At 43.7% G+C, this 72,089-nt stretch overlaps 3 long non-coding RNA genes across 3 annotated transcripts; 2 read left to right on the top strand and 1 right to left on the bottom strand.

The window, feature by feature from the left end:
* The first annotated feature begins 646 nt into the window (after window positions 1–646).
* LOC133023788 (uncharacterized) lies at window positions 647–1,104 on the top strand. The gene is made up of 3 exons (XR_009683076.1): window positions 647–716; window positions 836–929; window positions 1,021–1,104. It is a non-coding gene; the product is annotated as an uncharacterized LOC133023788 (long non-coding RNA).
* Window positions 1,105–29,987: 28,883 nt separating this feature from the next.
* Window positions 29,988–31,677, top strand: LOC133023830 (uncharacterized). The gene is made up of 3 exons (XR_009683079.1): window positions 29,988–30,037; window positions 30,268–30,373; window positions 31,225–31,677. It is a non-coding gene; the product is annotated as an uncharacterized LOC133023830 (long non-coding RNA).
* A 14,528-nt stretch (window positions 31,678–46,205) lies between these two features.
* LOC133023779 (uncharacterized) lies at window positions 46,206–46,798 on the bottom strand. Its single transcript, XR_009683075.1, has 3 exons — window positions 46,772–46,798; window positions 46,559–46,652; window positions 46,206–46,467 (listed from the first exon to the last, which is right to left on the bottom strand). It is a non-coding gene; the product is annotated as an uncharacterized LOC133023779 (long non-coding RNA).
* Between the last annotated feature and the right edge of the window lie 25,291 nt (window positions 46,799–72,089).

The following is a 72,089-nucleotide window of genomic DNA, read 5'->3' as shown; positions in this document are numbered from 1 at the left end:
TAAATTTACTAAACACCAGAAAAAATAAACTGGGCCTCAGTCACATACTCATCCCATATGAAGTAACCGCTGCTTTAAGATTACAAGGAGAGTTGTGGAGATTTACTGTGAAAACCTCACGTCACCCGCTCGCGTCATCAGCTGATGGGCTCGTCCAATCACAGCCTCGTAAACGCCGTGCAGCGTCGAGTCTCCCGCAGATATGAAACTCTGGCTTGTGTTAAGTTTGTTCCGTACGAGTGACTCTGTTTTCGGGGTAAATAACTTGCTGAAGTCGACACGACGCTTTTCCCTGGAGGAGAAGATGAGTGCGTGGGAAGCAGAGCCGCGGGCCCGGTGTGGACGAGTCGAGGCGGAGGAGGTGGAGAAGACGGACGCACAGTCCCTGAGTTAAGGTAAGGGCTAAGCTAGGAGCCGCCATGCTAACTACGAAGCTAACTGGTACATCTGAAAAGCATGCCAGCAACTTTGGGATAGCGAGAAAGTTGCTAAAATACGAATACAGCACCGAGTGCTTGAGCAGATATAGTGCATGTGTAAATATGTATGAATGACTTAGATGTAACAGTTTGTTCTCGTTAAGTTTTTTCATCAACGTGACTTTTTTCTCTTATGTTTTCACAGCCTCAACCCCCCCCCCCACACACAAACAAAGAGGCGTTAGGCTGAGACGCTGAAAGTCCGGATTTAAAGTGCAGAAAATTAAGCCATTGAATGTAAGTAACTGTTTATGAATTGTTTTGGTGTTTTCCTGCTGTGGATCTTCCAACGGTGATGCAGCGCGGCTATTTCCGTTTATTAATAATAAACTCATGTTACTCATGTTGTTTTCCAGCTGCCTGTCCATGACGTACAAAGACACACTATGAGCCAGTATGATCCGACCAGACCTTACATCAGCATTGAGGAGTTGGCGGAGAAGAAAGAGGGTAAGGTTATATTCATTAAATAATTTTCCAGTTACATGTAAAGGTGTATGTTGTCATTGAACTGTGCTAATTTTACTGAATGTGTTTACAGCTGATTGAAGCGGGACAGATGACATGGATCCATCCTTCCACAGCCAGGAGCGCACCGACCTGTGTGAAACACTTCATATAAGACTGGAAGTTACACTGGATCTCACAGCTACACACCACAGACGTCTACACACTGGAGAAGATTCAGACAAAGTCCCACAAAGAAGTCATGACCCAGAGGCTGCAGAGAAACATTTCAAGCCTCACCTGACTTTTTGTACAATATTTTTGCTGTATGTAAATAAAGCTTTGACTCCACATATACCTTGTTCACATTTGTTCCCTGTACAATATGTTCACCTATAACATCAAGCATCACATGAATGTTTAGTTTTAATTAACTGCAGTGCTTTTGGTAAAGGCTTACTAATAAATAATAATAAATATTAATATATACATTTTTATTATTAATATTGTGTGGGAGGGGCTTACCCCACGTACGGAATGCTGTGACCCCAAGTGTGCACTGCAATGACCCAGGGTGACCAATAGCAACACTTCTACCAGCCAATCACGAGTGACATTAGTTTCAAGGGTCTGTGGTTTCTTCCAATGGTGAGTAGAGAGAGGTTCTTGCCAGCGGCTGGACTCCGATTCATATGCTAATTAGATCACACGTCGCGATCGGTCCGCGAGGCTCTGCGAGCCCCCCGGCGGCTCTCTCCTTTGTTCTCCATATCCCCCATAAGGTTCGCAAACGCCGATTGACTCAGCTTATTGTCACTGGCTAACGCCGAGGTAACATCATGGAAACAATAGGTTACAGCAGGGGATTAGGCCTGTCCGAAGAGGTTTCCTGTAACAATAACACTGCTTTTCGTCTAGTGTGTTGTCATTGATTGAGGCAGAATGGAGCCTTGATTTGATGCAGCTAAAGTCCCTAATGAAAATGCAGCAGAGGTGTTGTTATTTAGCAATGATTTCGCATATGGCTGTGAATTAAGATCACAATTTTTAAACAATTAATAGAGCCACCGTAATAAAACTAAAAGCTTTAAAGTTATTCGTTATTCAGCTGTTTGAATCCATTGCCCCTGCATTTCAAGGTGCAATGACTATACAAAACTATAATAAGGTTGAAAAGTAAATGACATCTCATTGTTTAACAATCCAAATTCACAGTAAGATTAATTTGATGACAGGATAGTAAAGTATACATTGCTTGGAACTGAAACCAGTTTGCTTTTGCTTCACCTAATATCCAAAGTTAAGCATCTAAAAAAACAGCAACTCTCTGCAACACGGTGGAAAATCAATATGTGATTTCAGCATTTCATAAATGACAAAATCAATACTTTGTATTTTGCTATTCTAATGATTCTGCTTGACACTGCCGAGGGCAAGAAGGCACAAATATAAAGATGACACCAGCATCTGGGTAGCAATGCATTCAAGTGGATAAGCCAGTACATCAAACATTATACAGATATCAATAGTGAAAAATGAGACATCCTCCGATGGGGCTGGTCAGAGAAACTTTGCATTGTCACATACAGCATCTAATGTCCGGAGGTCCTCTGGAGTTCAGTGCATGTTTGAGAGCAACTCATTATTTATTCCAAATGATAATTAATTATTGATCTAAATAATAGGGTTCAAATAATTGTATTTCAAATGTTATTGGTTAAAGTTAAAACCCAACAAGGAGTTACTAACTGGTTATGAAACTGTCTTATTTTAATATTGCTGCCTCTTTATGAGAAAGCAAATGAAAAAAATCAGGAAGAAAAATGTATTTTCCCATAAACTCTTTGTCAATATCTTTGATCTGATCAGATTACCTGCGAGGTGAGGTGCAACAATTTAAGACAGTCAGGCTGGAAAAGCTTATGTTAACATCAGTTTTCACTTATTTTATTCCCCCGAAGATCCTACGTACCCCAGAGACCACCAACATTACAATCCCACCAGCGCAAGGAAGCAGGCAGCAGAGAAAGGAAACAAAAGCGGGGGAAGCGAGCTTGGCTAGGCACTAGGATAAAGGCTAACCTGTACAGACCTGGGGCCTGTACAACAAAGTGAGTTCAACATACCCAGGATATCTTTCCGACATCCGGATGAACTTTGAGTAGGCCAAAGAATTGGCAGTCTCTGAAGAACCTTGTTCTCCTCAGACACGCAAACCATCCACACCGAGCTCCACAGGATCCTCTTTTTAAAAATTATATTATTTTACTCTACGGGATCCTCGAAGAACAGTGATGTCATGTTTCACAGGGATGATTGGTCAATGGGCAGAGATTTTATACAGGTTGATCTCTTCTCTCCAACATAACCTGCTCTGAAGCAAGTCAGCCATTCAGCAGAAGTTACCATGGTGATTTATGCTTCACGACCATGGTGATTAATGCTTCACGATATGAAGTAGACAAGCTTCTTAGGACTTGAAACTAACCCCTGAACCTAACCTGACGTTACAATGATAACCGTAAATCCTGCTTCATATCACAGGGCCCAGGCAATCCAAAATATTTTCTTTGCCTACGCCAACTATGTTACAAACATGATGAATGCGATCAGAATGAGAATTATGGCTAATTTTGTGACTATCATCACAGAGACCGGGCTGAACAACACATCCCGGACGCAGTCATCGAAGTAGCTGGCTGCTCTGGTTAAAGAGCGGGCTAGCAAGGGACACCAGGAGGAGCAAGGAGGGGCGTATTATGCAAATACAAAAGACAAATTTGACTCAAAATGATATCTATATTTTATACTGTGTTTTACACCTAAGAGTCCACAGTAAGTGGCTAAGCTAGCAGTCATTAACATTTTCGACGGTCCCTGAATGCACCTCGTTAGAGGCCGACATTTAGGCTTAAAACACAGTGTAAATGACCATTGTTTTTGTTGAGAGTGGATAAGTGTATGAATGCATGAAACTGTATTTGTTCAGGAGGAGGCGCTGTTGCGCCTCATATGGCATGGAGTCACGTGTGACTGATGACACCACTACCTTATAAGGGGGATGTTACCACCCTATCTCTCTCTGAACATGACTCTCACGGAGAGCAGCATGTTGTGCACACCTCTGCAATAAACAACACCATTAGATCGATGGCTGAAGAAAAAAACATCTGGTCATCACTTAGAATTATAATTCCACTGTGCAGGTAGGCAGAAGGAATAAGCCTACCTGTTAACAGTTTTGTTTGGAAGATGAATAGTGATGTCTGCTCATCTCCTGTCTGCTGGTATTTTTCCACTCCTCTGTCTCTGCTCCACTCTACCTGTTAGCCACGCCCCCTCATCAGGCCAACTCTCCACACCTGTGACAGCCCTGGCTGCATATAAGCCTGCTCCTGTCTCTGCTTCAGTGCCAGATTGTCTTGCGTAAATGCCTGACCTCCAGCATTTCTCTCTCCGGCCTGCTACCTGCCTGCTACCTGCTCCGGCCTGCTACCTAGCTCACCACTGAACCTGTCTGCATCTAGGTAATCCTCCTGCTGTGGACCTTGCCTCCACTCAGCAACACCAGACTCACTCCTTGCCGGATCTCGCTGAAGATCACTGGGAACAAAGACTTTTCACCCTGCCACTGTTAAGAACTGTTTTAGACTGCAGTGAAAAATAAAGTTCATTACCAATTAAGATCTCGTCTGCCTGTGCTGCATTTGGGTCCTCACCATACCCGTGACAATAATGAGTGCATTTTAATTTCTAGGTGAACTATTCGATTAATCATGTATTCTCAGAGAGAGAGAGAGAGAGAGAGAGAGAGAGAGAGAGAGAGAGAGAGAGAGAGAGAGAGAGAGAGAGAGAGAGAGAGAGAGAGAGAGAGAGAGAGAGAGAGAGAGAGAGAGAGAGAGAGAGAGAGAGAGAGAGAGAGAGAGAGAGAGAGAGAGAGAGAGAGAGAGAGAGAGAGAGAGAGAGAGAGAGAGAGAGAGAGAGAGAGAGAGAGAGAGAGAGAGAGAGAGAGAGAGAGAGAGAGAGAGAGAGAGAGAGAGAGAGAGAGAGAGAGAGAGAGAGAGAAAAAAAGCTGTTCGCCTCCTTTCCTTGAAAAGCTGTTCGCCTCCTTTCCGCGGCCAATGCTTTTCGCACCGGCAGCGTAGTGCCGGGAAGCCAGGCGGCTGCTCGCACGAGAATTTGCGCTTCCGCCTCAGGTGTGTCCCTGACATACATGCTTCGATGTTAGACTGCAGTTAGACTCAAAGATGAGTCAAAAAAGGATTTAATCATCAGGTGCACAATTCAGAAAGCCGCAAAGTAGAGGAGGAGAAGAAAGAACAATATAGAGGTTAGAATCACCCCGATTGTGGACATCATTAATGTTTATTCTTATCGACATGACATGATATGCTGTCAGTACAGCAGATTTTAGACTCTTTTTATATTTTTTATTATATATTTTGTTATTATTTTTTAAAGCTTACAATTTTGTCTGCCTGTATGTGCATCTGTATACAGTCCAAAAGTTATTGGGGATGCATGACAATTTGCGTGTGTATGTTGGGGGGCGCCAATCTGAAATCTCGCCTAGGTCGCCAACATTGCCAGGGCCGGCCCTGACACCATGTGTATATTGCATACAGACACACACAAAGCCAGAGAGAAAGTGACAACACACTGAACATACTGGAATAACAAACAGACTTTGTTGATGAACTCAAAATATCAACACATACAATGTTAGCTTTCACACATTCTCTGGAGTTTGACTGCTCACAAATAACCAACACTAGTTGTTATGGGGACTTATGGAGCTTGCTATTTGAAAGTAAAGCATTTGACTTACGATCTCCCTGCTGATTTAATGAAATTCTTCAGAATTGGAATTAAAAAAAGACTGTGCTCCACTTCAGCACTTCAGTGCTGAGCGGAGCTAGGAATGTGTTGGAGGAAACAGCACTAAGGTAAGTTTGTTTAGGCTATTAAAGCCATAGAGTCCATTCAGGCAGAATCATCTAAAGTTCAGCAATATCCCTGGGCAGTGTTCATAATCAAGCAGTGCAAATGAAAGAGACCTTTTCTCCTACTGGCCCCCTCAGGCATATCTGCAATATGGGTCATTTGAACAAAAGGTTTTGCATCTGAAGATTTTATTTCTGTAATACAGTGCTAGATTAAACAAGTGTGTCTTCTCCACACGTCCCTTGTTTCAAATTATTGAAACAAGTGTTCGGTTCTGTGTTGGTTCGGTGTTGTTGCACTATTTTTCCTGCAACGTATTGTCCTGACAAAAGTTATTACTGTGACCAAAGATTCTTTAAATTGGACAAATTATAACCAATATAAAGAATCAATGCTTTATCTGTTAGAAACTCTGTCTAGTAAAAACTGAAATACTATTTTTACCTCAGTTCAATTGATAATAATGAATGTATTGACATTATATGTCATTAAAGACAGCATTTAGTCTGTGTGTGAACCATGCGAGGACTGTAGTATAGGATAATTATATCACAGAGGAGTTATTATGACCCACCTAATAAGGATTTAGTCCCTCCTCATTTCCTAGTTTTTACTCTATTATGTTTACCATGTGTGTTTTTGGTTCTGTCTCCTGTTTCTGTGCATGTGTTTGTCTGCACACCTAGGGCCGGGGATAAACTACCAGATGTGTTGTGAGCGTAATTGTTCACATACTCGCTTTGAACTTTGAAAGTCTACACATCTTCCGCCACAAACTAACATCGCCTGACATCAGCCGAGGGGCTGCTGCGGTAGAGGCCGGACTAGACACACCTCCTCAGGTTCTTCCTCTTCATCATCAACGATGGCCGCCTTGACGTGTCGTCGGGGAGGAGGGGCTCTCTGCTGGGTAGACTGTGTGGAAAGCATCCCTTCTGCTTGTCCAGCTTCATGAAGGGCCTCGCAAAGAGAACGGGGCATGGCAAGGCGGACATGCTAGCACAACCTCTCAGGTGTGAGTCCCTGCAGGAAGGCGTCAAGAACCAGCTTCTCTTAGGTAGTGGCATCAAATTGGGGGTTATCATGATGGGCATACAGCTGCACATCTGCGGTGAAAGCACCCAGGACCTATCCAACCTGATGGTGGCAGCTGGCCAGTTGCTCTCTGCTCTGATCGGTGAGGGGCTGCCACCTGAATTGCCTTTGCAGTGCTGTGGTCAGGGCATGGAGGTCCTGCTGTCCTGCTGGGGTGAGGTCAAGCAGCACTTTTAATGCCTTTCCTTCCAATGCCAGGGCCAAGTGTGTGGCAGCCTCTTCTTTGCCCAAGCCGCTGTGCGATCCTGCTATTCGAAATTGGGAGAGGTACGGTTCTAGTAGTGTCACCCCGTTGTACTTGGGCAGCTTTTCTGATGACTTAATGTGGCAGCAGGGTGTGACGGGCTGGGATGGATCATCAGCGATGGAGGTTCTTTAGCAGGACCAGCATTGTTCGGCGTCATAGATTCATAGTAAAAGTCATAACTTAATCTATTAATCTATTTCGACCTCACTCAGACTGTCACCACGGTCATTACCTTGGACGACTAGTATCCTCAGGGTCAGACGCCTCACATCCTCGCCCATTAGCTAAGAGCAGCAGCGCGGAAGCCAATGGTGTGGGGGAAGCGACGTTGATCCTGTAGAACCTAGAGATCGTACAGGGAGCGCTCCATGTTGCTGTTGTAAGAGGGACTCCTTCAAAGCGGCCCAGGAAGTGACCACACTCCTGGTTGAATGAGCTACCAAGGAATCTGGGACTGGTATGTTCTGCCCAGAAAAGGCCTCAGCGATAGCGGTAAAGATCCAATGGGACAAACACTGTTTAAACACCGGTTGCCGACTTTTTTACCACCAAAACACAAACAACGGTAAGCGTGCTGCGTCATTTCGTCACTTCCTGTTTACTTGCCGCTGGTGGTGGTCGCTCTCTGAACTAGCTCCTCTGCTAAACACAGCTGTCTCTCTGTATTACTGGCTAAAATCACCGGTCTATAGTTAAACACCCACACATACCAGCCCCTACTCTCTGGTGCTTAGTGATTCTGGGTTCTGTTTAAAACTCACCCTCGTAGTTATACAGCAGCGATGTCTTATCTCTCTTCTTTTGCTCCACTGCTCTCTCTTGCTCCGAGTGTCTTATGTTTACTTACTCCTCTGCCTCCCTTAACAGTAGTGGTACATGTAATAAATGCAGTGTGTTGGTAGCGATGGAGGCGAGACTTAGCAACTTAGAAGCTCAGCAGCTTAGAACCCCCGTTAGCTGTAGTTAATTGTATCCCAGGGGCCAGAGCCGGCGACATCGAATCCAAACTGAAGCTGCTGGCTAAAACTAAACATAAACACAGTGAAATCATAATTCATGTCAGCAGCAACGACTCCCGGCTTCGTATGTCGGAGGTCACTAAAGTTAATGTTGAGTCGGTGTGTGCTTTTGCAAAAACAACAGGTGATGACATGTTTAGTCGCATGTTGTCTTTTAAACGCTGGCTGTCGTGGTGGTGTCCTGTAAATGGTGTGGGCTTTGTACATAATTGGCAAACTTTTTGGAGGAAACCTGGTCTTGTTAGGAGAGACGCCGTTCATCCCACTTGGGATGGAGCATCTCTCTTATCTAGGAATATTACCCAGTCTATCACATGACAACCCAGAGTTGGGACCAGGAAGCAGAGCTGCAGTGCTAAACACTTCTCTGCTCTCCCTCTGGATCAGTCATACAACCCCATAGAGATTGTGTCTGTCCATCGTCCGACTAAATTATTTAAATTAAACAATAACAGAGTGAGAACTCCACACAATAATCTAATACAAATTAACACAGCCTCTGGAACAACACAGGAAACTAAGACTTTCAAATGTGGTTTTTTAAACATAAGATCACTGTCCTCAAAGGCTATTTTAGTTAATGAAAAAGTCTCTGATTACAACATAGATTTATTGTCCCTTACTGAGACGTGGCTGCATCCTGATGAATATGTCAGTCTAAATGAATCTACTCCCCCCAGTCATATAAATTCAGACGTTCCCAGAGAACTCGGACGAGGAGGTGGAGTTGCTGCTATTTTTAACTCCAGTCTATCAATTAATCCCAAACCTTAACTCAGCTACAACTCATTTGAATGTCTTGTTCTTAGTCTTACACGCCAGTCCAGGAAACACAAACAGCCAATCATATTTGCTGTAGTTTACCGTGCTCCTGGGGCTTATACTGAATTTCTAACAGAATTCCCTTGGTTTTATCAAACCTAGTCCTAAAGACCGATAAAATTATTATTGTTGGTGACTTTAATATTCATGTTGACAATAATAAAGATAGCCTTAGTGTAGCATTCATTTCAATACGAGACTCAATTGGTTTCAGTCAGTGTGTACACCAACCTACTCATTGTTGTAACCACACACTTGACCTTGTATTATCATCCGGTGTCGCAAGTGAACATTTAACAGTACTACCGCGCAATCCTATTCTATCAGACCATAATTTAATAACCTTTGATTTTTCATTATCTGAATATATGCCCCTGATAAAAAACTAATTTTCTAGATGTCTACCTGATAGTGCTGTAGCTAAATTTAAGGAAATAATTCTGATTACATTTAAACCCATATTATCCGTCGACATTAACAACAAATTCTTAAAAACCCGAGCTCCATTGAGATAGCTCTGCACACTCATTACGCTTAACATTAGACTCAATAGCGCCTCTAAAAAAGAAACATGTCAAACATAGTAAATTAGCTCCGTGGTATAATTCCAAGACAAATGATTTGAAACAAATATCAAGACAACTAGAAAGGAAGTGGCGCTCCAGCAACAGTGTTGAAAATCTCCTAGACTGGAAGAGTAGTGTTAAAGAATATAAAAAGGCCCTCCACAAAGCAAGAGCTGCCTACTATTCAAAACTAATAGAAGAGAATAAAAACAACCCCAGGTTTCTCTTCAGCACTGTAGCCAGGCTGACAGAGAGTCACACCTCCACCGAACCGAGTATTCCTCGATCCCTAAATAGCAATATCTTTATGACCTTTTTTAATGATAAAATTCTAACTATTAGAAATAAAATCAACCATCTCCTGCCCTCAATTTGCACTAATACCTCCCAACAACAGAGATCTCAGAAATGGCTGAGAATCCTACCCATTATTTAGACAGCTTCTCTCTGATCACCCGTGATCAGTTTACCAAAATAATCTCAGGTTCTAAACCAACAACAGCCTTGGCAAAAGTCACTAATGACTAGGGACTTGTGTCTGTCCTCGTTCTGTTAGATCTCAGTGCAGCATTCAACACAATTGACCATCACATTTTATAACAGAGACTAAAACAGTAAGTTAACATTAATGGGACCGCCCTAAACTGGTTTAAATCTTATTTTTCTGATTGCTACCAATTTGTACAAATTAATGATGAGTCATCTGTGCGCACCAAAGTTAACCATGGTGTTCAACAGGGCTCTGTGCTCGGCCCAATTTTATTCTCATTATATATGCTTCCACTAGGAAACATTATCAGAACACACTCTGTAAATTTTCACTGCTATGCGGATGACACCCAGTTATACTTATCTTTGATCCTGATTTGTCCTTTAATTTTCACTTAAAACAAATTTCCAAGACCGCCTTTTTCCACTTGCGTAATATCTCAAAAATCAGACATGTCCTTTTTCGCAAAAAGATGCATGTTACATCAACCTGGACTATTGTAATTCATTATTATCAGGCTCCAGCAGTAAGTCGTTAAAGACTCTGCAGCTTGTCCAAAATGCCGCAGCACCTGTCCTGACAAGAACCAAGAAAAGAGAGCACATTTTTCCAGTATTAGCATCTCTACACCGGCTTCCGGTTAAATCTAGAATAGAATTTAAAATCCTCCTCCTCACCTTCAAGGCCCTTAATAATATGGAGCCTTTTTACCTTAAAGAGCTGTTAGTACCTTATCAACCCACTAGAGCACTCCGCTCGCAGAATTCAGGCTTACTTGTCGTCCCTAAAGTCTCTAAAAGTAGAGTAGGAGCCAGAGCTTTCAGCCATCAAGCCCCACTCCTGTGGAATAATCTCTCACTTTCAGTTCGGGAGGCAGACACCGTCTGTTCGTTTAAGAGTAGGCTTAAAACCTTTTTTGATAAGGCTTATAGTTAGAGCTAATTAGTGCGGCAGAACGTAACTTGTCCTATGTTCTAAAATAGGAAGCGTTTAGTTTAAAAATGCATAGAGGTATTGATGTCTGATCTACTGAGTGGGCCACATGGTTTTCATCGTACTACCATACAAACCAGTAGCCAGTCAGGTTTACCTTGAGCATCAGTGTACCCTCAATCTCAGCCTGTATCATTGTATCATTGATTACAAGGCAAAAAACCCTAATAACGCTAAGGTGCAAAGGGAATTTATGACACATGACACACGGAGCTTCTTTTTCCAGCTTCTCCTTCCTCTTCTCCATCTTCATCACATCAAATTAATTCATATATCATCAGTACATGTTACTAACTTGACCCCTTCCCCGGAGTTTCCGTGCCTTATCGCCCGCAGATGCAGGGCCACAAATGTGGCCGCACCATGGATTACAATTTGTGGATCGCGCATCAGAGGTCGCAATGGTGGATCCAGTATGGTGGATTCTATATCGTGCGGGCTGATCGTAGTGGTAATGGCGGATCCTTTGTTCAAGATTCAAGATTTTTTATTGTCAAATGAACAGAGATAACATGAAGTAGTCACTGTCAATGAAATGCTTGGGTTACACACTCTCTTTAAGTAATGCTCATTAATTTCAACCCCAAAAAATAAAATAAAAATAGAAATAGTATAAAATAGTATAAAAAAAGAATAAAATAGAATAACAATTAAATAGAATATCAAAAATTTAAAATAGAAAATAAAATATATACATCTAAATATATATCTTTACAGATGAATGTTCAATTTGTGCAGTAGTGCAAATATTCAAATATGCTTGTTATGGTGCTGGTGCAAATATGCAAATATTCCAGGGTGCTGATTTGGTGGGGTTATTGCAGTTCAGAGGAGTTTAAAAGTCTTATGGCCTGGGGGATGAAACTGTCTCTGAGCCTGGTGGTGCGGGCCCGGATGCTGCGGTACCGTCGGCCAGACGGCAGCAGGCAGAAATGTTTATGGCTGGGATGGAGGGGGTCTTTTATAATCCGGCTGCTCTTCCTTCTGCACCGCTGGGTGTAGAGGTCCTCCATGGATGGCAGCTCCGTCCTGGTGATGTGTTGAGCAGGCTTCACCACCCTCTGTAGAGCCTTACGGTTTAGTGCGGTGCAGCTGCCGTACCAGGCGGTGATGCAGCCAGTCAGGATGCTCTCTATGGTGCACCTGTAGAAGTTGCACAGGATCCTGGAGTCCATGTGTAGCCTCCGCAGCCTGCGGAGGAAGAAGAGCCGCTGCCTGGCCGTCTTCCTGATGGAGTCTGTGTGATGGTTCCAGGTCAGGTCATCAGTGATGTGGACCCAGAGGAACCTGAAGGTGCTGACTCGCTCCACCGGGGTCCCTTTGATGAAGAGGGGGGCGTGTTCCACTCCTTGTCCCTTCCTGTAATCCACAATCAGCTCCTTAGTTTTGCCGACGTTGAGAAGGAGGTTGTTGTCCTGGCACCAAGTTGTCAGGGCTCTGACCTCCTCTCTGTAGGCTTTCTCATCGTCGCCGGTGATCAGGCCTATGACAGTGGTGTCGTCAGCAAACTTAATGATGGTGTTGGAGCTGTGGGTGGCCACGCAGTCATGCGTGAACAGGGAGTACAGGAGAGGACTGAGCACACAGCCCTGGGGGGCACCGGTGTTGAGAGTCAGGGTGGAGGATGTGGAGCTGCCGATCCGCACTGCCTGTGGCCTGCCCGTCAGGAAGTTCAGGATCCACTCACGGAGGGCGATGTTGAGCCCAAGGTCTCTGAGCTTGGTGACGAGCTTCAGGGGCACAATGGTATTGAATGCTGAACTGTAGTCGACGAACAGCATTCTCACATATGTGTCCCTCTGGTCCAGGTGGGAGAGGGCAGTGTGGAGGGTGAGGGAGATGGCATCTGCAGTCGACCTATTTGGCTTGTAGACAAACTGCAGAGGGTCCAGAGTGACAGGGAGGGAGGAGGTGATGAAGGGTTGGACCAGCCACGACTGAGGCGGCGGCTGATGATGGATCCTAATAAGCTGCAGAGGACAATGACTGTGAACTAAAGTGGATCCCATCTTGATGGTGGATCATGATCTTGCTGGCTGCTGACCATAGACTATGATTGCAGCAGGACTGCTTGACATATAGTACTGAAGTTATCCTTCAAAATGTTTACCCTCATCAATGCTGCTAAAAACTTTAAATCCTGATGATGTTTTCCTACAATTGGTCGAATCCAAAAGTAACTGAAGGAAGCGGAGAACCAGCTCAATAGGACAAGTGGCTGGATTTTCTTGTCTGTTGTGACACCATGTAGAAAACACCTTCCATTTTTGGCCATATTTAGCCCGAGTAGAGGGAGCCTGGGTATTGTCTATGGTCCTCAGGACAGCCTCATCCAACCCCTGAGAGAGGTACTGAGAAGGGGCCAATCACAAAGCTGCAGGATGTCTGATCTGAGGTAACATATCTGACCTTCTGCCTGTGAGAGGAGGTTTGCCCTGACTGCCAGTCCCCATGGTTGGCTGTGAACCAGGCGAAGGAGCGTCAGGAACCAATGCCTCCCTGGCCACGTGGGGGCTATTAATAGCACCTTGTATTTGTCTGAGGCGTTCGGTTGAGTGCCTGGGGTATCAGAGGGAATGGAGGAAAAGCGTACAACAACCCTTCCGGCCATTCTTGAGATAGTGAATCTAGGCCTAGAGGACCTCCCTGGCCTTTCAGAGAGAACCACATCCTGCAGTGGGTTGTCTCTGCTGATGCAAGTAGATCAGCCTGAGCCGTGCAACAGATTCCATAAGAGGGATACAACTTCTGGATGAAGCCTCCACTCTCCTGGGGGAGGACCAGTCCTGGTAAGGAGGTCTGCTGCTTGATTTTCAATCCCTGGGATAAAGATTGCTTTGAGTGAAGCCAGATGATGAAAGGCCCAAAACCGGAGTTTCTGTGCCACCTGGTGGCAACGCAGGGACTTTATGCTTCCCTGGGGATTTATATGATACACAGTTAAAGAACTGTCTGTTCTTATCAAGACATGCCTGCCCTGGATGGAGGAAAGGAGAGCCTTCAGAGCAAGATGAACCGCACTCAACTCCAGAACATTGATGTGTTCGCCGCCCTAAGGGGGTATCCACAAACTGTGCACCATTCTGCCTTTCCAGACTGCTCCCCAACCTGTGAGGGAAGCATCTATCGTCACCACTGTCCTCCTCGATGGAATGTTCCCAAGGGGGACACCTTGGAGCAGGAGCACCCGGTCTGCCCATGGGTGTAAGGCTTGGAGACATGCACGTTTCACACAAAGTTTCACAAGTCTGCCCAGCTTCAGGTCGAGCTTGAAGGCATTCAGCCACCTCTACATTGGCCGGGCCATGAGGAGGCCCAAAGGAACAACGACTGCTGCGGCTGAAATCATCCCCAGCATCCTCTGAAAATGTATCAATTCTAGCTGCCTGCCAAGAGGGAATGATTCCAGGGAGGCTAGAATCCTCCTCACCCTCTGAGAGGTTAGGGATGCAGACATCGTAAGGGAATCCAAACAAAGTCCCAGAAAAGTCACCTGCTGCCTTGACTCGAGGTTGCTTTTGTCGCATTTACCTTGAAACCCAAGGACATGCGAGATCACCCTCTGGGTATCCTCTACAACTTAGCCAAGAGATGGATTAACCAGTTGTCCAGGTAGGGAAGGATTTCTGTACCCTTTCGAAACTGTAACAAGCACCCATGGGTCTGATACAGTTTCTTCCCAGCTGCACAGGCATAGCTGGGAATTAAATTTTCGGCGGGCGTCCCCCTACCCTTAGGCGGTACCACCCTGAGGTCCTGAACCTCTGGGGGGGCGCTTCCTCTGGGGTGCATCTCTGCCTGAAAACAGGGATGGCCTCCTCGTCAATGTTGTGAAGGCTGTTTGTGGAGTCGCCAGAGGCTATGAATCCTGTAGCCTGTCACCTGCCATTCACCCATGGCTCCTTACGAGCCCAGGATGATGATTGGTGGTCAGGCTGGGAGCCCTTAGGTTTATACCTGGTAGTCACAGCCACTATAAACGTGCGCTGTACAGACTCTCTGGTACGCCGAGACCGTTCAGCCTTATCTAACACACTGGCATATTGGTCAGTTCTTTCCTGATATTCTCGGGGAGAGTTGTCTGTGCCAACCAGATCTGCCTCTAAATAGTCCCCAGCCACAGGTTGAGTAACTGATTGCTGGGACAGAGTGATGCTGGCTGAAATCCCATCCACTGGAGCAGGAGCCTCAGGCTGGTAGAGGCTGCATGGCCCCAGCACAAAGAGACTGCTCCCCCCATCTGGCTCTTTAAACACGCTCCTCCACAGGCAGTTCCACTGCTGCCACACATGGTTCTCAATATCATCCATCAGATGTGCCATAGGGCTTAAGGAAAATAAAATTAGCACCTAATAGGAGGTGATGACTAAGAACCAACTGTATTTAATATAGGGAACACAGAGGTTATAAGGTGAAACTACCTGGCCTCAAATACTGTTTATTTGTTTATTTTTGAAAGGCAAATAAACGCGAAAAGGTTGACTTAAAAGTCACATCCCCTACTCACTGTGCACAATGCACAAGGGGGATTGGAGAAACCCCACTCACTGCGGACAGCGAGTTACGAGAGGAAGGGCTTCGTGCGGGGGGCAGGGGATAATTTAGTGATCACACTTCCAAACTTTCTTTCTACACACTCCCTGAAGAGAAAACTCTGTATGGTAACAAACAGCATGAGATAAACAACACTTACCTGAAGCTGCAAACAAGAGTAGCTACTACCAGGTGCAGCAAATTAAGCTGCCGGAAACAAAGAGCAGAGTTTAAAATGAGCCGTGTAACCCTCTGCCTCGCTATTAGAAAAGGGGAAAACCACATACCATCCTCACGGACACAAGGCGCCTGCACAAAAGTGGCGGATTGATAAAAGTGGAGTCCCAAAATATATCCCTTACCTGCCGGTCTCGGATGAGGCAAGTGAAGCAAAGAGGAGGCGGCCGCGCTCATCGGGGAGCTTTATGGGCAGCGGGCCGGCCCCCTGAGGTTACTCACGTGACATTGTTGATATATGTTCTCAAGGATAGGGAGATGAGGGCATCATTCAAGGCAAAAGACCGTTGTGCCGGTCTGAGTGAGGTCGAAATAGACCCCCCCCCCCTGCTCCATTGTGCATGTGTGACAGGCAATCTGGAGAAAGACCAGACCCAATTCTCCGTAGATCCTGCACATGACATTTGTGAAAACGGCTTCTAGCTCTTGCATATGCTGACTCACTCACACACACAAGCATAAACACACACAACTTTGTCACACATGCACAAACAGTGTGTCATGGGACAGATCTGTATATTAAGTTAGATGTATAAAAAATCATAATTTGGTCTTTGCGAACACAAATGATGGGCATGATTATTTGCATATAGAGCTTAGAGGTGAGATCTGATGATCTGAACAAGTGGTCACATGCGACACAATCAGGATGCATTTTTAAGCCATGTGTGAACAGATGTACTTAACATTGTGATCAGATCTCTCAGGTCAAATGTTAATTACAGTTCTGAATAGGTACTTAAACTCTAGTTTAATATTTAATCTGTATTTGAAACCTTATAAATATTTTTAATTTAACAAATGTAGCATTTATTCCATATAATATAGTCAAAGATCACTGTCAGTATGGCATACAGAACATCCATCCATTAACTCAAGTTGATGCACTAGCTGAATAGTCACCGATGGAATGGTGGCTCCATCTAGTTAATATTTTTCTAGTACCCAGCTGTTTAGCACCCTGGTACTCTTGCTGTGTAAAAAGCCTTTAGGGCTGGAATAATGGAGGTTTTGTTTGAGAACGAAGAATGAAGTATTTCTCTTTATTTTTGCATTTGCTCTCTCTCACACACACACACAAAGATACATTTAGCTTGACCCAATCCAAATGGCACTGGTGTCAACAATCATCTGAAATCAGGTGGAATTCTGGATAGGGGTGTCATCCTACTGAGGTTAACAAAGGCTGCATGAAGAATAGGATAACCTTTTATTTTACTGGGTTTTACTTTAAATTAATTTAGTTTTTGTACCATTTACTAGCCATTGGTTCTGTCCAAGTAATTTGGTAAGAACAGGTCTGAGGAGTAATTTTAGTCAAATACTTGACACTTTATTCAGCGTTTAAATTGATAATTGCAGCTCATGTCAAAAAAAAATTTAACCTTATGCACACAACTACAATGTATTTTAGTATGTGAAAGTTAGGGCAATATGGGTCTGGATATGTTTGTCTTTATTTCCTCCACCAACTTAATTCTCCTGAGATTTTGTTCCCAATTTGATTTATTCTTTCATGATATTACTGCATTCTCTGATCTCAGCAAGGACGTAGAGGAGAAACCATCAAGATGATAGACCAAATAGCCAAAGCTGCAACAATCTAGCCCAAGCTACAATAAACAATTTCTACTTCTACTTCTTTTAAAATAAATGTTGCTAATCTGACACTAACCATGAATCTTTTTTTTTATAAACATATCAAGACAATTTTTACTTGGTGGAGTACACTGTCAATAAGTCACCATCATATCTGTGGACTGTGATTGTTTTATTTCAACGCTTTATTTAGTGTTTAAAATGTGAATGAAGTAATATAATTTAACCCTCTCAAGCCAGTGGATACATTTAATGTGGCATCAAAAAATAATGTCTTCAAAGCAGAAACATCAGTGAACCATTCTGCACTGAATTGATCAAAAAATGTATATTTTGATTGATACAGTATCTGTTATCCACATTGCTTTTGACTGTATGAAAAGCTTCTCATTCATGTTAAGGCCGCAAGACACACGTCCGCAGTGTTTACCTTTCCGTGATTAAATTATATACATATGACTAAAGTTAAAATGTGCAAATAACCACATGCAGATCTAAATACATCTGCCCAATTAACTGTTTGTGTGTGTATGTAAATGTTGAACGATTTTAGATGCATTGCATTTCTGTATGACTTTTCTAGTCCTAAAAAGCCCAAATTCAACCATTAACAATCAAACACAAACACACAAACAGATTCACTGATCTGGGGTCTGTAATATGAAGCGAGTTCAACATACCCTGGATAGCTTTCCGAGATCCAGCTGAACTTAACCTAACCATCGCAGTCAGGCTAAGCGGTCTACTCGTTAAGTCAACCCAGGTTTTCCTCATCAAGATCCGAGCACAGCAAACAGGAGTGTTTACTGCGTATCAGCAATCACAGACATGGACATTCACTTGTCCATGTCTGTGATTGGTCCATATCACAAAGTGAATCTGTAAACTATCCATCCAACAATAAAAATAAATATTTAATTTGATAAACCTACTACGGAAGGATAAAAGTAACTAACACACACAGTAAATCAATATGAGTATCTTAAGTATAGAACCATAGGAAAATGCAGACAGTCTGTGGTACAATGACCATGTTGCTCCTACGTGTCAGTTTGGTTATTTTTGGCTCACACAGCTGATAAAGGTTTATCATTCCCTCTGATGAGAAAAGATTCTCATCAAAGTAGGTCAAAGACATTTTCTTACGGGTGACTTTTACTTTTACCGGAGTCACTTTCAGGTAAGATATCTGTCCTTAACTTAAGTATGGCTTTTAAAGGGAACACTTTATGGAAATTCCACTTCTGTAGTGCCTTTACACGTTTATTTGGGTATCTGGCATGTCTACCGTCCCAAAAACTCTGGAAAAAAACAACTCCCACGATTTGTTATGGTTTCTCTATGTCAGAAACGTCATGCTTGAGTGACTGCGAGGGCACTCAAAACCGGTCAATCTGAGGAGGGCTGTTTTAGACAGGGTAAAAAGGGTGCTGTTTTAAATGATCCTTGTGGTATTTTGACCAAAATATGTTACAGACATTTCATTAAGACCCCAAGGAACCATATTAACTGTGGTAAAATGGACATAATATGTCCCCTTAAAGTACTTTATACACCACTGCTGAAAACCCACTTTATCTCAGTGTTTGTGTGTGTGCATTTTTCAGACCTAATTTCTTCTGAGGGTCTGAGGGTTAATACTAAGGAAATAAAAGAAATCGATATATGGAGCGACGTCTGCAAGCTTGTTCATGCAGCCAACTCGAGCTGAGCTGCTCCAATCATGTGACATACCTCACTCTCCACAACCATCTATCATACACACCCAACTTATCAGGTGGTCTACCTAAGCAGAGAGACATTTCACATCATCCCCTTGCTTGCACTGCTGCTGCAGTATTGCTACCAGTTACTTCAGTCCCTACACCACCCCAGCATCCACCTGTATTTGCTCATCACTCTTATCATTCCTGTGTAATCATATGGGGGAGTGATTAAGTTGGGGCCTAGACGTCAAACACTAAACCTGTTCTAGTAATGCAATAAACATTTGAACGTCAGTGGTCTGACTAAACTTTCATTAATTACTAAAACGAAATAAATGAAAAGGGTTTGTATTAGGTTTGTGAGGGTTTGGACTTTTGTTTTAGTTTTGTTTGCAGGGGAGTGACTAGTCTCCCAGTGGCTGCAGACTACGCTCCCCTGACTTCAATCTCCAGCTGATCAACCTGACAATAATAGCATGTTCTTCACTCCACTACTCAGCCAGAACATTCCGCCAGCATTGTAGTGCTTTTCGTGCTTTTAACGGCAGTATTTTTTCATAGCGTGTTTTTTGCCTGCTCTCGAGTTTATTTACCGGTTTTCTTTTCCCTTGTGTTCAGATTTCTGACATTTCAGACATTCCTCTGTCTACTTTACCTGCCGGTTACCCAACTATTTGTCATTAAAGACCTTTTTTCACATTCTTACACCTGCCTCAGTCTCTCTGCTTTGAACGGAGACCGGATCATGAAACATGCCCAGGAAAACCTTGCAGAAACCAGTAACCAGCATACCCAGATGCTAACGTCGTTTGGGGAGCAACTTACCATCCTCAGTATGTTCACCAACTCCATGAAACTCATGTTCTCATGTTCCCGGCGAAGCAGAGAGTAGACCAAGGTCTGCCGTGGCTGCCTCCTGCTCCACAGCTGCCGAGGATTCCTATCCTTCCTAAGACTCTCCCATCTGGAGAGATTCTCTGGCGACTCCAGTGACTGCTCACGGGCGGGCCGGTGCCAAACATTGTTATTTTCAGACCTGCCTCGTACCGCTAGATACTGATGCAACATATTATTAGAAAGCTAAGATTCTTCCGATTCGACTGATGTAAACCATTTCAAGATCCGATCACCACAGCCGGTACAATTAACGTCTCAGTCAAGACACTAACACAAAAAAACCAATCACAAAGTCGACGTCACTCACCTAAGAAGCATCATATTAATCCGCAGATCGCTAACATTCCAACGAAAAGACGATCCAATCCAGTAACATAATCAGTCCAAAACACACTATTACATCAAAGAATAGCCACAGTCAGCTGTTGCTTAATCTCAGCGCAGCCAGCATCAAGATGTAAACAACATGAAAGATGTTTATTTGTATAAATTGTAAACCATATGACCGGTTTTGCCTCCTTTATATCAAAGTATGATTTTGAGTGTAAAAGTAGCCTTTTTAGCCTAGTAGGAAAAAATCTGTGAAATATTCATTTTCTGTGGTATTGTTATCAAATTTGAACCTGGGCTAGTCAAGACTTCATGCTAGGGTCCCAGTGTGTTTTCCAGCTCATAAGTCCCAGCTAGAGTCATCTGCAGGCATCTGTTTAACAAAAAATATTCAGGCGGAAATAAAAACCTTCTACTTCACTGTGTTCCAACTGCTATTACTCAATGTCAGTAGCACTTAGACTGATTCTGACTGTTGGGGGGGAAAGTTCAGAATGTTACCTTTCAAAGAGACCAAGATCATGCATGTACTCCAAATGGTTCAAGAATAGCTTTCAATTTACTTTCGGTACTCCTCAGACAGGCATTTTAGGCGAATCTCACCCGCTGCTTAAGAGTGAACTCCATTTTGAGCTGCAGGCTGCAGTTTTTTCACCGACTGCAACCGTATCGCCTTCATAATTTCTCATCAAAGCAGACGGGCAGAGACGTGGGCTTATGCAGAATGGAGCCACATATCGCCGGTGTGTGAGAACCTACTGGATTTTACTAAGACTCTCACTAGTACTTTTCAACGTATATCTCCAGGCATCGATAAGAGGCTGTTGGACTGTGAGAGAGAGAGATCTAGAACTGCATCGTTTCCTCCTACTCTACGTCGACCTACGCCAGATCCTGGGTCTTCTCCTGTGACCACAGCCACCCGCTCCGCTAACCATACACCTATCCAGGAGGAGACCATAGAACCTATGCAACTAGGGCGCACACGTCTGTGGGTGGAAGAATGCAGACGTCGCCTCCAGGAAGGCAAATGCTTCTACTGCGTACAGCCTTGTGTCCGCCAAAAGATCAGGCTCCATTGACTAGGGCTTTGGTGAGCCAAACCCATAATAACTTTAATTCCTCACGTCCCAAGGTACTTGTAACTGTGTCCTCTCCCTCTTTTTCTCTGGAGTTGCCAGTGTTAGTGGATTCAGGTCCCGACGCTAACCTCATGGATCATGAACTGGCTGAGAAACTCGGACTCCAGACAAAACTGCTTCCCCACTCAATGTCTGCCAGCGATTGGATAGACGCTTACTATGGCAAGTCACGCACCAATCTCAGCCAGTCAAGGTAGCATTCTCTGATCACCACAACTGAGGGGTAGAGTGGTCGTCCTCCAACCTGAAGGTCGGCGGTTCGATCCCCAGTCTGAACCATCTGCATGCCGAAGTGTCCTTGGGCAAGATGCTGAACCCTCAAAAAGCCCCCAATAGAATAACAAAGTGCTGCAAGTAGATGCACTGTATGAATGTGTGTGTGAATGGGTGAATGTGAAACTGTACTGTAAAGCGCTTTGAGTGGTCTTCATCAGACTAGAAAAGTGCTATATAAATACAAATCCATTTACCATATACTGGGAGACAGGTCGGGTGGTGCAGTGGGGAACTAAGTGTGTCAAGGATTGTTTTGCTACTCATGCCAAGCCTGAATCCATTCTGTGTGCCATGCATATGTCACTAAGAACTATCCAGACCTTAAGAAGGTCTTTAGCAAGGCCTGAGCCACCTCCATTCCTCCTCACAGACCCTATGACTGTTCCATTGACCTTCTGCCGGGGACGAGTCCACCCAGAGGATGTCTCTATTCCCTGTCTTCCCCTTAGCAGGTATTCATGGACCAGTAGAAATCTGTCTGCGAGATGTGCTATTGGTTCCCAGTTCTAGTACGAAACCTCACAGCTTCATGGGTACGGGTGGATGTACCACCCGTACTGATGATGATGGCGCCGAGGATGGCTGCCGTGTCTTGCCGTGTCTTGCGCTCTCCCACAGCCTTGCTCTTTTTTCTATCTTATTGTTATTTATTCTACTTTATTTTGCATTGTGCAATCCAGTAAAGCGAGCCCTATCATCACATATGATAGAGAACAACTTCTGTCCATCGGGTTAACGGTAAAAAACACTTTTTCATCGCCACCAACAACAAACAAAGGAGAATTCCAATGGCGCTGTTTACCTGCAATACCTGGAACACGAAGGCGACGAAGGAAACGAGGGTCCCGAGCAGGCGTCCTGGTCCAGCTGAGGAAAAGTGAGAGCCGGCCTCCTCTACCAAGCATTCTTCTGGATAATGTTCAGTCCCTGGATAACAAGCTGGATGAACTTCGTAGCAGGATGGCTTTTCAACGGGACATCAAGTTTTGTAACGTGATGGTTTTCACGGGGGCTTGGCTCGACTCATCGATCCCTGACTCCGCCATTGTTCCCGAGGGGGTCTCCATTCATCGCCAGGATCGGACAATTAACTCTGGGAAGAGCAAGGGAGGAGGTGTCTGCTTCATGGTGAACAATCTGTGGTGCTCGGATGTGGAGATTATTTCTTCGGGCTGTTCTCCGGACCTGGAGCACCTCATGATCAGATGCCGGCCTTATTACATCCCGCGGGAGTTTACATCGGTCATAACAGTTGTTTACATTCCGCCACACGCCGACACCAACCTGGCGCTGGACGAGCTGCATGCGGTTATCGACAGGATAGAGACATCATGGCCCGAGGCTGCGTTTATTGTGGCCGGGGATTTTAACAACGCCAAGATGAGGAAAGTCCTGCCGAGATACTACCAGCAAATCAGCTGTCCGACGCGCGGAGCTAACACGCTGGACTATGTTTACACTCCCTTCCGGGGTGCTTATAAGGCCCTCCCCCGCCCCCCATTCGAAGATCGGATCACGTTTCAGTTCTGCTGCTGCCTTCCTATAGGCAGAAACTCAGGCCTGACAGACCGGTGACTCGGACCATTCAGCGGTGGTCCGACCAATCAGACTCGGCTCTTCAGGACTGCTTCAGCACGACGGAGTAATGCGTGTTCCAGGATGATGACATCAACACGTACACGGACGCGGCTGTGGCTGAGGGGTAGAGTGGTCGTCCTCCAACCTGAAGGTCGGTGGTTCGATCCCCAGTCTGAACCATCTGCATGCCGAACTGTCCTTGGGCAAGATGCTGAACCCTAAATAGCCCCCCATAGAATAACAAAGTGCTGCAAGTAGATGTACTGTATGAATGTGTGTGTGAATGGGTGAATGTGAAACTGTACTGTAAAGCGCATTGAGTGGTCTTCATCAGACTAGAAAAGCGCTATATAAATACAAATCCATTTACCATTTACATCAGCAAATGCATCGATGACGTCGTACCCAGGATTTCTGTACGAACATTTCCAAATCAGAAGCCCTGGATTAATTGTGACGTCCATGCTAAACTCAAAGCAAGGACCGTTGCCTACATCTCAGGGGATCTGTAGGAATACAGGAAGTCCAGGTACGTGCTCCGGAGTGCTATTAGCAGTGCTATGAGACTGTACAGGGACAAATTGGAGTCCCACTACAAGGGCTCCTACACTAGGAACATGTGGGCCGGACTGAGAACCATCACAGACTACAAAGCTAAGACCAGCAGTGCTGATGATGTGTCTGCATCTCTCCCAGAGGATCTGAATACTTTTTACGCCTGCTTTGAGAGCAGCCCCCCGGCTGTGGAGATCGAAGAGGTCCAGGAGGACCGCTGCCCCCCCCGTCATATCCAGGGCAGACGTGTGGAGATCTCTCAACCGGATCAACACACGCAAGGCACCTGGACCTGATGGCATCCCTGGCCGAGCTCTCAAGGTGTGTGCAGATCAGCTGGCAGATGTGTTCACAGATATCTTCAACATGTCTCTGCTCCAGTCTGTAGTCCACGCATGTTTCAAGAAGACCATCATTGTCCCTGTTCCCAAGAAAACTAAAACCCTCTGCCTGAATGACTACCGCCCAGTAGCACTTACGTCCATCATAATGAAGTGCTTTGAGCGGCTGGTCCAACCCTTCATCACCTCCTCCCTTCCTGACACTCGAGACCCTCTGCAGTTTGCCTACAAGCCAAATAGGTCGACTGCAGAAGCCATCTCCCTCACCCTCCACACTGCCCTCTCCGACCTGGACCAGAGGGACACATATGTGAGGATGCTGTTCGTCGACTACAGTTCAGCATTCAACACCATTGTGCCCCTGAAGCTCGTCACCAAGCTCAGAGACCTTGGGCTCAACATCGCCCTCCGTGAGTGGATCCTGAACTTCCTGACGGGCAGACCACAGGCGGTGCGGATCGGCAGCTCCACATCCTCCACCCTGACTCTCAACACCGGTGCCCCCCAGGGCTGTGTGCTCAGTCCTCTCCTCTACTCCCTGTTCACGCATGACTGCGTGGCCACCCACAGCTCCAACACCATCATTAAGTTTGCTGACAACACCACTGACATAGGCCTGATCACCGGCGACGATGAGAAAGCCTACAGAGAGGAGGTCAGAGCCCCAACATCTTGGTGCCAGGACAACAACCTCCTTCTCAACGTCGGCAAAACTAAGGAGCTGATCGTGGATTACAGGAAGGGACAAGGAGTGGAACACGCCCCCCTCTTTATCAACGGGACCCCGGTGGAGCAAGTCAGCAGCTTCAAGTTCCTCAAGGTCCACATCAGTGATGACCTGACCTGGAACCATCACACAGACTCCATCAGGAGGACGGCCAGACAGCGGCTCGTCTTCCTCCGCAGGCTGCGGAGGCTCCACATGGACTCCAGGATCCTGTGCAACTTCTACAGGTGCACCATAGAGAGCATCCTGACTGGCTGCATCACCGCCTGGTACGGCAGCTGCACCGCCCTGAACCGTAAGGCTTTACAGAGGGTGGTGAAGTCTGCTCAACACATCACCAGGACGGAGCTGCCATCCATGGAGGACCTCTACACCCAGCGGTGCAGGAGGAAGAGCAACCGGATTATTAAAGACCCCCTTCACCCTTGCCATAAGCATTTCTGCTTGCTGCCGTCTGGCCGACGGTACCGCAGCATCCGGGCCCGCACCACCAGGCTCAGAGACAGTTTCATCCCCCAGGCCATAAGACTTTTAAACTCCTTTGAACTGCAATAACCCCACCAGACCAGTACCCTGGAATATTTGCATATTTGCACCAGCACCATAATAAGCATCTTTGAATATTTGTACTACTGCACAAATTGAACATTCATCTGTAAAGATATATATTAAGATGTATATATTTTAATTTTATTTTAAATTTTTGATATTCTATTTCATTGTTATTCTATTTTATACTATTTCTATTTTTATTATATTTTTTTGGGTTGAAATTACTGAGCATTGCTTAAAGAGAGCCTGTGACCCAAGTATTTCATTGACAGTGACTGCTTCATGTTATCTCTGTTCATTTGACAATAAAAATCTTGAATCTTGAATGTATACGAAGTGCAGAGAACATTTTCTGTGAGAAAAGAGGATGTAAGACTGATATTAAAGGAGCTGGACCCAGAAGAGTGTCAAGCAGGCTCAGACAAACAAGGTACTTGTTTGGAGGACCAAACTACATCTGGCTGCACTACAAACTAAAGCCATATGGCATTTGTGACAATGGAAGTATCGATGGTGTTTCAAGGAAAATAGCCTGTGCAGCATTAAGGGGGCTGCCCCAGAGTTGTGAGAGGCCATCTTGGAACACAAAATGGCTATGTTCGAGGCTTTCAGCGTTTCCTTGTCCCCACTTACAAAGACGGCACCCTTGATAGTTACTTGAAAGGAGCCAATACTGCCAATCAAAGAATTGAATATTGGTGGAGTTTTCTTCTGAGACAATGAAAATATTTCTGGTTATCCTGGTTGAATGCACTTATTGTAAGTCGCTTTAGATAAAAGCGTCAGCTAAATGAAATGTAATGTAATGGGGGGCGTGGTTATGGCAGCGAACTAGGCACACGTGTTTTTTGTGAGCTCCTGGCAATTTTCGATTAAACTCCTGGACATTATCCTTTAAGATCACGGACACGAACACCAATCGTTTGATACACCTCTCCAGTGTACATGCTCGCTAAGATGCCGACGAAAAAGGCAAAGTACCCCGCTAAAGCGAACTTTTTCCCAACCGAGGGGGATGACAACAACCAAACTAGCAACCAAGCTAGAGCCCTGCTGGCTCAACAGGTAACACGAGCCCTAACGGTATCCTCCCGTCAGAAGTAGCAGCTGCTGAATCGGTTCATAACTTTGATGTCATTCAAAAGCTGGACTTGATAGGAAATGACAAAAAATTGATGGAAACCTTAAGGCAATTCAAGATGTCCAGAGGGATGTGCGGGACTTTTCCGGGCGTATGGATGAAGCAGAGAATCGCATTAGCGAGGTCGAGGATACAGTTAACTCAGAGAAAGGCAAGACTAAACAAGTGGCTCTCCTCAAAAACAAGGTCGACGGGCTCGAAAACCGCTCGCGGAGAGCCAACCTCAGGCTGGTTAACCTGCCCGAAAAAGTGGAAAATAATGACGAAGTTGCTTTCCTCGAGAAATGGCTACCTGAAGCACTGGGACCTGCAGCCTTTCCTACACCACCGGTCATCGAGAGAGCACACAGACTCCCCGGTCGGAAACAATCTGATCGAACCTTCTCACCGAACGTCCTTATTATGAAGTTTCTGAACTTTCAAGATGCAGTCCGAGTTATGCGAGCAGCCAGGGCCAAGGTTCTTTGAGGAGGACAAGAAGTCATGTTTTTTCCGGACTTATCGGGGGAGCTGCACCGGCATAGGAGGCGTTTCGATGGGGTAAACCAACGACTGAGATCCCTGAACATTCGCTATGGAATAGTGTACCCGGCCAAACTTCGTCTGACGATCAATGGACAAACACGTAGGTTAATCTCCGCAGCAGACGCTGAGAACTTTGTCCAGGGCATACAACGCGCAGAAGACGCACAGAAGCGGTAAAAAGGAACTATGGAGACTCTCATTAATGACAAGCGCCATTTATTATTATTATTATTATGATAATAGCTTTTCTATGATATTTTTCATTTAAATTAACAGAGAGGTAGACGGTCTCCATAGTAAATGTCATGTGTCTTTCAAGCTCCTCTAGACTTGCATGGTAAGAGAGGATACTTTGTTTACTTCATAAAAGTTCGGGCCGTGGAAACTATTTCTATTTATTTTTATTTTTACCGGGAGACACAGAAGTCTCGTTTTGTTGGTGTTTTATAGTAGCACACCGCTGGTTTAGTTTGACTGCTCCCTTGTTCGCAATGGATCGGTATGTGCACTTAACCACATCCAAAGGTCAGGGGGAGGGGGGGCTGGTACGTGGGGCGGGTACGTGGGGCTGTCCTGTTCGGGATGACGGCTGAGGGGATTTGGGTTTGGCAGAATGTCTTTTTTTTTCTTGTATGTCTGTGTTATTTTGTTTTTTTTACAATGCATCCTTGTACAATGGCACACTGTGGTTCGCACAATGAAGTAACAGGTTTATTACAATATAGAGCAAACAATATTGTGACAATCTGGTTTATCATTAGTTTAAGATAACTACAAACAAACATCTAAAATTCACTTCTTGGAATGTAAGGGGGATGGTTAAAATGACTTAGTTGAAACAGGTTATTACTAGGCTTAAACAGCTTGATTCATCTATTGCTTTTATCCAAGAGACTCATCTGCTGAGGGAGGACTTACTGAAGGTGAGAAGGAGATGGCCAGGCCAGGTACTGGCATCATGTTTCTCCTCTCACACTAGAGTGTTTATGGTGTTAATTCACAAATCGGTGCCATTTCAAGTGAATAATACTATCTTTGATACAGCTGGTAGATATTTGGTGGTACAGGGCACTCTCTTGAAAGAAGACATCAATTTGGTTAATATCTATGGACCAAATGTTGACAATCCCTAATTTTTTGAGAATTTATTTTTATTGATTGCCTCCCTTTCAGGTAAAATATTGATGACAGGCTATTTTAACTGCACGCTTGACCCAAGGCTTGATCGCTCATCTGGGTTGGACACCTCTCATTCTCAAAGTAGAAAGAAAATAAAACAGTTATAAAAGATCTGAACCTCTGTGACCCTTGGACGATTCAAAACCCAAATAAAAAGGAATACTCCTGTTACTCCTCATCATTTAAAACCTTCTCCCGCATAGATTATTTTTTAATCTCTACTTCTCTACTACCCAATATAGCTAACTGCATATATGATAGCATTGTTCTATCAGATCATTCCCCCACCTCACTATTTTATAAGGACTCACAATTAACCAAAGGTTCCTCAAGTTCTAATTTGAGGGGGAACACATAGATATTTACTTTGCTATAAATACGGACAAAACATCTGCAGTCATCAGGTGGGAGGCTTTCAAAGCATATATTAGAGGGAAAATGATTAGTTTCACTAGTTCCAAATTTAACAAATTTAAACAAAAAATGAACGAGTTGGACAAAAAAATCAGAGAGTTAGAGAGAGTCAGTAGCATTGATAATTCAGTAGAAACAAAACAAGAATTATTTGCACTTGAAGCTGAAATGAGGAGCTTTCCACACTAAAAGCTGAGAACAGTCTAATAAGGCTTAAGCAAACTTTTTACGACAAGGGTGAAAAACCCGGGAAAGTGTTAGCCTGGCAAATTAAAAAACTTAACTCAGAAAGAGCCATAAATGCAATTAGGAATGAACATGGGGTAATGACTTCAGATCCATTTGAAATTAACAATACTTTTGTCTCGTTCTATAAGACCCTCTATCAATCTGAATATCCAATAAATTCAGGTAATCAGAACAGTTTCCTAGATGGGATAGAAATTCCTTGTATCTCTGAAGATAAAAAACTTGAGCTGGATAAAGATCTGAATTTAGAAGATGTTTCTAACGTCATTCTTAACATGAAGGGTGGTAAGGCGTCAGGACTCTGACGCAAAGATTATTGTTAAATATTATTTTAACAGGTTGACTTGGATGACACTGCTCAGGTTTGGAACATAGACACCATCAGGCCATCAAGAAACCTAAACGTCCCCCAGTGGTTGGCCCAATTTTATGTATGAATTGCTGGAACTTTACCAGAAAAGAGAATTCCTTTCCCTGTTGAAGATGAACATTTTCAACTTTGCAAAAATTAATTTGTGTTTCGGCTGACAATACAATGTGGTCAAGATATGTATGAATTATGCAATATCTCTACATATGCACCTAAGAGATGCTATTAGTGCACCTCTGTAAATAAAAAGTACAGTGTCCAGTGAATCAAGGGCACTCTGTTTTGTTGTGTCCAGTGAGATGTACGGTGGCCCTGAAAGCTCAACGCACAGCAATTTAAGAAAACACATACAAGTTGTCAAAACACCAGTAAAGTAAGAAAACATCTCCATCAATTTCACAACATCACACAACACATTACAGAAACGCGCAGCAAATACACGAACGCGCAGCAAATACAGAAACGCGCAGCAAATAGAAGAAACGACATCGGAAGTGTTTCCAGAGGACACCTAAAAGTGACGGACAAACCGGATGTTGTTGTTGCAGCCGTGTGCCATCCAATACTGGAAACTTAACTAAACTGTAAGTTTTGGTTTATTGTCATACATAATCAACTTTATTACTGTAAACTGTTAACCCCCCGAGACATAAACGATCTCAAGTAGCATGTCTTTCGGAGGAATGCCTCCTCAATTGTTTGAGCTAGAGACATGCCGTTTTTTCCTGTTACTCTGAAGAAACAGCGCTAAAAGCAAGCCCCTGTTTATGAGTAATTTACAGTACTTAGCATTCATATTCTTCCTTGTCTCCAGGCATTGTATTGTCCATATTGTGGAACCCAATTTGTTGGACGAGGTGGACGTTTTTGTGGCTCCTGTGGCAGCAACATTACGCTTTTGGCACCTTTTGTAGAAGATGGTAAGCTCTTCACTAGTATTTGAGTTTAAATGTCTTCTTTGTGCATGATGTGGTACTGTGTTAATGAATGATGTAGACTTGCTTTTGTAAGTCATGCCTGGGAAAAAATTATCATTCTTGTATGCTAAACTTCCCTCTTTTAGGTTAAAGGTAAATTAAGAGTCTTTCTCAGGCCAACCTAAATGGAACAGGGCAATAATTAATTATATTAATTACTATGTGTTTGCCCTGCAATGACATGTTAAAATGGCTGCTGTGTAAAGGGCCTGTTGTGAAAGGCTCTTTACACCATCGGTAAACCCACACAGGTGACAAAAGCATGCATGTAGGTTTCGGTGTCCTGACTTTTAAGCTTAATATGCTTAAATACAAAACAATAATGGGATGTTTACATCATTGTTAAAGATGGTAATATTGAAGATGAAGTTATCATTGTCAGTTAGACTTTGATGCTGGTTATATGACATGCCAGTTGAAGTTGTGCACACATTGAGCAGACTACTAGCACTTCTGTCCGTACTGGGAGAGGCATCCCTCACATGTGGCTCTCTGAGGTTTCTACGTATTTTTACCTATTAAAAGGGTTTTTAGTAGTTTTCCTTACTCTTGCTGAGGGTTAAGGACAGAGGATGTCACACCTTGTAAAGCCCTATGAGACAAATTGTGATTGGTGAATATGGGCTATACAAATTAAATTTGATTGATTGATTGACTCAATACTTTACAGTATATGTGTGTATCAAACAGTTCACCGTTTTTTTTCTTTCTTGTGACGGATAAATTTGTGTTTTTCTTATTAGTTTTGTCTCTGCATTCCTAATGACCCTGTTCTATTTTCCCTTCAGGCCCAGGACCCATATCGGATGAAGTCACGGAGAGAGGCCTCATCCACAAACATTTCTCACCGGGCTGAGGGAAGTTCCTCCTGCAACTATACAGCCACAGATACTTTTTCAAAAGACCTCACGCTTTCCTATGGCGAACGTATGCTCAAATACAATTAAGATTCCGATCTTACAAAGCTATGAAGACTTTCAAGAAGCCATGGATTTTGGAATACAAAATGCCCCTGGGTTTGTGCTTCCTTAAAGCCCAAACCGTGGTTCACCAAAGTTAATGATTAACTATTATATTCAAATGCTGCAAATGTGCCACTTATGTTCTGTCCAGTGAAGCAATGCAGACATGTTCATATCAGTCTGAGTTTTTAGCTTGCAATTTGTTAGTTAACCAACTTTCAAGCCATTTCATTAAACCAGGGACATTCAGGTTAAACATTTTGAGTGTACTGTTACACTGTTCAACGTCTTGAAGAACTGTTTTATTTTTACATGTTACAGTTTTCATTAAAGACCACAGGGTTTTCCATGTGTGGTACATTCATTGTGTTGACAAACCCTAATATTTACGAAAAAACTGACGTTACAGAACAAATACACAAGCCTGTTGGATGTTACTTAATTTTTATAATAATTTATTTACATAACACGTGTATGTCTACCAGTCAAATTATGTTGCAGAACCAGGAGCTGAAGATTCTAAAGTCCAGACATATTCTTAAATAATATGTAATTCACAACAGCAGTTGTCCAGTTGACTGGTAGAGCAAGCCCACTCTGTCTCTCCAAGCCTGCAAAATTACTTTGGAGATCAACATCACCACACAGACTGTGCGGAGCTGGCAGTAAGTCATCGAACTGGTGTAGGGCTTCCTGGGACACTAGGAATCCACATTCTCTTCCGTCAAACCTAAGGCCAGTCAGAAATCAAAACGCTTTAAGTCAAGTCATTGCAAATTGATCATTAACCCTCCAAAAGGAAGGCAAAAATGCTAAATAAGAATTATAATTCAAACTAAGTCTGTTTTTCAGCTGTCCTAAAATGTAAACAAAATTTCTGTTGACAGAAATGAGCCACAAGTTAATTAATAGGTTGACAACAGCTCTTTCAGTCAAACAAGGTCATATTTGCTTCTACCACAAGGCACTTTTTGGTATTTATCAGATAAATTCACCTTTTTGCTTTGTATATTTTAAATGTAGGTTTGGTATGGAATGGTATTTTTTGGTTTTTGTGTAACAGCATCTGAGTTCTCTTTGGAAAGAAAGAAATAATTTTCATACTTAAATTAAATGGGTTTATCGTCACGTGAGGAATTTGTCATATAGGACCAGTATACCAAGGGTGTTAGCAAAGTCTCAGTGCGGGACCCAGTAGAAGTTGCAGCGCATCTCACTATACACTTGATCTGCTTTAGGCATCACACACATTGTGTTCAAATTAACACTAGTGAAAATTCAATCTAATATTTACTAAACATGGTCACATAGCACATACGTTAATGTATAAACTGTTTGATAGACACATATAATGTAAAGTATTGAGTCAATCAATCAAATTTAATTTGTATAGCTCATATTCACCCATGGTGCAATGCGGTTTTCGTCCCGGACGTGGAACTACGGACCAGCTCTTCACTCTCGCAAGGATCCTGGAGGGGGCCTGGGAGTATGCCCATCCGGTCCACTTGTGTTTTGTGGATCTGGAGAAGGCGTATGACCGGGTCCCCCGGGAGAAACTGTGGGAGGTGCTGCGGGAGTATGGGGTAAGGGGGTCTCTCCTCAGGGCCATCCAATCCCTGTACTCCCAAAGCGAGAGCTGTGTTCGGGTCCTCGGCAGCCAGTCAGTTTCGTTCTCAGTGGGTGCTGGTCTCCGCCAGGGCTGCGCCTTGTCACCAATCCTGTTTGTGATATACATGGACAGGATATCGAGGCGTAGTCGTGGTGGGGAGGGGTTGCAGTTCGGTGGTCTGAGGATCTCGTCACTGCTTTTTGCGGATGATGTGGTCCTCATTGGATCATCGGCTTGTGACCTTCAGCACTCACTGGATCGGCTGGCGGCCGAGTGTGAAGCGGCTGGGATGAGGATCAGCACCGCTAAATCTGAGGCCATGACTCTTAGCAGGAAACCGATGGATTGCTTACTCCGGGTAGGAAATGAGTCCTTAGCCCAAGTGAAGGAGTTCAAGTACCTCGGGGTCTTGTTCGCGAGTGAGGGTACTATGGAGCGTGAGATTGGCCGGAGAATCGGAGCAGCGGGGGCGGTATTGCGTTCGCTTTACCGCACCGTTGTAACGAAAAGAGAGCTGAGCCGCAAGGCAAAGCTCTCGATCTACCGGTCGATCTTCGTTCCTATCCTCACCTATGGTCATGAGGGCTGGGTGATGACCGAAAGGACGAGATCGCGGGTACAAGCGGCCGAGATGAGTTTTCTCAGAAGGGTGGCTGGCGTCTCCCTTAGAGATAGGGTGAGAAGCTCAGTCATCCGTGAGGGACTCGGATTAGAGCCGCTGCTCCTTTACTTAGAAAGGAGTCAGCTGAGGTGGTTCGGGCATCTGGTAAGGATGCCCACTGGGCGCCTCCCTTGGGAGGTGTTTCAGGCACGTCCAGTGGGGAGGAGACCTCGGGGAAGACCCAGGACTAGGTGGAGAGATTATATCTCAACACTGGCCTGGGAACGCCTCGGGATCCCCCCGTCAGAGCTGGTCAATGTGGCCCGGGAAAGGGAAGTCTGGGGCCCCCTGCTTGAGCTGCTCCCCCGCGACCCGACCCCGGATAAGCGGATGACGATGAGAAGATGAGATATTCACCAATCACAATTTGTCTCATAGGGCTTTACAAGGTGTGACATCCTCTGTCCTTAACCCTCAGCAAGAGTAAGGAAAAACTACTAAAAACCCTTTTAACAGGTAAAAATACGTAGAAACTTCAGAGACCCACACGTGAGGGATGCCTCTCCCAGGACGGACCGAAGTGCTAGTAGTCTGCTCAATGTGTGCACAACTTCAACTGGCATGTCATATTACCAGCATCAAAGTCTAACTGACAATGATAACTTCATCTTCAATATTACCATCTTTAACAATGATGTAAACATCCCATTATTGTTTTGTATTTAAGCATATTAAGCTTAAAAGTCAGGACACCGAAACCTACATGCATGCTTTTGTCACCTGTGTGGGTTTACCGATGGTGTAAAGAGCCTTTCACAACAGGCCCTTTACACAGCAGCCATTTTAACATGTCATTGCAGGGCAAACACATAGTAATTAATATAATTAATTATTGCCCTGTTCCATTTAGGTTGGCCTGAGAAAGACTCTTAATTTACCTTTAACCTAAAAGAGGGAAGTTTAGCATACAAGAATGATAATTTTTTCCCAGGCATGACTTACAAAAGTAAGTCTACATCATTCATTAACACAGTACCACATCATGCACAAAGAAGACATTTAAACTCAAATACTAGTGAAGAGCTTACCATCTTCTACAAAAGGTGCCAAAAACTTAATGTTGCTGCCACAGGAGCCACAAAAACGTCCACCTCGTCCAACAAATTGGGTTCCACAATATGGACAATACAATGCCTGGAGGAAAGGAAGAATATTAATGCTAAGTACTGTAAATTACTCATAAACAGGGGCTTGCTTTTAGCGCTGTTTCTTCAGAGTAACAGGAAAAAACGGCATGTCTCTAGCTCAAACAATTGAGGAGGCATTCCTCCGAAAGACATGCTACTTGAGAGCTACGTTTACGTCTCGGGGGGTTAACAGTTTACAGTAATAAAGTTGATTATTTATGACAATAAACCAAAACTTACAGTTTAGTTAAGTTTCCAGTATTGGATGGTACACGGCTTTAGAAAGTCCACACAGCTGCAGCAACAACATCCGGTTTGTCCGTCACTTTTAGGTGTCGTTTCTTCTATTTGCTGCGTGTTTCTGTATTTGCTGCGCGTTCGTGTATTTGCTGCGCGTGCGTGTATTTGCTTCGCGTTCGTGTTTTTGCTGCGCGTTCTTGTATTTGCTGCGCGTTTCTGTAATGTGTTGTGTAGTGTTGTGAAATTGATGAAGATGTTTTCTTACTTTGCTGGTGTTTTGAGTGATATCTTAAATTGCTGTGCGTTGAGCTTTCAGGGCCACCGTAGAGATGGGCTGGTTCCACAAAAATGTTACCATTTGAAAGTTTTTTTGAATAATATTCTAATGCATTGTTCATGAACTGTTTCAATATACACCAACCAGTTTCTGTAAGCACCAGTCTCCTTAAAATGTTATAAACCATAAGATGACTCAAATACTACTTTGTCGATATTTCTCCTACCTTTTGTGACCATATGTCTTAGTGATGGTGTTTGCTTAGGAACATGGAAACAAAATAGTCTGTTAGACAATTAGTAGGACTTTACTACCAAAAACAAGTTGTGCAAACGTGCAAACATCAAGTGACATGTAAACAGTAAGGATATCTGTGCATAAACAACCCCTGCAATGTAATGTCAAAAAGGGGTCAAAAATAACCGCAGAATTGGTTGATCTTGGATTGTGGAGATATTCGTAATGATTATTCTGTATTTTCGTATGAAATCATGGCCTGCATCCCTGAATCTGCCAATCCAAAAATGTGCCAATTAAGTAAGACCAATTAAGAACGTAAAAATATAAAATAATTACACATTGTAAAATCAGTTTAATGGAAAAAACATTTCGTTTCTAAAAAGTGAAATTTGCTAATTTAAAACAGTAGGAAATGAAAGTCATATGTTGAAAATATTCTGTCGCCATTCTAAAGGCAAATTGACAATATTATGGGTTACAGTTAGAGGCAGGTCTTTTCAGGCCATGGTTCAGACAAGTCACATTGGTTTTTCTGTAAACAGCATCTCACATAAGTGTCTTCAACATCAATGTTCAAAACATTTATTTCACTGAATAAAGGTATAACTAATACCTTAACATCAACAATTCTACCAGTGATGAAAAATTTGTATCTTTCGTTATTAACACTAGCTTCGAAGCTGGTTCAGGGTCAAACTGACAGAAGTGAAAGCTGCAATCATTTTCAAACGATATAAAAAAAATAAAATGTCCTTGGGGATCGATAGTGATGTACTATTGTATCAACAGAAAATAGGATTACAGACTGCTCATCACATGGCTCAGTGCCTCAGACGTCTCAATGACAAAACAAACATAAAAATATAAATAATAAAAAACAGGCAAACAAAAATATTAAATTAAATATAATATTACATTAAAGAATTACACCTGTCAGAATTATGCCTGACAATTTCAGCTCTACAGTTCAAAGGATGTCCATTTCAAAGTAGTTACTGGACCAGATGTTAACATATTCAGTATTCAATTTAGGATAAGATCTGTAAGTACATCGAACTTCAAAGGTACCTCCGAAGGTCTCCTGGTGAGTCCACTTTCAGGATTAAAGCTTACTATAATTTTGTCAACAAAGTATGACAGAAGAACTAGTGCAGAAATGAAGAATTTTTTCAGCTTTAGTTTGTTCAGCATTTTTCACATAGTGTTCGAGATGGTTAAAGGTTGTCTGTTCTCTCTGACACAGCACCACCTTTGTTGTTTCCAATAGTTAAAACACTCTTTTCCCAGTGGCCTTCTTTGACTCATACAGAGATAACACACTGTCTTTATCCAACAGATTCAGTTGTATAAGGGCCATTGGTGTAGCAAAGCAATCCACAATGTACTTTGGATTTTGGAGAATGGCTTTATTAGCCAATGTTTCGATGGGAGGCTGCATGTAGTCCTTTGTAGGTAAGAAATGGGAACCCATCCTTGTAAAAAGTCAAAAAAAATCAGCTTCATCACTTTCCTCCATTGTGCCCTGGAGAGCTTTCTCAACAGCTGATCTCTCAACAGGAGGGAGGAAGTTGAGAAACGTTGTCATCAGGATGTCTCCATCAACTGAGTCAATTCCAAGGATGCAGGCTAAAATGAAAGCCTTTGATAGCTTCACTGGCATGATACCATGATCTAGTAATCCAACCCAATTAACCCATATCCAACTGCTTGCTGTTCAGCCTCATAGAAATCTGGCCAGCCTTGGTGCTCGCCTTGGTGAATTTTAAGGGAAATCCTGGGTCAAAAATGATGTCCACTGTCCTGCTAGACCAGGGGTAGGCAACCTTGACTATCAAAAGAGACATTTTGCACCTTTCTTCCCCCAAATTAAATTTGCCTTTATATATAAGTATATTAATTATATAAAAACTATAGTTTGTTGCATTTATATATATCTCTGAGCAGCTGTGACCTGAGAAAATTGGTGTTTACACTGTTAAGAAGCCGCTAAGTATACCGGCTGCTTCACATGAACAAGCTCTGATGTCACTGTGTGTGTCTCTCTGAGCAAAGAGTGGGGGCGCGGGGGCGGACCCCACAATCTACAAAGCCAACACCGTTTAGAGGACACCACCTTGACAGCCAGCGTTTAAAAGACAACATGTGGCTAAACATCACCTGTTGTGTTAGGAAGAGGTCCAGAGAAAACTACAGTGTCCGACATCGTTTTTGCAATAGGACACACTGACTCAACATTAACTTCCGACCTCCGACATACAAAGCCGGGAGTCGTTGCTGTCGATGTGAATTACGATATTACTGAATTTACTTTTAACTTTAGCCAGCAGCTTCAGCTTTGATTCAATGAGGCCTTCTCTGGCCCCTGGCATGCAATCTACTATGGTCGTTGGTGTCACTAACCTCATGTTTCTCAGGACTGTGTCGCCAATGATCAGAGTTTGCTCATCAACAGGGGTCCGTCCTTGAGTGGAGAGAATCTGTTTGAAGCGTGAGCTGGTGGGTTTTTAATTGTGGGCTTTTTCAAGATAGCACTATGCCCCCTCTGGACAGTCACCCAGCCGCCCTGGGCTCGCGGCTGTATGGGACAAGTCGAGGGACTGCTAGCGGAGGCTAAGTAAATGAGATCACTGTCACGTCAAACAAACCACAGATAATTCCACAGATAATGGAGGAATCCATTCTACTAATAGAGAACCACTACTGCACCAACCTGCTTTTCAAGATTGACAATGTCATCCTGACAAACAATCATGCCATTGCTGAACAACGTGCCATGAGTTTGAAAAGGAAATCTAAACGTAGCAGGGAGTATCAACAAGATGTACGTACTTTCTCACTGATGTTATTAAAAATTGTTATGCTGAAAAGGTACATCAACATCAGTTGAACTGTACTGATGGCAAAGTATGGTAAATTACGCATCATTGGGTTTATCATCCCAGGAAGAAAACCTTGAGGGTAGTGTTTGACTGTTGATCAAGTTTTAAAGAAACATCCCTGAACAATCAATTACTAACCAATTTCCTGTCTGGCGTCCTTACAAGGTTTAGACAGGAATCATTTCCTTAATATTAATAATATTATAATATTGATAATTATTCACATTCAAGATTGCAGTTGAAGAACGTCCTCACACAAGATGGGGCATTTTGTCAGTCATTAGTTTCATCTATGACCATCTTGGATTTCTGGCACCATTTACCCTTCCTCCAGAACTAATGCTGCAGGAAATGTGTAAAAGAAAAAGGCTGGGATGATAAGATATCCCAAGCTTTCTTACAGCTATGGTCAAATTAGCTGTCAAATCTATATTGCGTGTCAGTGCTGAAGTTGAATAGATGCATAAAGTCCAAGGATTTTGGTCAACTCAAGCATGCACAGTTGCATAATTTTTCTGATGTAAGTGAATAAGGCTAGGGGACTGTGTCCTCCCTGAGGTTGGAGAATGGTTCGGACGAAGGAAACCTTGCTTTCATGTTCGGAAAATCCGGAGTTGAACCATTTAAACAAAGTACAATACCCAGACTCAAACTTACAGCTGCTGTCTTGGCTGTAAAAGTTGACAAGATGCTAAGGAAAGAATTGCAGCTTGTCACCTGGGGAATTTCACCTGCAGGAAATACTAAAGTATTGTAAGTGCAACAGCACAGGTTCGTTTGAATCACGGGGCAAGAGACGTGTTTAACTAGTACAAAAGAACATTAATACAACTCAAATAAATGCAAACAAAAGCACAATGAAACAAACAAACACAATACCAATTAACATTTGAAAGCAAACACTTCTGACACAATCACACAGGGCTGTGACTTACCACGGCGACGAGAACCAAAGAAAAAGGGGAAGGATTAATAAACTAACCACCCGTGACACTGCAAACCAACGAAACGGGTTGTGAAGAAAAACCCCACCACCAGGGATTGGGTTGCGCTTCAGGCCCACAGCACCTGAACAACAATAAAAAGATAATTAAAACATGTCAGTGTTAACTCCATACGAATAAACAAACCACACATACAAAACAACAAAATACAAACCAATATAAACTAGGTAAATAAGATTATATGTTACTAAAATCAAGGCATCCCGCCGAGGTGGTCACTCCAGGCGCCGTGGAGGTGTAGCGTGGAGAGCCACAGTGAACGAGACAATACTTTTAAAAATGACACCTGGTCCGAGCCAGGCACTCTTTAACTGTTCGAACCGTGCCGCTATCAGCCGCATCAGTTCATAAAAGTGTTGTTTAAGCCAGTGCAATTTCCAGTAAAGCCAAAACAGCAGGTCCATCTGAGGAGTGATGGCCAATGACGGCTGACGAATGAGCAGGGTCTCTAGGAAGGCGAATAAACAAGTAGTGCTTTTAGTACTTAAAAGGACAAAAACAGAATGCTTTGATTAATGGGACAATACGCACCACCCTGTCAAGCCAAGGTACAGCCACAGCAACCTAGAGGGTTAGCTGAATCCAGCTGTAGCATAACATAAACAGCTAGGAAAGTGCTGTATTCAATTCTCAAACAGCAGTCTCTGGATGACAAGCACTTTCATACCATTCTCTGTGAGGTTGAGGCCATTCTTAATGACCGTCCAATTACAAAGCTTTCTGATGATCCAAACGACTTAGAAGCACTCACTCCCACCCATATCATACTGTTAAAGTTCTTCCTCCTGGACTATTTCAGGAGAGTGATTTGTACATCAAAAGACGAAGGGAAACAGGTCAAGTATTTGTCCGATCTGTTCTGCAAGTGGTGGGTGACAGAGTATCTTCCTCTGCTTAAGGAGAGACAAAAATGGACAAAACCACAAAGGAGCTTCGATGTAGGCGACATAGTACTCATCCGGGATCCTATTGCTCCACGTGGTTCCTGACTTATAGGAAAAGTAACCAAGACCTATCCTGAAAAGAGAGGTCTGGTCCGCTCTGTGCAATTGAGAACCAAGACAGGCTACCTGGACAGGCCTGTCACTAAACTCTGTATGCTATTGGAGGCATAACTGGTGGTAAAGACCAGATTCCAACTTGACTATGTGCGAGTAGCCTCTCTTCAAAAGAAGATTGAAGACTCACACATGCACATACACTTTTTGAGCATTCTTTTTCACATATACAAAGGAGTCTTTCGTTGGAGTCTTCGGGGGAGGCTGAGGGGGAGGCTGAGTATAAAAACTGCATTTTATTTTGAATATGTGTAAACTTTCCGTGCGAATTTCTACTCGTAGATACTATAGGCCTTGCACTCGGTCACACAGACACCGTAACCTTTCCTCTCTTATCTATCCCACCCGTTCCACACATACCCAACACCTTGTCACAGGGGGCCTATGGAACTGCCAGTCAGCTACCCGCAAGGCAGACTTCATCTCGGGCTTTGCTACACAGCAATCGCTTGACTTCCTTGCTCTCACTGAGACTTGGATCACACCGGACAACACCTCCACCCCAGCTGCTCTCTCCTCGGCCTTCTCCTTCACCCACACACCCAGACCCACTGGTAGGGGTGGTGGCACAGGTTTACTAATTTCCCGCAAATGGTCCTCTTCTCTCTACTCGCTTCCACTTTTTACCCCAACGTCTTTTGAATTTCATGCTGTGACAGTTTCTCATCCGGTACAATTAACTATTGTTGTTCTCTACCGTCCACCAGGTTCTTTGGGAGATTTCTTGGAGGAATTAGACACTCTCCTTTCAAACTTACCAGAAAACGGCCCTGCACTCATCCTCCTGGGTGACTTTAACATCCAGACAGACAAGTCATCTGATCTTTTACTTTTAATGTCTTCTTTTGCTCTCTCACTCAGTCCTTCCCCTCCTACTCACAAAGCCGGTAACCACCTTGACTATATTTTCACCAGGAAATGCTCAACATCTAACCTCACTGTAACTCCACTTCACGTCTCCGACCACTTCTTTATCTCCTACTCTCTCCCACTGTCTCAAAACAACAACCCTACCACATCAACAGAGTCTGTACCTGTCCGTCGCAACATTCGTTCCCTCTCTCCTGCCTCTCTAGCATCCCGTGTTTTGTCAGCTCTCCCTTCCACTGACTCCTTCTCACTCATGCATCCTAACTCTGCCACAGACATTCTCCTTTCTACTCTGTCCTCCTCTCTTGACTCTCTCTGCCCTCTTATGTCACGACAGGTCCGCCAGTCCTCCCCAGCTCCGTGGTTGACTGACTCGGTGCGTGCCGACAGAGCCACTATGCGAGCATCAGAAAGGAAATGGCGGAAATCTAAACACCTGGACGACCTGCTCGCCTATCAGTCTCTTCTCTCCTCTTTTTCTGCCTCTATCTCCACAGCCAAAAGCACTTTTTACCAAACTACTATTCAATCCTCATTTTCTAACCCCAAAAAACTCTTCTCCATCTTTTCAAACCTCCTCGACCCCCCCAGTCCCCCTCCTCCCTCCTCCCTTCTACCAAGCCACTTTGTCAACTACTTTACAAAAAAGATTGATGACATACGATCTTCTTTTTCTGATCCTCCTTCTAGAACCACACCTCCATCAACTTCATCTTCATCCCCTTCGCTCTCCTCTTTCACCCCTCTGTCTCCCAATCAAGTTCTGACCTTGGTAACCTCTGCCCGCCCGACCACCTGCCCCCTTGACCCCATCCCTTCTCACATTCTCCAGTCTATTGCTCCTGACCTTCTTCCTTTTCTTACTCATCTTATCAACACTTCCCTCTCAAATGGCTGTTTCCCTAATTCTCTGAAGGAGGCAAGAGTAAATCCTCTCCTGAAGAAACCCACCCTCGACCCGTCTGCAGTAAATAACTACAGACCTGTCTCTCTTCTTCCCTTTGTTTCCAAAACTCTCGAGCGTGCAATCTTTAATCAACTCTCCTCCTATCTGAACCACAATAATCTTCTTGACCCTCGCCAGTCTGGTTTCAAGGCAGGTCACTCAACTGAGACTGCCCTCCTTGCTGTCTCTGAGCAGCTTCACACTGCTAGAGCAGATTCTCTCTCCTCTGTCCTTATCCTTCTAGACCTCTCTGCTGCATTTGACACAGTGAACCACCAGATCCTGATCTCATCCCTTCAGGACCTGGGTATCTCAGGCTCTGCCCTCTCCCTGCTCTCTTCCTACCTCAACGAACGCACTTATCGGGTAACTTGGAGAGGATCTGTTTCTGAACCTTGTCCTCTCACTACTGGGGTCCCTCAAGGTTCGGTCCTGGGTCCTCTCCTCTTTTCTTTGTACACCAACACTCTCGGCTCTGTCATTCACTCACATGGCTTTTCCTACCATAGCTATGCTGATGACACCCAACTAATCCTGTCTTTTCCCCGATCAGAAACACAGGTAGCAGCTCGAATCTCTGCCTGTCTGACTGACATCTCTCAGTGGATGACCGCTCACCACCTGAAGATTAATCTTGACAAGACTGAAATACTTTTCCTTCCAGGGACAAACTCTCCCACCCATGACCTGACTATTAACTTTGACAACTCCGTGCTGACCCCCACTCAGACTGCTAGGAACCTGGGTGTGACACTCGACTGCCAACTCTCCCTTTCTGCCAACATTACTGCAACAACGCGGTCCTGTAGATTCATGCTTTACAACATCCGGAGAATACGCCCCCTTCTCACTCAGAAGGCGGTGCAGGTTCTGGTCCAGGCCCTGGTCATCTCACGCCTCGACTACTGTAACTCCCTCCTGGCAGGTCTACCTGCTACTGCCATCCGACCTTTGCAGCTCATCCAGAATGCAGCAGCTCGACTGGTTTTTAACCAACCTAAATTCACTCGCACTACTCCGCTCCTCCGCTCCCTACACTGGCTACCAGTGACTGCCCGCATCCGGTTCAAAACACTAGTACTCGCATACCATGCTGTAAACAGATCAGGTCCAGTTTACATCCAGGACATGGTCAAACACTACACACCAGCACGTTCTCTCCGCTCTGCTTCAGCTAAACGACTCGTTCCTCCTTCACTGCGAGCTAAACACTCATCAAAATCACGACTGTTTGCTGTCCTAGCTCCTAAATGGTGGAATGAGCTCCCACTCGACATCCGGACATCTGAAAGTTTACACATCTTTCGCCGAAAACTAAAAACACACCTCTTCCGACTGTACCTTGAATAAAAAAAAAAAAAAAAAAAAAAAACACACTAACCACTTTTGAAAACTAACACTTTGGTAGCACTAAAATGGCACTTACTTATAGCACTCTGTAGTTTTGCTTTATTTCGAAGAAATTTTACTGTCTTGATTCTTGTTGTTCTTGGTTTGTACCCTCAGGGTTGAATGCACTTATTGTAAGTCGCTTTGGATAAAAGCGTCAGCTAAATGAAATGTAGTGTAATGTAATATGCAAGGGACTATGTTGGAACATTAGAATTGAATCGATAGTCATTACACCCAGCCCTTATATAGCCTCCCCTTCTCTAGTCTTCTCCCCTGTGACAGGTAATTCTTTCAGCCCACTCCCGGTCTCATAGAATGGACATTTTGGCTTCAGATTCTTGAACAGTTTGAATGTATTGCATTCTATTGGGGAAAAAGTTTACCTTTTTGAGTGGTGAAATATAACTTTAAAACAGGAAGTTGTTTTTGATGGACTATGGATAATTGGAAACTTAAAAACCTGGTAACATGTTTGATGTGGTGGTTAAAATGAATCAAACAGGAAGTCATCCATCTTTAATATAAAATATCCCTTTAAGGTACATTTTGAACAGATACAAATTGCCAGCCCCCTAATACAAAAACATGTAGGCCAAGTCTTTATATACCTTTTAGACTTGTATGATGTCCTTATTTGGTTATAATCATAGACATTGGTTCCTTGTCTCAATCACCTCAATGTCACCTGCTCTCCCTGACCTGACAGCGTCCTCATCCTCTCCTTCTCTCTCTCTTTACTCTGAACGCACCACAGTGAACATGAAAGAAATATTATCAGTAAAGAGGATCTGTTTTTGGCCATTATGTTCTGGAATGAATCATCTTAAATTTCTGATCTGAATAGCAATGATTATTAAAGATACATTAAGAAGCATTGACACGTCGTACACTAGTAGTTCGCTTACAGGTACCCATTCCAAACTGTTCTCAACCCACTTTTCTTGATTTTAGAGGCCCAAAAAACGTTTGAATATAACCGGCACCCTTTCCCTTCGACATGCAGCACTCACGTAAATCCTTGATAAAAAACAACAATGTTAATATTTTAACTTGTTCGTGTGACTGTTGGTTGCTGGGTGAATGAGTGGCTGTTAATACGGCCAGTGCACAAAATGGTGTCTCTCAACTGCCGGATTTGAGGGGTGAGCTTAACTGTTTCTGCTGGAAAGACATGGATCGCGATAGCGGTAGCATAACCTTACCAATAGCAGCGAACATGAGTGTTTTTAATTGTGATCTTTGGTAGATGCTGAAGACACTGCGTATAGACAGTCATTTTTTTCTTTTGTCTTGTCCTGAACCGGGAACAGTTCTGTAATCACGTGGTTCTGTGAACGGCACTGGCCTGTAGTAAAGCAACTGCGAACAGCACTATCACCAGCGTAAGTGTCACCCCCTTGAAAAACCACCTGTTATAATGTGGACAGCACTCAGTGGTGGCTGGCCAATAGAGGGCGCTAGGGCACCGCCCTCCCTTGTGGTGAGTGTGTTTATTGTTGTAGTTTTCTTTTATTAAAAAAATCTAATATTAATTATCATACCTTATTTAAGTATTTATGTGTTTAAAATAACGTATGTTGTATAAAATATAAATAAATATGTTCAGTGGAAATGTGTGGAAAATGATCAGGGCACAAAGTCTATGGTTCAGGGGTGCTTGAAATGTTGCCCATGAATCAGATACGAGTAGCCAATAGGGGACTGTTGCAGGGCAAGATGCGCATATAGGCTGGAACAGAAACTGCATTGAATGTTACTGGAGTAAGAGATATGAAACATTTATCTGAAAAAATAAAGAAACATGAGTTTACGAGGGCACACATCGAAAATACAATGAAGCCAGCCATGCAAGACACAAATAACATCGAATGAAGAGGTGAAAATAGTTCACCTCATAAGATATCCAGCGGTATATGGCACCTCCTTTTATTTAGTCTTAATAGTGATTATTAGTCACTAGACGAAAAGCAGTATTATTGTCACAGTGAACCTCTACGGACAGGCCTAATCCCCTGCTGTAACCAACTGTTTCCATGATGTTACCTCGGCGTTCGCCAGTGAAGACAAGGTGGGTCTATCGGCGTTTGCGAACCTTAAGGGGGATTTGGAGAACAAAGGAGAGAGCCGCGGGGGGGCTCGCTGAGCCTCGCGGACCGATCGCGACGTGTGATCTAATTAGCATATGAATCGGAGTCCAGCCGCTGGCTAGAACCTCTCTCTACTCACCATTGGAGGAAACCACAGACCCTTGAAACTAATGTCACTCGTGATTGGCTGGTAGAAGTGTTGCTATTGGTCACCTTATGGGTCATTGCAGTGCACACGTGGGGTCACAGCATTCCGCACGTGGGGTAAGCCCCTCCCACACAATATTTATAATAAAAATGTATATATAAATATTTATTATTATTTATAAAAAAAGCACTGCAGTTAATTAAAACTAAACATTCATGTGATGCTTGATGTTATAGGTGAACATATTGTACAGGGAACAAATGTGAACAAGGTATATGTGGAGTGAAAGCTTTATTTACATACAGCAAAAATATTGTACAAAAACTCAGATGAGGCTTGAAATGTTTCTCTGCAGCCTCTGGGACATGACTTCTTTGTGGGACTCTGTCTGAATCTTCTCCAGTGTGTAGACGTCTGTGGTGTGTAGCTGTGAGATCAGTGTAGCTTCCAGTCTTATATGAAGTGTGGGACACAGGTCGGTGCGCTCCTGGCTGTGGAAGGATGGATCCATGTCATCTGTCCCGCTTCAATCAGCTGTAAACACATTCAGTAAAATTAGCACAGTTCAATGACAACATACACCTTTACATGTAACTGGAAAATTATTTAATGAATATAACCTTACCCTCTTTCTTCTCCGACAACTCCTCAATGCTGATGTAAGGTCTGGTCGGATCATACTGGCTCATAGTGTGTCTTTGTACGTCATGGACAGGCAGCTGGAAAACAACACATGTAACATGACTTTATTATTAATGAACGGAAATAGCCGCGCTGCATCACCGTTGGAAGATCCACAGCAAAAAAACACCAAAACAATTCATAAACAGTTACTTACATTCAATGGCTTAATTTTCTGCACTTTAGACGATCTGCTCCAGCACTAGATGCTGTATTCGTATTTTAGCAACTTTCTCGCTATCCCAAAGAGTGGCGGACATGCTTTCAGATGTACCAGTTAGCTTAGTGGTTAGCATGGCGTCTCTAGCACACCGTAACTCAGGGACTGTGCATCCGTCTTCTCCGCCTCGACTCGTCCACACCGGGCCCGCGGCTCTGCTTACACACGCACTCATCTTCTCCTCCAGGGAACAGCGTCGTGTCGACTTCAGCAAGTTATTTACCCCGAAAACAGAGTCACTCGTACGGGACAAGCTAAACACGACCCGCTTCCTGTCTGCGGGACACTCGACGCTGCCTCACGGCGTTTACGAGGCTCTGATTGGACGAGTCCATCAGCTGATGACGCGAGCGGGTGACGTGAGCAGCGGTTACTTCATATGGGATAAGTATTTGACTGAGGCCAGGTTTATTTTTTGTGGTGTTTAGTACATTTACACACATGATTCACGCTGTTATGTGTTCGTAACCTTATAGTTGAATGCACTTATTGTAAGTCGCTTTGGATAAAAGTGTTGACTGTTTTAATGGAATACTGAGAAAGTTTAATAACAACAATTAGACAATTGAAGTTCAAATTATGAAGGAATTTAAGCTCTAGATTGTGTCTCCTTTATATTTAAAATAATAATCAAACTGAGTGGAGATGTATGTTGTATCCAAACAGCCGGCTGCTGTGTTTTGTCACTGTGCAGTCCATGGGGGATTAAATATTACACTGAAAAAATAAATCATTAAATCAATGAATGTTTCATAGCAATTTTGAAAGTAGTGGTGAAAAGGTACCATTTATAATTCATGGAACAGCTTAGTTTGCCATTGACATGTGAATTTGATGCCAGTATTTTGGGAGGACAGATATTTTTATGGAAAGCCAGTAGAAGTTTGGAGCTTACAGGACACAGATGATCATACCCAGCATCATTTATTTGCTGGTAGAGGTGTGGTTTACACTTCCTCTGTGCATTTAACCAGCACAATTGAAAAAGTGACTGTAATCATGCCACTCTGTACAGTTGTTGAGATTTAGGATTGTTTTGGATGACAATAAAAATTTGAAATAAAGTGCATTGTTTCATTTCTTTTGACTGCATTGACCTTTGTTCGTGGTATACAATATAATTCATTATAGCACACTTACTTACTTAAGAACAATTTAAAATTTCAGGTTTAATATTTATTTTAAGCCTGGTTTACTCAGCCAGATAGTTTGTTGGTGCCTCTTACACATTGGTGTTATCTGCTCTCAGGGAAACTGATTTGCATTTGTGAAGCTCAGAGCATTGTCATTTGCATGTGAAAGCGTCCTCTAGGAGTTGGAGCAGGGGGGGTCAAATCTCAACAGCTCACAGGCTTGACAACTGCAGGAACCCTGAGCGTTTCCTTTGCTGCCTGCAGATACGTGTGAAAGTCGTTAACCGAAGGATGTGCCAACACTTCTCTGCGACACAGATTGACACGAACGCTTCTTTTCATGCAGTGAGTAGTACTGTATATGTTTCAGGAATGTGTACTTCGTAAACACTAGTAACCAGACTCCGTCTGTAGTCTAATTATGCATACTCCACTTACCATCTGTGCACAAGGGCAACAACTAGTTATAATTTACATTCTTTATCAATTGGCTGATTATTTTGGTATATATTATTTTGATTTCTAACTTTATTTTTTTAGGTTAGTTTGTGCAGTATGCAGTATATGTTAGCTATCTCTTTTTGAACTTCAGAACTTCCTCAGACCATGCGTACGCACAAATGAAGGCCTTGCTGTCCTAGAAAATTTTAACACACACCTGTTTTACAAAATGCATTATATGGTAAAACAAAAAAAAAGTATTGATAGGCAACAATAAATAAATGTACTAACGCATTTATCAAATGTATTAAATTGTCTCATTTATTGTCGCAGGTGTCACGAATCCGGCAGCGATATTGCGTACACGCAGAAAGTATGAACATTTCTCATTAGGTTGTGTAAGGCTGGTTTGATCCATATCTGATTTCCTGAAACCTATTTTATGACAATACCCAGTAATCACATTACAACACACCTACAAAAACACTTGCATAGTGAATCATTGTAAGCAGGTTCATTATATTTTCCCTATACTGATGTTTTGCATTAACCAGATTAGCTGTTACCAATCTGTACACAAGTCAGATATTGGAGAAAAAAACAGTATTTACAATGTAATATTTTATTATTGCTCCTGCTCAATGTCAACACATTTCAACGCATCTGTTCACAAGCCTCCGCCCTATCTATCCAAGTTCCTCCTTTCCATGTTCTAGCAACTTGTTTTATTCAATATTTGAATCAGCCAGTATTTACATGAGGACAGGATTAGCAGCTTCTTCCCAAGAGACCTACGGTTTTTTTGCCGTGAGCACATTTGCATTGTTGTATGCTTCTTTTTATATACTTCTTAAACCCATTCACATAAACATAGTTTGTGCCTTCATTTGTTATTTTATGGAGGTCTGGCACTTTAAATCTCCTTGGTTCATTGACTAGAACCAGGGATTCTTTTCAATGCAAGATGTCATGACCCTTCTTTTCCCAGTTTATATTCCAATCCAGCAGTTAAATTATCATTTAAAGGGCATCTCTAGAGTTTCCCCTACTTGTCCTGATTGCAGACAGCCTATTAAACTCTCTGCCCTACACGGGATGCTGTCAGTTCTTGATGCAGAATTCTTATTGGCTTATGGATTTCTTCTGCCTTCAACTCTTTTATTCACCCCGACATTACCCTGTCCATTCATATCAAAGATTTCTGAAACCCTGATATCAGTAAGTCTGGTGGTGGTTTATTATATTATCTGCTCACTGGCTCACTTGTCGTGCTAATAATATATGCAACTTTCTGTTTTCAAAAAATGCACTTTCTTCAGATCTTCACTTTGGTTATTTTCCACACTGGTTGCATTCACGTTCTTCATGACCCCATCTGTTTGGCCTCAGAAGCTTAATTTCTGTTTGTCATGCTGACTTTAATTTTCTTTCGGTCAAATTACCTTTAAATGAGTTTGTTCCCTTGCTGACCCTTTATTTCGTTTGACATTATCCATCCCTCAATCAACGTGCCTATGCATGGTTTTTGGACCTTGCAAGGACGTGATGTATGCATTGCAGTACGATAGTTTATTTTTGGATCACAAGGACCTTTTTGTTCGTCAAGCTGACTTTAATTTCTGTTGGTCCCTGTGCCATTATATGGTAAATGGTAAATGGATTTGTATTTGTATAGCGCTTTCCTAGTCAGATGATGACCACTCAAAGCGCTTTACAGTACAGTTTCTCATTCACCCATTCACACACACATTCATACAGTGCATCTACTTGCAGCACTTTGTTATTCTACGGGGGGCAATTCATGGTTCAGCATCTTGCCCAAGGACACTTCGGCATGCAGATGGTTCAGACTGGGGATTGAACCGCTGACCTTCAGGTTGGAGGACGACCACTTCACCCCTCAGCCACAGCAGCCGCCCAATATAATAATATATAACTTCTGTTGGAATTTTTTTTATTATTTGGTCCTTAGACCTTAATATTCGTTCGGTCTAATGAACTTTTATTTAAGTTTGTTCCTTCGCTGACCTTTTTATTAAGTTTTACATTTAGATTACGCACTCAGCATTCTATTTTTATTTCTGTTTGTCATTACTGAACTTAATTTCCTTTCGGTCGCTGTATCATTTAATTATTTTTGTTGGATTTTATATAATTTGGTCTTTGGAGTTGTTGGTTGAATGACCATTCATTCTAATTCATTCTTTGCTGAACTTTTGTTATGTTCTACATTTTAGACCCCATATCACGTATGCACCTTGTTATCTTTTTGATCACCTTAATTTCTTTCATTTATGATCTTTAATTCGTTTGGTCTCCCAGACCTTTATCTCATATGTCTTCTTTATCACTTGGGCTGCAGTTGCATTTAACAAGAGCTATATCACCTCGATACATTTTTATGATAAATATACGTTTATTTATTCATTTAAATATACGTCAATTTATCGTAGAAATAATTCGAGGTATGAATTATTTCTACTGTTATTGCTTAGAATCCTACATTTACAACGTAAGAATCATTTATCAACTTCGCTTCTTCGTCAAAGTCATCCACAATTTTCACTTTCTTTCCCTTCTCTTTCCTTTTGGGGAGAATTCCTGTTCTATATTCTGCTTCACCCCCATCTAATCTTGATGCAATCAGGTAGAGGCACTCAAAATGCCCAAAGACTATAACATTCACATAAGTAAATGTGTGCATGTCAATAAATGTTGTTAAAACGTTTAATCGAAGTCTCTCCTGAGAAAAAAATTACAGGATAAGTCATTTCAGCCACTCTATACGCTTCCAGTAATATCCTCACATCCAGGCAGCCTCATCCAGATGGTGCTGGGAAGAGAGAGTATGCCACCTGGTCATTTCTTCGGATAAGAAACAGTATCCTGCAACTGTGCCCATCTATCACGCCCAAATGTGATGTTAGGGTCAACTTCTCCACAGGCTGGCTATTTGTCACCACAAATGAGGAAAACAACATTCTGGGGGTCCTTGACACACAGACACACACACTAATTAGGCAGCCCACACATTGCTGAGCAAGTGCTGTTGATGAGACACACATACACCCAGCTCTTAAGATCAATGAATGGAAATTACATCCCGGTTTGCTTGTCAGTTTTTTTTATTCTCCATTATTGCTTCCTTACTCTTTACCAGGCACGTGCACAGACATTTTGGGGGGCAGGTGCTCAAACCAAAAAAAAAAGGGCACCCATCGCCAAATTATTTATCAAATTAAAAATAATAATAATAAATCAAAAAACTTACTGATTCTCCCTCATTTGTTTTACTAGTTGATGGCCTGATCCAATATAAAAGAGAGCTGCTACCCTGAGCTGCTTGCTGCAGTTCCCTGTCCTTCTGCTTTTGGAGTCTCTCTTTTCTTTACTATGATGCAAATTTTGTAAATGAGATAAATCAATGTTGTGCATAATAGCTAAGAGTGATTTACATAATCTCTATAAAGCTGACAACACAGTACACACACATTTTTGTTTACTGTTTTCTGACAGAGTTGAAGTATTAGCAGCATTACACTAATAATATACCACAATATACCTCACCAGACTGCAGAATGTAGCTCAACTTAAGATCTACCTATCATTTCAATAATTACGATTTTAAATGAAACAAAACTAGTGAACTTGTCTAATTTGGAATTGATGACAGAGAGAGTAATTTTCATTCTTAAATATTGATGAATGAAGAAAAAATTGGGCTCCAGCAGAAGGGCACTTTTCTCCTACAGGGCAAAAGGGCCAGTGCTTGAGCACCACTAGGGGTCTATCTGTGCACGTGCCTGCTCTTTACCTTACTGTTACTGTTTGCCATTGGCACTGAGAGTGCTAGGACCAGCTTGTTTTTGTGCATTGCAGAGTTTCAGATTAACTATTTCTACAAGGATTCACATTTTCCCCAAGACAACTTACTTTTTTTAGTCAGTAAATTGAGTGTAAACATAAGGTATGTAGCATTGCTGTTGTGGGCTCAGAGGTGCTTCAGAGCACCTTCACCTGTACCAGAGGATTACGCCAGGTTTACACAAGATGCTGAATCCCTAGCGCCCAGGTGCTTGGCTGTTCACATCGGACGCTGAAGCGCCGTGCAGCACTAATTACATCACAAACTTTTGTTGTTATCAGCCTACAGTAAAAACGGCATTTAATCATTTTTTTCTAGAGTTGGAGTGAGTTTTTAGGTAAGCACATTTTTCCTTACAAAGCGGCAGCAACTATGGCCGGACTCCCGGGTCGAGCGTCGTCATCGATGTCATGGTCAAGAGCTCTGCGTGCCGCTGCTTTCACAGACTTCACAACCGCATGCTGGTGCTCAGGAGCACCACGTCCCTGTTTTTCTTTGAGATGTAGGACACCAGAGTCACAAAGGGCGTGAATGCGAACTTGGATGAGAACACCTCTCTTCCCTTGACCGCGAGCAGTCGGGATTATGGGCTTGTTCTTCCGAAACTCTCCAGGAGCTTTTTCTTGAGTAATTGCGACCGTGGAGTCCCTCCATGATATCGAGCACTACCCGCAACCTCTGGTTCAGTTTTCGGTGTCCGCCGCTCAGCTTTCCGGTGTAAACTTGCATCTTCCAAGTGTAGCTGGATTTTGCATCGCAGGCCACCCACGACTTGATCCCGTATTTTTCCGGCTTGCTGGGCATGTACTGTCGGAAAGGGCACCGGCCTAGGGAGAAGAAGAGGAGGAGATAAGATGAGAGGAGAAGTGTCAGATGGAGGGGTCCGGAGGGGGGTCTTGGAGCTCACTGACTCAGGCAGTGGAGGGGGAGCACTGGTCCTGGAGCTCACTGACTCACGTGTATTGTCTCGCGGTCGTCGAAGCGCAGCAGTCTGGAGTACGTGTGAAAGACTTTTAGGGGCATCGTGGTGTAGCCAGATGCGCGCTCCCTCCCTGCCGCTGCGGGGCGCTCTACCTGTTGTTGTGATGCGCCGGTCGTTAGGCGACGTCATGCGCCCCCTATTGAAGGAGGCAGGCCTGTTTTTCTTGCCCTCCCTCCGTTTCAGCTCCTCTCAGCCGGGTCTTGGATAGCGTGGAAGAGCTACTTCTGTAGCCGCGGCCACCGCCTCTCTTTATATCCCTCTCAAACGCAGTGCGACTGACTGCTGGCGTGGGATCGCTCCGCCTGGGACCTTCAGGGTGCAGTAGTGCGTCAGCTTGGTAAGTAACGTTGTCTGCCGTCTCTTGTTTAACTTACTCCAGCTGACTGTTTATGTAATACTATAGCTGGATTCAGTACAGCTGGGGAGACTCCCACCCTCTGGGTTGCTGTGACTGTGCCTTGGCTTGACAGGGTGGTGCGTCACGTTAAATCCTCAAATTCTGATTTTGTCATCTTAATTACTTAATTTGTTTATTTGCCTTCCTAGAGGCCCTGCTCCTTCGTCGGCCGTCATTGGCCACAGTGCCTCAGACGGACCTGCCGTTTTGGCTTTCCCTGAAACTTTGGTTTGGCTTCAGGAGATACTGCACTGTCTTAAACTACACTTTCCAGCTTCTGTTGCGACTGATAAAGGCACTGTTCAAACATATAAAGACTGCCTGGCTCAAACCAAGGAACTGATCGTTTTTTAAAAGTATTGTTTTCTTCACTGTGGCTCTCAACAGCGGGTGGAGTGACCACCTCGGAGGGACGCCTGATTTTAAGAAACATTTAATCCCATTTACGTTGTGTTTATATAGTTGTATTCTGATGTTGTATTCCAATTCACTGCAATTGGTGGCATGATGATCAATTTCCAAACATTTTGAAAAAGTCTGTCTTTGAGCTGAATTTCTGATTTTATTTTACATTGTATTCATTTTCAAGAACATTTGACATGTTCTTGGAAAGACAGTCTGAGGATGCAGTGTCAACAAGGTGCAGTGGCGTTTCAACATTAGGGGCAGGTGGCGCTGTTGTGCAGAAAGCTAAATACTGCATATCTGAACTTTGTGGCAAAAATATGTTTTATTTTATTTTATATGCAAAGTAGCGTGAATGTGTGTGTGAATAAACTTGACTCACAAGCATTATAGTCTTGTTTTGAAGTAATTTGATTCGTGTGTGTTTTTGTCTGTGTGCTCGTGTGTGTTTCTGTCTGTGTGCTCGCTATGTCAAACACTTTTCTGTCCGTCTCTGCTCTGGGCTTTGTGAAACGCTTCCCTCTTGCCGTACGTCTCTGCTGTGGGCACAACGGGGCAAGCGTCAGACCTGTGCCATGGGAGCACCAATCAGCGTGAACCACACAGGCCACAGTTAACATTGGAAGACTGGGGATTATTCAGATGGGCCCTACGACGTCTCCCAGCAAGCTACTCGACTCCAGCGTCAACAATAATGCCATACTTTTAGGTTTCCTATCATTTTATTAGGTACGGACGAGCCTGAAGGACACAGCTGAGCTGAGCGTGTTCTGTTTCTTATGGCAAAGAAGAAAAATAAAACACTGGGTTCTTTTCTATTCAAGTGTATCAAATCAGAAAGCAAAAGATAACCATTGTTCTAATAAGTGTTCATTGGAATATATAAAATATATAATGAATATAGAAATTAACTCTATTATCCATGACACTTAGCAATGACTCTAAACAGTTGCAGACCATCTTTAGTTAGGGAGGAAAACACAAAGTGTTGTGCAGATGAAGCTGGTGCATGTCATCCTCATGTTGATTATAATAAATTAATAAATAATGCAAGTTATTTGAGCTATATGTCTGTCTAATCTTTTTACTCCGTTGCAATCATTTTACTTTAATGCTGTATTATAGGCAACATCTTTGTGTCGGGCTGAGCGCTAGAGCATGTGAAATGTATTTGAAATAGGATTTCTGCTCCCTGCTGGCACTCAAAATGCAGCCCATGGTATATCTTACTGGTCTATATAGGCCTACTGCTTATAATAATCAGCTACCTCTATTTTTGTGACGGTGACATGACGTCATACAAAATTGCCCCACCAGAAATTTCAGGCTAAAATCACCACTGACAAAGTGTATGACAGTTTCTGCTCAACTGGGCCTATAATTTGATGAAAATTGCTGAGTTATAGCAATTACATTTGCTATGAATTTTCAATGTTTTAAATGTCAGTGTTTTTTTTGTACCATGAATTATGAAAAATAATAGATTCCAAGATTAGATGTAACTTGTCATCTGTCTATCAGCTATTGGTCCGTGTGTCTGCTATTGAGCACTGTAGAGAAGTGTGTGTGTGTGTGTGTGTATTTGTGCGCCAGCTCGTGCACTTACCGTTGCAAAATTGTTTTCATGGCTGCCTGACACAGTGAAGCCCATGTATGTTTGTGACTTGTGTTTATCTCCCTCTTTTTTGCCTATTGGCACACAAATCCAGTTGAGGACTAGTGGCAAATGTGTATGTGCTAAATTTGGTTTATTTTCAGGCGTGGAAAGGTGGATTTTTGCATAATAGTAATAATTATAACATTGAGAAAAACAAGAGTGACCGACAGCACAGCAGCCCGGCACCTGGGTATTGTGGGAAAGGCGCAAGAAGTGTGTGAATACAAGAAGTGAACGACCATCTAGAGGTGATGAGAGTGTTGCTCCGGTGGACAGTCAATAAATAAAGTGGCGGCGTTAAAACTAAAGAAACGTCTCCTCCTCCTTCTTCACAGAGTGGTCCGGACGGCTGCTTACCGGCCACTGTGTGTGTGTGTGTGTGTGTGTGTGTGTGTGTGTGTGTGTGTGTGTGTGTGTGTGTGTGTGTGTGTGTGTGTGTGTGTGTGTGTGTGTGTAACCCAGATGCGGAGCTGAGTGGAGTGTGCACCCTCCGTCGGCCCAGCGCTTAACAGGGTAGCTGATGGTTAGATAGTGATCAACTACGAACTTTAACAGGAAGAGTGGAAATGTTTGTTGGCGTGTGTTTGGCTGCGTGTGTGACTGTGTGTGCGTGTGTGGAGCGCTGGCGGAGCCGCTCCGTCACGGCAACATTTTGGCGAAACTGTGTTCATAAAATGTAACGAGTAACGACACATATTGTAGAAATGTAGCGGAGTAAAAGTATAGATAATAGCTGCAAAATGTAACGGAGTAAAAGTAAAAAGTATGCACTATTATTGTAACGGCCCCCCGCTTCTCCACACAAACTTCTGAGTCTCTTGACTGATGTACACGGCTCTTTATTTTTGCATCTGGCTTGCCGTAGTAGCACCGTAAAACTGTAATGACAGTTGCAAGTTACAAAGATTTTAATCATTAAAACCAAATACGAACATTAAAATACAATGAACAAACAAATCGCCACGTGAGACACATCTGACTCGTTAGAGTGACAGCGACTCCCTTCCGCACTACCCGCAGCAAAGTGAATGGGACCAGCTTCCTTACCTCGTTCCGCTTGGCGAGGGGTGTTAAGCTATTGGTGTTTGGATGGTTCTTAGGTCCGAGAAGTTCCACGAAGCTGGCGTCCGGTTTGGTTTCCGCTCCTATCTGTTCCGGGCTCACGGCAGGTATTTTATTGCACTGGGGCGGAAACGAGGGATCAGGTGTGTCGAATAAAACCGTCCGCTCCTTTGCTGCAGGTAATTATGCGAGGGGAGTCGCTACGTGTAAAAGACGACGAAATAAAACTGAAAATAACCCAAACCGTAGTTGAACATAAGAACAATATATATCCCAACCCTAAAATAAAAGAATAAAACAGTCTGCATAAACTGGCCGGTTTTGCTGACAGTTACACTCCCACCAAATCCTGATATAAACATTTCACCCGACTGTGCTATACAGGATTTCTAAAGATATCTAATGGCCCTTTCAATTAAAATATCAAGAAGTGTTATGTACGCGATATTTATCTATATGCCACAGGTTTAAACTATTTGTCGCGTCCCCTGGTCCTTTCAACTACTCCTCATGCAGGCAAGTGGGATGCCTACGACCACAGGCATTACATGAATGTCGCCCTCTACAGTCTTTATTGATGTGTCCCTTCCTTAGGCAACCAAAACAGAGGCGGTTTTCGTGGATGAATGCCTTTTTGTCTTCCATAGATTTCGCAGAGAAAGAAGGGCACCTGACGATGCCATGCGTTTCATCTTTGCAGACCACACATGGGGGTCTTCCCCTATAATCGGCCGTTTCAGGTGCATCTCGGGTGGTGTACTTTAATTGGGCAGTTGTATTGAGGGATCTGGCTTCCTTCTCGACTGTGGGTTTAAAGTTCATCCAATGTGGGGAGGTGATAGGGTTGCAAGATATCTGGGCCTCTTTGTTCAGGAACGCTGTGAAACTTTTGAAATCGGGGTAATCCCCCGATTTATACAGGTTATCGTCGACGATTCGGCCCCACTTTCGTACAATCCAGTCAGGTAGTTTTTGAAGTAGCTTGTGGTTTTCTTCGCAATCGTTCAAGATGGTCAAACCTTTAACGTGTGGGATTGCCTCTGAGCAGCCTTGGAGAAAGTCTGTAAAATCTCTCAGTGCTAAAGGATCAGTCGAACTGATTTTGGGCCATCTGGCGAGCTTGTCTCTGAAGGCCTTTTGAACAAGGAAAGGGTTTCCGTATCTCTCATGTAGTACTTTCCAGGCGCCTGTATATGCGTCCTCAGCGTTCCTATAGAAGAACCCTTCCACTGCTCTGCGGGCTTCTCCGACGAGGTAGATCTTTAGATAATACATCTTCTCGCTTGGTGAGAGAGGTTTCTGATCGATAAGGGTTGTAAAAGACATCTTCCAATCAGTGAACTTCAAAGGATCGCCATTAAATGTTTCTGGCTCAGGTACAGGCAAGCGATTTATGCTTAGTGCGCTTGCTATTGCTTGGGCCAGAGAGACAGTATCTTCAGATATTGTTGCTCGCAAAGGTGCTAGTCGAGGTTGAGATGGTAACTCATTTGAATTTAGCCGAGCTTCATATCTGGTCTCCTGGTGAGCAGCGACTGATTCATGGTTCATCCCATCTTGGTGGACATCTTCGAAACTGTTATATGCTCTTACTCTAGCAGCTGCTACCTGGACTTCTTTCTCTGCCTTAAGCTGCTGCAGGTTCCTTCTTTCCTCTTCTAGCTTTGATTGTCTCTCTGTCCTTTTCCGCTCCAATTCAGTCAACATGGCCGCCTCTTCAAGTTTCCATTCATCTTCCAGTATTCTGAGCTTGGATTGCTGAGCTAGAATGTCTTTTGTTGCCTTTACCTCCGCTTGCTTGGCTGCGAGTTCTGCTTCTGCATCTTGTCGTTTGCTAGAGCTTGTGGAAATTGCATTTGATTGGTCTGAGTTCTGTGATGTTTCTGAAAATGCGGTTTCAGTATTGGTAAGTCCAAAGATGGAGCCATGCTCTTCCTTACTCAGCACTATTCTCACTCTCTCCTTCTCAATTCGTTCGTTATAGTTGCTATCGATGATGTCTCTGCGATTACTCACAAGAGCAAGGATTTCTTCGGTCAGAGCAGAGCAGGTGTCCATTTTACCAACGATATCTGAAGTGGAGGTTTGGTTGCGTACGAGTGGCTCATAGTGATGATGCACCGCGTCACGTTTTGTGGTAATGTTGTGTTGGATTTTGTCGAGGTCATCTGGAGAGCAGTAGTTTTTCAATTCAGTCCGAACTTCTCTTGCTGACAATTTCCAGGACTCATAGGCCTTATAAAAAGTATTTTCATGCGGCTCTCGGATGTTCTCAGGAATTATTTTTTGCCGTGAGCCTGGTCTGTCTTGATGCATGGGAACTGATTTACTTGTTGCTGCTGCTTTAAGTGACATTTTATTTTACTTGCGTTGTTAATTTGACTTTCGGACCTTAATCTTTAGGTGTGATGTGCAGTGTGCCTGAATGGAACCTCTGCCAGTAGTCGCTTTAATTTAGTAACTGCTATTTCTTTGACCAGACATTTACAAACAGTTGAATACTCAAGAGTTTCAGTACAAAACGGATGCAACATAAATATTATAAGCAAAGGAAAAAAGGCTTGACAGGCACAAACAAAAGAGGATGCGTTATAAATATGCTGAGCAAGCTATCCTAGGCAATTTAAACAGTGATTACGCTCCTCAAACAAACAATAAATAATGTTGCAACATGACACATATTTACCATTGGTTGTTATAATCATCATCATTATTATTTCGTGATCAGTTTTGACACAGCAGGAAAGTCCACAACATTTTTGTATTTACATGTGAAAAGCTTCATTCAACTTCCATACACATGTCTCTCAGAGCAACTATAGTGCGTGCGCTGTGATGCGCAATCCGGTCTTGCCTGACGGTCGATGTGTAAGTTTTGTGTCTTCGGGTGACGACACGAGTCAGGAAGACGTTTCGGTGTAGCCACGAGTTTTACTGTAACGGCCCCCCGCTTCTCCACACAAACTTCTGAGTCTCTTGACTGATGTACACGGCTCTTTATTTTTGCATCTGGCTTGCCGTAGTAGCACCGTAAAACTGTAATGACAGTTGCAAGTTACAAAGATTTTAATCATTAAAACCAAATACGAACATTAAAATACAATGAACAAACAAATCGCCACGTGAGACACATCTGACTCGTTAGAGTGACAGCGACTCCCTTCCGCACTACCCGCAGCAAAGTGAATGGGACCAGCTTCCTTACCTCGTTCCGCTTGGCGAGGGGTGTTAAGCTATTGGTGTTTGGATGGTTCTTAGGTCCGAGAAGTTCCACGAAGCTGGCGTCCGGTTTGGTTTCCGCTCCTATCTGTTCCGGGCTCACGGCAGGCATTTTATTGCTCTGGGGCGGAAACGAGGGATCAGGTGTGTCGAATAAAACCGTCCGCTCCTTTGCTGCAGGTAATTATGCGAGGGGAGTCGCTACGTGTAAAAGACGACGAAATAAAACTGAAAATAACCCAAACCGTAGTTGAACATAAGAACAATATATATCCCAACCCTAAAATAAAAGAATAAAACAGTCTGCATAAACTGGCCGGTTTTGCTGACAGTTACAATTATTTTTACTTAAGTAAAGTGCAGATACCTAAAATTTACTTAAGTACAGTAACGAAGTAAAAATACTTTGTTACATTCCACCACTGGCTATATGTTAATTGTATGTGTTTTGTTAAAAAAGAAAAACATTATCTTTCTACTTATTCCAGAATTCATTTGTCTTTCTCTGGAACAAGTTATTCTCCAACATGGGGTTGTGTGTACTGAGTTGAGCTTGACAGAATTAACAGGTGAACAGCTCTTTGTGCAGCAGGGTTATTTGGACCTAGATCAGCAGCTGCTGCGGCTGAATTACTGGACTGTACTGTTACGGTTTCAGAAAGAAATCTGCAACAAAAATGACTACAGGCCAAGTAAACAGCCCATTTCAAACAGGCAGGTTCTGAATGGGAATTGCACCAGTTTGTCTAATAAGCCACTTCCAAACTTTCCAAACAATTGCTTCAGTGGAAGCTTCATGACAAATCTCTATTTTTCTATTACAAAGAGTGTTGAATTAACACCAACGGCATGGTTATAGAAATATTTGAAGATAATTAAGTTATTTAAGCTGTTAGGTGTTTTTTACTTCAAGTTTTTACAGTTTAAGATTTCATGATATAACAGAGTGATAAAGACGTGGTGAGTTCCTGTAATTCTGAATTAAAACTTGCAAATTCTCACTGTGAATTTGTGTGTGTGTTTTTGCATAGAGTGCCTGATCTCTTAAAGAGTTTATTGAGCCTGAAGGCTGACGCCTTAAAATCGACCCAGAAAATAACTGAGCCATCTTCAAGCAGACATCCAAATACTATAGTTCTGCTTCAGCCATGTGTTACACACTAACTATAGAAAGTACAATTCATCATGTTTTAACACACACAACGGTCACACATACGTACAATTGAGTGATTATTTTCAGTGCACGTGTGTCTGTGATAAGTACAACCCAGCCATGAAGACACATACATGTGTGCACATGTAACTTCTACATGATAGTTTCATGTTCTTCTAGGATAGAGTGTTAAGATGAAGCATTAACACCATAAACAGTGACATGTACAGATGTATTTTCACATGCATGACTGTTTGTCAGAAGCCACAAAGGGCAATGGCCCTGATACAAATTGAGATAGAAATGCAGAGACCCTTACATACACAGGTCCGATCAAAGCAAACAGTAAAAAACAGGTAGGAAGCAGGCAAACCCATAAATAACATGAGGAAAACCACATATGACTTATGCACATAAATAGTCCAGGCAAAGTAGCGTTTTACGACCGACTGATTGTAAAATAATTTTTTTCAGCATAGATCATTTCTATGAGGTGTCCAGAACAACATACTTAAAGTCCTAAAAAATGCTAGTTGAGGAAATATGTTGAAATTCTCATCAATCCGAGATGGCGCCGTACTAACGGGAGCCTGTCGTAGCAGCTCCTGGTATTACTGTCGGTTTCTTGTGTTTTTATGACGTTTTCTGTTTGTTTTTTATATTTATTTTTGCACTGCTCTGTGCATCTTCGTACTGCACAAGGACGAGGTGCTTTTGCAACTGATCGGACACTTTTATAACTTTTAACCGCACTTCGGTCTCTTCGGATCACTGGGTGCATGCCTGCAACACACGCCGGCATTGTTTACACCCGGGACCAGCTGATGGCCCTGAGGCACACCACCCTCTTGGCCGGAGAGAGACCCACCATCCCGGAGGAGCTAAAGAGGAGACGGCGGGGCTGCAGAGCGGGGATTAAACGGAGGATGGAGAAGAGGAAGTTTAAGCCCTTCATCCCTGCAGTCATCACTGGAAACGTGAGATCGCTGGCAAATAAAGTGGACGAACTGGAAGCGCTCATCAGGACACAGAGGGAGTACAGGGAGTCCAGTATTGTGTGTCTCACGGAAACGTGGCTGCACAAGCAGATACCGGGCTCCAACGTCACCATTCCCGGCTTCCAGACGGTTCGAGCCGACAGAGACACCACAGCGACCGGCAAGAAGAAAGGAGGGGGCCTCGCCGTGCTCGTGAACAACAGGTGGTGCAACCCCGGGCACGTCACCGTTAAACAGCGTGTCTGCAGCCCGGACATCGAGCTCATCGCCGTCGGACTTCACCCATATTATTTGCCGAGGGAGGTACCAGTGTTTTCGCCATCACTGTTTACATTCCTCCATCCGGGAACTCGGAAGCAGTGTGTGACGTCATCCACACTGTGACTGCGGGATTACAGACACAACACCCCGGGGCCTTCATCTTCATCACAGGTGACTTCAATCATGCTTCCCTCTCATCCACACTCCCAACCTTCTTCCAGTTTGTCAAATGTGCCACCCGTGAAAATAACACTTTGGACCTGCTGTATGCAAATGTTAAAGATGCATACAGCTCCACTGCCCTGCCACCACTGGGCAGGTCAGACCACAACCTAGTCCTGCTCTCACCATCATACAAGCCTGTGGTTCAGCAGCACCCAGTGGAAACACTGCGAGGAGCGCTGGAGGCCACAGACTGGGATGCTCTGTATGAGCCGCATGGTGAGGACATTGATGGCCTGACTGACTGTGTCTCTGAGTACATAGGGTTCTGCATAGACAACACCATCCCCACTAAAGAGGTTCGCTGTTACCCAAATAACAAGCCATGGGTAACAAGCAACCTGAAGGCCCTTCTCAATGAGAAGAAGAGGGCCTTTATATCACGGGACAGAGCAGAACTCAAACGTGTACAAAGGGAGCTCAAGCGCAGCATCAGGGAGAGCAAGGACGACTTCAGAAGAAAACTGGAGCACAAACTGGAGGACAACAACACCAGGGACGTCTGGAGTGGGATGAAGGAGATCACCGGCTTCCAGAGGAGAGGTGGGGGAGCAGCTGGGAATGAACGACGTGCAAACGAGCTGAACACGTTGTTCAATAGGTTCAACTCCAACCCCCCCACCCCCAGCGGACCCTCCTGAGCCTACACCTTCAGAGAGTGCCAGTGCTCTGGAAAACATCCTGCCTGGTCCCAGTGCCCAAATAAATACGTCCTGCTGCACTGGAGGACTACAGGCCGGTGGCACTGACCTCTCACATCATGAAGGTCATGAAAAGACTGGTCCTGGCACACCTCAGACCGCTGGTGTGCCCATCACAAGATCCCCTGCAGTTTGCATATCAGCCCCATGTTGGGGTTGATGATGCAATCATCTACCTGCTGCAGAAGGCTTATTCCTCCCTGGACAGACCCAACACCTCAGTCCGGATCATGTTCTTCGACTTCTCCAGCGCCTTCAACACCATCCAGCCCAGACTGCTGAAGGCCAAACTGGAGGGCATGCAGGTGAGTGCTTCCCTCATCACTTGGGTCGATGACTATCTGACGGGCAGACCGCAGTTTGTGAGATTACAGAACTGTGTGTCTGATCGTCTGATCAGTAACATCGGGGCCCCCCAGGGAACTGTACTGTACTTCCTCTTCACCACGTACACTGCTGACTTTAAGCACTGCACTGAGTTGTGTCATCTGCAGAAGTTCTCTGATGACACAGCCATTGTGGGGTGTGTTGAGGGCGGGAGGGAGGCTGAGTACAGGGACCTGGTTGACCGCTTTGTGAAGTTGAGTGGGGAGAACCGCATGCAGCTCAACGTGGCGAAGAAGAGGGAGATGGTGGTGGACTTCAGGAGGAACAAGCCCCTGCCCTCTCCTGTCTGCATCGGAGGGACGGTTGTGGAGGTGGTAGCTGCATACAAGTACCTGGGTGTCACTCTGGACAATAAACTGGACTGGTCCACCAACACAGAGGCCGTCTACAAGAAGGGACTGAGCCGGCTTTACTTCCTGAGGAGGCTCAGGTCCTTCAATGTCTGCAACAAGATGCTGCAGATGTTCTATAAGTCTGTTGTGGCGAGCACCATCTTCTTTGCTGTGGTGTCCTGGGGTGCGGGCATCAAGGCAAAGGACGCCAACAGACTGAGAAAACTCATAAGGAAGGCAGAGTCTGTGGTTGGCTCTAAGCTTGTGACCCTGGAGGAGGTGGTGGAGGACAGGATGCTGGCAAAACTGCTGGCAATCATGGACAATCCCTCTCACCCCCTCCACAAAACACTGGACTTGCTAAGGAGCAGCTTCAGCCACAGACTCATTCAACCCCGCTGCTCTAAGGAACGATACAGGAAATCGTTCCTCCCAACCCCAATAAGACTGTACAACTCATCTACCTCTGTCAGAGCCACCATCACAGAACTGCACTAAATATACCTGTCTCCTTGCACTGTGTACCCTGTACAACACTCAGCTCCATATACACTTACTTCACATCATATGTGATATGTGTTAATATAAACCATATTGATATTATATATCATTTTATACAATAATATTGTCTTTTGCACGCTCTGTCTACATATTCTTACACTCATAGTTTATTATATTATCTATTGTATAGTCAAATACTTATATTTATACCTCTACTATATATCATATCATATTATATCATACTCTTTGTATATTCTTGTATATACACATATTTATACATGTGTACATGTTATTATTATTATATTTACTATTATTATTATATATACTGTTGCTGCCATTATTACTATATACGGCTATTATATTGGTATAATTACTATCATATATAAATATAAATTATGTTATATTATATACTATATATACTGTACTATTTTTATATACTGTATAACAATAACATTACCATCATATCATCAGTACTATTGCCATCATCTTGCCACTGCACCTTATCTACCTATTTATCTTGTGTTTCTGTTTTTATTCTTTCTACCCCCTTTTATTTTATTCTATTGTATTGTATTTTATTGTAATCAAATATACCGGCTGCTATGACGACTTAATTTCCCTTCGGGGATGAATAAAGTAATCTATCTATCTATCTATCTATCTATCTATCTATCTATCTGTGCCAATAAGGCCAGGCAACAATACACCCCAAAGGGGCTATTTTTTTCCTTTACTCCTATCAAAATGAAACACTTTACACAATTAAAGTACCCATGAAAAGTAACATTGTTTGTGTTACAGGTTTCTCTGAAAATGAATTTGAATATGCACATGAGCTCCACACTTCTTGAATATGTCCTAATTTGCATAGGCAGAAAGACCATTCATATGTATGACAAAAACATCGGCCCAATCTTCATCCAATCATTCCACTGCCAATGGGTGATGGCAAAGCTGCTTTCAGACTGGCCTCTATGTCAGGGTTTTTGGACTGCGGTACCCTTAAATGACCATGTGGGGTCCTCAGTGTTCCTTTTTTCCTGTCACATGTGTTGTGATTTGATTGTTTCATTGTGTTTACCTGTGCGTTATCTGCCAGCCTTTATAAGTCACCTGATTCTCTTTGTGATTGCCGAGTCTTGGAATTGACAACCTTGAGTTAAGTACGTGAGTTAATCAGAGAACCTCTTGTTTATATACTATTCCTTTGTTGAACCTTTTTTGTCTTGAGATCTTTTTTGTTACCTGTTTTTGGACATCCTAAGTTTACTCTGTTATACCAGACTGTGTTTTTTAGTTGTCTGGTAGTATTCTTACTTACTGTTAAAACCAGATGGATGCCTCTGCCTGAACTAAGTAAAGATACCTTTTTTTCCCTACAAACAACTCGTCCGTGTCTATCTCTGCATCTGAGTCATCCCCCCTCATGGTAGGCAATCCGCCTCTCACACGGGAGACCCAAGATCGAATCCAGACGATCCTTACAGCAAGACTCGGGCCATGGAACCAGACTCAGCAGAGACAAGGGCTTTCCTATCAACTCAGTCCCCACGGACACCGACGACAGCAGATCAACTCTGCGGCAGTGGTCAGTCATGATGCCACGGTGTCTCGTCACGAGGCTCGCCTAACCCACCATGAGTCTGCCTTCACTCGCCAATAACAAACCCTGCAGGACCTTCAACAGACTCTGATGGATGTACTGGCTCACTTGCCACCACCGGCCCCCTCTGAAAATCCAGTGCCAACACGTGATCCACGTCCACCTGCAGAACCACGACTACCTGCTCCCGAGAGGTACGACGGCAACCACAGGGACTGCCGGGCGTTCCTAACCCAATGCTCTCTCACTTTTGAACTTCAAGCCTCCTCCGTCCGTACTGATCGAGCTTGCATCGCCTACGTCATAACTCTCCTGACCGGAAAAGCCTTGGCATGGGCCACAGCTGTTTGGGAACAGCAGGGACATTCCTGTGATGACTTCAGCACCTTCACGGGTGAGATGCGTCGGGTGTTTGACCATCCATTAGGAGGTAGAGATGCAGCTAACCGCCTTTTCCAGCTGCGCCAAGGCAGCGCTAGTGTTGCTGAGTATGCCGTGCTCTTCCGAACCTTGGCAGCTGAATGTAAGTGGAACGAGGAGGCCCTGATGGCGGTGTTCCGGCAGGGGCTCGCTGGCGGGATCAAGGATGAGCTGGCAGCTAAAGATCCGGTTTCGGATCTGGAGTCCCTCATTGACCAGACTATCCGTATCGACAACCGTTTGCGAGAGAGGCGTCGTGAACGAGAGCCGTATAGCCGTTCCAGTTCTGGAGCCACTGCTTCAACCCTCAGTTCGCCACAGTGGCCTCGAGGGCCTCAGTGACCCACCTTCATCTGAAGAGCCGATGCAGCTTGGCGGAACCCGCCTTTCCAAGGCAGAACAGAACCGTAGGATGAGGGAGAGATGCTTCCTCTACTGTGGAGGTCCTAACCTTTTCCGCTCATCGTGTCCCGTGCTTGCGGGAAAAGCCCTGCCCCCTCCAGTAAGAGGAGAACTGTGACAGGGACGACTTTTACTCCTTCAGACTCTAATTCGTGCATGCAACTTCCTGTCACCATTTCCTGGGAGCACCAACAACACCCTCTGCAGGCACTTGTGGACTCTGGTGCTGCTGGGAAGCAGCTGCACCAGAGGAGAGCAACTGCCCTGCCCCCACATAGGCCTTTTGACTGTGCTATTGATCTCCTTCCAGGGACCTTCCCTCCACGAGGAAGGATCTTCTCCCTGTCAACCACAGAGACTCAAGCTATGGAGGACTATATCAAGGACTCGTCTTCTCCTTCCGATGCCGGATTATTTTTTGTTGGGAAGAAGGACGGCGGTCTCAGGCCATGTATTGACTATACAAGTAGTGAGTTGTGCCCATTCAGCCACTGCACTAATCTTAGAAGGGTCAGTGGCAACGCCAGATGCTGAGATGACATGACCCAGGTATTTGACCTCAGATTGAAAAAAGTGACATTTACTTAGCTTCAATTTCAGATGGTGCTGTTTGAGACAAGTAAGTACCAACTCGAGACGTTGGAGATGCTGGTCAAAAGTTTGTGAAAAAATAACAATATCGTCCAGGTATAAAAGCAAAGACTGAAAACTTTGGTCTCCAAAGATCCTCTCCATCAACCTTTGAAACGTACTAGGAGCATTGCACAATCCAAACGGCATTCGATTAAACTCAAACAGTCTGAAAGGGGTGCAAAAAGCAGTCTTAGCTTTGTCCTTTTCTGCCATGGGGACTTGGGTGTACCCGCTTGCCAGATCCAATGTTGAAAACCACTGAGCGCCTGTGAGGGCATCCAAAGATTCTTCGATTCAGGGAAGCGGATAAGCATCCTTCCTTGTTTTGGCATTGAGCAACCTATAGTCCACATACATGCGAATTTCTCCAGTTTTTTTAAAAACTACCACGACCGGCGAGGAGTATGGGCTGCAGCTTGCACTTACAACCCCTCTATCCAACAACTCCTGAATGTGAGTTTTGACTTGCTCATACTGTGACGGCGGGAGCCTGCGATAGCGTTGCCTAACTGGGGCGTCATCCACTATAGGAATTTCATGCTCTACCAGCGTGGTACATCCCAGGTCTCCCTCCCCTTGACTAAAAACTGTGATATTCTTCTGCAAAAGCTCTGTGCATTGTTTTGTCTGCTCAGAGGAAAGGTTAGGCCATGACAGCTTAGACAGATCAAGGGACGGGGGGCTCACTGCAGTCACCTCCTGAATCACTGCTAGCGTGTTCTGGTCGTCTATTTCACTGATAAGGATAGAGCTCTTTGATTTTGGCAGGTCGACCACATGCAGCTCACCCAGCTGTGTATGAGGTTGCAGCCAGACATCTTCAGTTCCCACATTGACTACAGGAATTTCAACCTTGCCCTCTAGGACAAAAAGAAGGGCTGCAGATACAAGGGCACCTGCTCAGAGAGGATTTCCTTTTGTTAGGGGTTCCAGGAGCACTGATGGGAGGGTGGTGTTAAAAGTGCAAGGACAGGAAGTGCGTATCCATGCGAACAGCTCGACCATGGACTTTGGCTATACCCAAGAACTCCTGTGTGTATAAAGCCTCAATGCGATGACACATAGAAATAGTTTCTTTCCACTCCTTACTAGCAGCTCGTAGGACAGGTGACTCAAAAAGACGAGATCCATACAGTTCTAAAAGCAGATGGTAACAGTGGCGAATGTTGTTCATTCCCAAGAGGCCAGATACTGCCTGTTGCTGTGGTGGGGGCTCATCTAGGGGGTCCTTTACAACTAGCACGCCTATTTGTGAGAGGGTTTTACCCAAAACAGTGACATTGAGCTCCATATATCCTAGATAAGGGATTTTGAGTCCATTGGCTGCCCTAAGACGTAACCAGTGACATTTCTTTAGAAGCCCGACATCCTGTGACCTAAAGTGTTTCTCAAAGAAGCTTTCTCTGATCGTGGTTACCATTTGCACAACTGGGCAATCTCCTATAAGTTGAGAGTGATCATCCATTTGGTGTTCAGGTGAGCCCTTAAAAAAACCTTTTCTGATGCTTGGCTCTCTGCACCAGAGGGGTCTAGTTTCCTGACTAGATCAGAACCCCCTCCCCTTACCTGTCTGTGCACCCCCACTTCAGAAACAGATCCTTCACGGGTCGTAGTAGCAGTTAGGTTTACCCTACAGAACCTGGCTATGTGGCTTGCTCTATTACAACGGTGACAAATTAATTTGCCATCTGTTGGAAATCGTAACGGCTTAGCTTGGGTCGGGGCTACATGGCTCTGAGTAGGCTGAGAGGACTGGGCAGTGACATGCTTCATAATAGTATCCAATTGAGCTTGTTGTTTGCGAAGGCACTCTTTTATCTCTGCCATTTCATCGTTAGAGCTAGCAGTTACTGCATTTGTGCTACCCTCAGAACCATTCACTGCCTGGGAGTGTGTCTCACAAAAGTAGACCCAAGGTCTAAGTTTACCTCCCTGTCTACTTGTTTCTGCCCACCTAATAGCAATAGCCCGAAGGTCTACAAAGGAATACTTGGTTGTTGGACCACATGCTGCTTCAACTCTCTACGCAACATATCATCAGGCACATGTTCAACAAACTGATCACGCAACAGGACATCAGAGTTGGGGATACCACCAGGAGTTTTATGTATAGCTAAATCCATTAAAGATTTAAGGGCATGCGAGTAATCACGCAAAAATTCACCCTCTCGCTGAGTACTTTGGAAAAACTGTAACTGGGCCGCAACATAGGACTGAGCGCAACTCTTAAGTTTTCTCTTAAAATCCGAAAGATTTTTTCAGGAGTATTTCTGTCGGCACGAGAGTGAAAATTTATCTCTGACTTGGCACCTCCATCTAAATGGTCAGTGATAAACAGCAACTGTTCAGGTACTGGCATATGCCTAACCTCTAGACATCTACGTACCTCCTCAATCCATTGATCAACTGTTAACAGATCAACTGACATTTTACCAGTGAACTTGGCACATTTACGCTCTCTAGGTACATAAACATACCGAAGGTTGGCTGCATCAGAGGCTAGGCTGCCTGCTGGGACCACATTAGGGGAGGAAGTGGATAACCCTGGAAGTGGTTCAGGTAACTGTGATACTGTACTTCTTCCATCCTCCCAATGGACAGTCAGTATGTGGAAAGATCTTCAAATAAGCCGGTGGTCCTCTTCACCTGTAGACCAGCCATTGTTTTGTCCCGCTCTGGCCTAGTTTCTACTAATCAATAGGCCCAAAACAAAAACAAAAAAAACAAACACAATAACCAGATATTGAAAATAAACAGGAAAATTGTATATTCAGCCTGCGACCCTGCCAACAACGCCAATTCTGTAGTGTTTAAAATGGTTTACAGGTGTCAGTTAAATGTCAATTTGGTTCACCGCATCTATCCAGAATAACCAGGACGGGAGGCTGAGATTTCAGAAATATACAATTTATTCAAATAGGTGCAAATTATTTAAAAGACAGTGACATGTGCAAATGTTGAAGGACTGGCCTGGACTTGATATAAATAACCGATTAATAGGAGAAAAATGAAAGGCTCCACACCCAATTATAAAACGCTAAAACATCATGCATTAAAACAAAAGGACAAAAGAGGGTCTCTAATGGATGGAGCCAATAACTCACTATTATTCAAGTTCTTACACCCGGAGTGCACAGTCCCAGTCAACCATAAATATTGCACATTGCCATAAAACAAAATAAAATAAAATAAAACAAAGAAACCAATAATCAACCAAATAACCAGAAAGAAACTAAAATTAAACAAAGCCAAATAATCTAAATGAAATAAAAAGTTGGGAAAAAACAGTGACCGTTACTATTCTGCTGAAGCAGCCCTATAAAACAAACATGTTATAGTTAGGTCACACAATTGAAACAAGTTTATCAAAATGTTTAAAAACAGTTAAAGCAGGCCCCGCGTGTATCCACATCGTCGCCGACACCGTAGCACACACGCACACAGACACGGCTGCACGCTGAGCTCGCCACAAACAATTCGGGTCCGCACCTGCTGAGCTCATGCTGCAGTTACTCACACACACACACACTCAGGACCGGCAGTGGGGAGAGAGAGAGAGGGAGAGGGGGGGGCGCAACGGCGTCCCTAAATAGACTCCGCCTTCCCGTCAGGTAAATTAACATGTCACCAAGAATTAACCCCGTTACATAATGAAGCAAACAACACACGTTTTTGTCCTTGTCAATCTCTTCTTTCCAATTATCCGTTATCTGAGTTAATGCATGTCCCTTTTATACAAAATAGAATCATTTAAAAGAGATAGAGAATAATAAATAAGATGAATAAAGGAATGAAGGTAACAGTACAGTGTAATAATTAAGTAATTATTTGATTTAATAAAAGGAATTGGCAAACAGGAGAGTCTTCAGCATTGATTTAAAAGAACTAAGAGTTGCAGCACACAAGAGGTTTTCTGGGAGCACTGCTTCTCCATGTTTAGTTTTGACTAACAGGGGACAGAGAGCAGGGGCCTCATTTATAAAACAGTGCATAGGATTTATACTAAAGTGTTTGTGCGCAGAAAAAGCCATATGCAAAAACATATTCAGATTTATAAAACTGTTTCCTCTAGATCCTTCCATTCGCACATTCCTCTATCACAGCCGATGCATCCCTCACGCACGATTGTCACAGCAATATTTGCATATAAATATATGCAGTGGTGGCCAATATTATTAGAACACTTGGCCTATTTAAGAGGGTTCAGTTGTTTTGTTGAATTGTCCATTAAAATACCCATTAATCGAATGAAATATCTACAAAGTCATCAATTATGCTCTATAAACCATAGAATAGAGCCATCATAAGGAGATTTAGGTCATTTTCCTTACAAAAAACAAGCTCGGCCTGTTTCACTGTCAATGTCACACAATCATGTTCCTTCACAGAAGAAGCCAAATTACTTGTGTAATCATTGTCAGGTGTGATCATGGTTAAATTGCTGGTGACGCAAGAGCCTATCCTGCTCATTAAGTGATTGG

The sequence above is a fragment of the Limanda limanda genome, chromosome 17, assembly GCF_963576545.1.
Source record: "Limanda limanda chromosome 17, fLimLim1.1, whole genome shotgun sequence".
Taxonomy (NCBI): Eukaryota; Metazoa; Chordata; class Actinopteri; order Pleuronectiformes; family Pleuronectidae; genus Limanda; species Limanda limanda.
This window is presented reverse-complemented; position numbering and strand designations above follow the sequence as displayed.